This window comes from Melospiza georgiana, chromosome 2 (genome assembly GCF_028018845.1).
Source record: "Melospiza georgiana isolate bMelGeo1 chromosome 2, bMelGeo1.pri, whole genome shotgun sequence".
Classification (NCBI taxonomy): domain Eukaryota; kingdom Metazoa; phylum Chordata; class Aves; order Passeriformes; family Passerellidae; genus Melospiza; species Melospiza georgiana.
In genome coordinates, this window is record NC_080431.1 from 37,121,605 (window position 1) to 37,193,693 (window position 72,089).

Below are 72,089 nucleotides of genomic sequence, written 5' to 3' on the forward strand. Positions count from 1 at the left end.
ATGGCAACTGGACAGAAAGACAAGAGAAACTTCACCAGCAAGCTGATGAAGGTGATTTTCTTCCTCTACTCTGCTCTTCTGAGACACCACTGTACAGCATACGGCTCTGGGTTCTTCAGCTCAGGAAAGAGGTAGACCTGTTGAAGTGGGTCCAGAGGAGAGTAACAGAAATTATCATAGGCCTGAAGCATCACTCCTATGAGAAAAGTCTTAGATGGTTTGGGTTGATCAGCCTGGAGAAGACTTCAGGAAGAACTCATTGTGGTCTTGCAGTACATGGGAGTACAAAGGGAGATTGTAAGAAACACGGGGACAAACCTCTTGCATGGACCTGTTGAGATAGGACAAGGCGTAATGAGTTTTAATTAAAAGAGGGTAGATTTAGACTAGCTATAAAGAAGAGTTTCTTACAATGAGAATGGTGAAACACCGAAAGAGCGTCCCATCCCAGGAAAGATTCCAAGCCAGGTTGGATGGGGCTATGAGCAACCTAATCTAGTTGAAGATGTCCCTCCCTGCTTATTACAGGAGGGTTGGACTAGATGTTCTTTGAGGTCCCTTCTACCCTAAACTATTCAATGAGTCTGTGATCTTGAGAATTTCACTTAATCTTGTATATTTACTTTAAATTTATTTGTAAAAGAACAAGAACAGATCCAACCTCAGGACACATTTATTTTTGGGACTGAGTTTCAGGTTCCTTTTATTTATAGTCCTGTAAATATGACATTTTTCTCTGTCCTTTAAGCTATATTAATCTTTCTGTCATGGCTCAATCATTAGTGGATTGATATATCAGAATTATTTGTTGATAATTAGATCTATCAATTCTATTTCTACATCCAGATATTCATATTTATCATATTTAAACCCAGTGGAATTCACAATGCTTCCAATTTAAAATTCATTATTCTTCCAAGGAGAAAGGCAGGACCGCACTCTTCATTTTACAATTCTCAAAAGAGGGACATGTAAAATGGGATTCATTCCAGGGTCTTTTTTTTGTGGCTGAGAGAAAGAGACATTGTCTCTTCACAATGTAGATATTTAAAGTAAATCAGATGAATCTACTCTAAAAAAATTTTTTTCTCTTGTGAGTATAATGGGAGATCAGGTGATGTAGACACCTTTATCACAGCTCCCCAAAGCTGTATGAGGCAGAATCCTCACAGAGAGCTGTCAGGACTTTTCCAAGTTCACAGGAAATATCTTGCAAAGGCAATTCAGTGCAGGTCCCTTGGGTCTCATTTGTAGAAATTCTTTCCTGCCTAAAAGAATTGTACTGACAGTCTATAAATATAACATTTGCGGGGTTTGGAGGGGAATTACTGAAGGTGTATTGCTGGGAGGTAAAAATACTTTCCATGATTTTATGGTCACTTCAATTTAATTCTTTCCCTCCTGTAATTATTTTCGTACTTCTGATTAGTCATTAAGTCATTGGTTTCCTGATTATTTGATCAAATTAATTTCCATACTGATTATCTATAATTTTACCATTTGCTCAAACAATTTCCATTTACTATGTTTCTAAACTATACTCATAAAACACTGAATGTGAATATCTACATTAAGTCTGCATTTGCCTCTCATCCTTTCAGTAGAAATAGAGGAAAATAAGGTATTTATTAAATACAAGTGTTACTTTGGCTTCATTCTGTAGAGATTTTTCATCAAGAGTAACTATTTTAAAGTATGTACACAGAGTAGAAATAATTCTAAACAAATATTTAACATGTAATTTGCATGACTGTCCAATGGCCTGGCAAACAAAAGTTAGGATTATGATTTTATGAGAGGCCTCTTCAAATACAAGGTGGTTTGGAAGACTGACTTCTCATATTACTGGGTGGGTTTTTTTTTTCTTTGTAGTACTTCATGTGCTGAACCAAAACTTTAAGAATTGAGCATAATATATTACAACTTTTGAAAACTAAATTTGGGCAAAATACAACAGAAGCATATATAACATATGTTGAAGCACTATAGCATATATTGCTTCAGCATTTTAATCTGACTTGAACAGTTAAAGCTGGCTTGATATATAAAGCTCAATTATATTTCTGAGCTTAAGTCATGGGACTTTTAAAAGTAATGACACCTAATACTTTATATTAAAATTTTAAGTGTCCTAATGTATTCACCCAAAGCTGACTACACCTTTGAAGAGAAGGTGTATACATATATTTCTATACACACAGACACACACACACATATACGTATATAAAAATATACATATCTCCAAGCTTTTATAGATATAAATTATAGCTATCTCCAAATTTATCTTCTGTCTCTTCACATGCTATAGCACTGCATTTCATGTAGCTGTAAAATTTGGTTTGGTAACTGGTAACATTTGATTTAAGTTTAAACTTTAGGAAAAATGGAAAATAGAAAACAGATATTTCTATTGTGAAAAAAAAATCAATGACAAGGAAAAAAACCTGTGGCTCAGGAACCGGCTAAATAATAGCAATGCTATTAAAAAGCTGTGGAGTCTAGGACTGTATATTAAGTGGATTTGCCATACCAGGAGAGCATAAATAGCAAATTATTAAAGCATACATATTTATTAGAAGTGGTTCTTTCTCCTTTTTTCTATTTCTCTTTTTCACATATTATTATCCAAACTGCAGTGAATATGTTATCTATCACATTTGCCTAACAGGTAAATCATGCATTTATACTTACAATTTTGTCATTGTTTTTACTAATTCAGGCAAGATTAAGAAACAAAACCACACCAAAAAATAAGGTGAGGACACACAGAGAAAAAAAGTGTGTAATGGATCTGTTTTCCTTTCCTTGTGAAGGAGTACATTTCTCACTCTTAGGAACAAGGCAAAGGACAGGTGAGGGAAAGTGAGTCAGCCCAAGCTGGAAGGAGCAAACTACACCAAATGAATTTGCATTCTCCCAAAGCTGTGACTGATCCATGGGCAAATCGTCACATAGTATTTGATACATGAAACTTTAAAAACTTTCCATTAAATTATCTGAAATTCTCCTCTGAGTGAAAACACAGGTCAAAAACTAGGGTTTGTGAGTCAATAACTGCAAAGTTACTAATGCTTTGGGTTCTGAAGGTGAAAGGCAGTGCACAACACAGGGACGTTCACAAGGCACGTCAGAGCATTTTCTGTGCTTCAGTAGGGAGGGCATGCTTAACTTTGAAAAGAAGTTTGAGATATTTTACAATATTATACAATACTATTTAATCTATATGCATTTAGCCTTAAAGTCTTTCATTGTTTTTGCTTTTCTCATACCTATCAAAATTCCCAGCTCTTTTCTATAGACTTCACGAGATGTAAGACTTACAAAATCAAAACCATTTTTTTAATACAAAAGAAAAGGTTGCAATAAGGTGGGGGGTTTTTTTGTGTTTTTATTCAGATCAGATGGCTTGAAAGTCATAATAAGGGACAATAGACATCAACAATAATAGGCGTATAAAATATTTGTAAAAAAACTCTTTACACAAGCACTAGATATATTTATTACTGACAATATAATCTTTGACTAAAATAACTCCAGTCTTTAAAATTTTTGGATCTTGTAAAAATTTGTCAGTTGACAAGGATTTTTATTTTTTTTTTAATCTGGAGGAATTTCCAAAAACATTCAATTCTGGATATGCTGCAACACAGTGACAGTGGAGATGACTTTAGACTGAAAGAAAACATGTATCATACTCCATTCAATGGACTCATACTCCCACTATATACACAAAAAGGTTCACACAAGCACAGTGACCCTAGTCTGGTAAATTCCCTCGGGGCTGATGCTACTAACAAGGGGAAATATTGCAGGTATTCTCCGCAATAGTATGTATGTTGAATATTCAGAAATAACACGTATGTTTTCTTCTTCAATTTTCTGTAATTTCAAGATTGTAAAAATACGGAAAACTCTTAATGGTTTTATGGTCACAGAGTATTCTAAAAAAATAATTTTAGGAGGGTGTTTCTCCTTCATCTGCCTATCTTCTATTAGTTCACCACGGCTTAAATTTTTAAATTTTTTTTAGATTTTTTTTTTTATAATCAATGAAAATTGCTGCAGCATTAGACTAGAGACACTGATTTAAGTGTCCAAATGTAGTTGTCTAGCCATCTGTCAAGGTTAGTGGAGAGCTAGGTAAGAAAGCCCTTGGAGCCAAGAGACTAGTCTGCTGATCAAATGTAGGTGCTTCTCTTAACGTGCTACGTCCCTCTAGCCTCCCTTGCCTGAATTGTCTGATTATCCCCTGACCGTAAAGGAGCCTTTGACAGCTCTCAAGGCTGCACTTCTTCACTGCTACAGGCTTCCTCTTTCCCTGGTTCAAAGAATTTCAACTTCTCTTCTGCCCATAGAACAAGCTCAACAGCAGGTGTGGAGATGCTCACTATGTTATGAATTTTTCGCAATAAAGCTCACAAAATTTACACCATTCTTTAGGAAAGATGAGGAATAATTGCAGAAAACCTAAAGAACTGGTCCACAAAAAGAGATGTCGTGGCTTGGCCTTGTTTACATTGAAGATCACTATGTTCTCCAGGCAGATGTGGAGAAAGCAGGAAAGAATTGAGTTGAAGCGAGAATGACCAGTTCAGCTTTAAATTATTACTCTGGCCAGTGGCTTGAATATCTTGAATTTAAGCTTAGTATTGCATGTCTTGTGAATCATCTGAATTTTTTTGGATGGGTTGAGTTTTAGTGTCTTCACTGATTATTATCTTGACCTGTATTAATGACAATATGCTGTACAAACAACATTTTTTTTCTAACCTTTAGCAAGAGACTAAAATGAGTATAAATGACAAACTATATCTGCTGCTTTCTCTCTGTCTGTATTTTTCATCCTTCCTATATTCATAACCTCTGTTACAGGATATTCCAGTCAATATTGTTCCCAATGCAGCCAGAACAAATAGCTTTCCACAGAATATGGGAATAAATGCAGAATCTCACCTGCTTGTATTGATGTATTCTGTTTCATCACGTGCTTTACGTGTTGCCATTGTTTTGCCTGTACAGACACAATCTGTCTCTTAAATTATATAATTTAGAAACAGTTCCATTATTTCAGAGACATTAGTACTGCTAAATAGGTTTTGTCATCTTGTTTAAATCGTTTTATATAAGCATTTGCTGTCAAATGTATGCTTTAGACTTTGTGAATGATTCTAGCCTACAGAACAACTGTCAGCATCAACAAAGTTATCTGGTCTAAAGCACAGATGCCCATATTAAAAGTAAATGCCTTTTTTATTCTGTGGAATATGCAAAAAAAAAAAAAATTAACCACATCCCTTCTTATTAACTGATGCAAAGTGATGCATTTTTCTCCCCAGGATTCATTGGAATACTGGTTCTGGTTTAGAAATAAAAACTGTATTTTACTTATGGAAAGAATCTATTCATTACAGTTTTACATATGCAGGCACAATAAAGACATTTGCAATAGATTTGCTATAGACATTAAGAATTACTACGAACATTACACCACAATACAGTTAACTTACCAGTCTGAGTTTTACATACATATGTTTACTATAACATTGAATTAGCATGTATTCCATGACGTATATAAATTCATATTTTAAATGCCATGAGTTTTGTAAGCAACTGTATTTAACATTCTGGAATCTTCAGCAAAGTTATTAGCAAAAGCTTCCTTTTTTGATAAGTATTAATGTTAAAATTTAAAACAAAATAGAGCAAAAGGTGGCTAAATGAGAAAGTTTTCTGATTTTCCTCATATTGGCTAAAATTACATAGCACGTATTTCAGAAAAAGCCGTCTACGTTTAAACTAAATTTCTGAATCTGTACAATAACCTGAATTTATATTCAAATGACCAAAAATGGGTAAAATATATTTGGATTGTGATAGTTAATGATAGTCATTTTGAGCATTTAATATTCACTTCAATATTGTATCTCTTTGGTGCATGCAACATGTAACAAAATTCCCTCACAGGAATCTCATTTTAATAATTTCCAGGCTTTCATGTTGTATCTTTCACTGGTGAGCTTGAAGAAAATGCATAACACATTATATCAAATATCTCTTTAGCAGTAGGCATGACTACACTATTTTTATTTTATAGCTACATTATGATTTGCCTAAGGGGCCTCAAAAAGCCAGAGGCCATTATGCTTTACCAATCCCTGGATGATTGAATAAAATAGAAAAAAAGACTAATTATGGATTGAAGTTGTGTATTTGAAATTGAATAATGTATTCAGAAAATTTCTGCTCTGGACTCAGTTTTAAAGGATTAAAAGGCCAAATCATGACAAGGTTGAGTACTTTGAAGGCTGATTTAAATGGTAAGGCTTAATCATCTCGTGGGTATGGAGGCATAAATCAAAATGGATTAACAGTTTACAACTTAGCGTTTTAGTCTACATAAACTTTGCTGGATATTTTTCAAAGTCAATAAAGAGTGATAAGCCCCCTAGCACATTCTCTAACAGTGAAATGAGTTGTGCCTAAATATTATGCCTGTTTTTGAAGGCTTGTATCTGGTGAAATTAAATTTACATTTTTGACCCACCACTTAGCTGTATCCAACTCCTGAGCATACACTGTGGCAACAATGTGTGTTTGTACAGCACATGTAAACTATCAGATGTGAAAAGGAGCATGGGTGCCTCTGTGCTCAGAGTTATCCCTGCAAGGAAATTGAGGACCCTGTGTTAGAAACTAAGGGATCCTACACAGTGCACAAGAAGAGGTACTTCTTTCAAGGTCTTGTAGTGATTGGACAAGGGCGAATGAATTTCAATTATATGAAAATATATTTAGTTTAGGTATTAGGAAAGAATTTTTACTATGAGGGTGGTGAGACCCTGGAACAGGTTGTCCAGAGAAGTGATGTCCCATCCCTGGAGGTGTTCAAGGCCACATTGGGTGGAGCTCTGAACAGCCTGGTCTTATGAAAGGTGTCCCTGCCCACAACAAGGGGTTGGAACTGAATGATCTCTAAGGCCCTTTCACTACAAACCATCCCATATTTTTATTAAAGTATTACTGCTGTTTCTTTTACCTAACTGACAGCCTCCTGTTTAGTGCTTAAGTGACTGTCATGAGCATGAGAAATGTACATTTGCAATCCTTCATGCATGTAGGGGAAACTGAAGCACAGATTTTCGTTGCACTAAAAGATACTTCAGCCTGTCAGGTTTGTTTAAAGGCATTTCACAACCTTTCATCAAAAGCATTATAGAAGTATACAGGAGGCTCAACTATACTTTCTGTGTCATATTATTTCTTAAACTAGGATTTTCAGGAATAATTGGGCAGATGCTATGATGTTCAGGATTTCTAACTTGGAAATGTTTAGTAATACTATCTGTAAAGTCTGCATTAGTATAAACTCCTTTCACTTCAGTGACAGATGAACAGGCATTAAAATTTTAGATTTAGGTACCTACTTCCTGTTTAATTTAAGTGTTTTGGTATTTTCTCTTCTTTCTGTTATTTCAAAATACATGTATAAAACACAGAAATTGCCCAAAAACAGTAGCAAAGGTCTGTTCAAAGCTTTACTGACCTTTGGTTGAACCTGATCTGAGCTGTTAAAAAGACTCTTGAACACCAAGTCCTTCATGATTTTTTTGGCATTTTAGTAGTGCATTTAGTGACTATTCCACAATAAAAATATTTGCTGTCAGATTGCTGTTATATTCATACCTTTGCTACTGATAAACTCCTTAATAATGGTACAAATTGCTAATGTTTGCAATGTTAGAGAAATTGGCATTAAGAAAAAAAAGAAAAACAAAACTAAAAAACTACATTTCGGATAGAACCGCAAAATGCACAAATACAATTTTGACAGAAGTACATTAAAATACCATTCAGCAGAGCCTTTCTCCTGCGCGTACTGTGAATGAACATCTCTTTTTCTGATCCATGGGGAATAAGGAAGATTCAGTTGCACTTCTTTCCAACCACTGCTCAGCTGCTGCCCAAAGCTGCTTCGACTTCTTCGCATGAGAGGCTGGGAGAGCTCTGCTGAGCGGGGCTGTGCTGCCCTGGGGCTTCCTGGGCATCAGAAGGCATTTCTGCACCAGCCTGGGCTCCTCACATTCTGACCTCCTGCAGCCGCCTCCTACACAACAGAACCAGATGGGTTTCCTGCAAGCAAGGACGTGCTGGCCTGAGGAAAATGAAGATGGAAAAACGCGGGCATTTGAGCCTGCTGAACTCTGCGTTTTTGACGTTGGCTGGGCTGATAAGATTCAGTCTTGATCTGTCTGGTGTCAGGGAAAGCTGTGTCTGGTTAGAAGGACAGGTATTGCTTTGTACTGCCAACACTGCATATCCACCAACTTACTTCTGATAGTCACAACAGAGATAAAAAATCAAGAAAAAAATTAAATGATGTAAAATATAAATGATGATTGCCAATTTGGACATAAAAAAATCCTGTTCTGTTTAATAATAGATGTTTTCAGTAGCAATAATTAAAATATCGACTACAAGAGGTGAAAATAAGCAATACTTTCATATGTAAATGCAAAAGAAAATCTGAAGCATTTAGCAAAAATAGTATTTAATATACAACTATGAAAATTGTTCCTGCTTAAAGTTAGGTGTAAATCCTTCTTGGTTTCTTCTACACTAACAGCTTCTTGAATAGTCTGTGATACAGTCAACAAAATAAATCAGATTGTGAACACATTAAAGTTAACCAGATCTATTCCTTACCCCAGAAATGTTTAATTTGTGTTGACAGTCTTGCCCTGAGTGGTTATATCTGGAAAAGTAAGGCAAATTACAGTCCTATCTTGGAGAATATCTGCTTCCAGTTTTCAAAATGAATGCATTTAGCTCAAAAATCTCTTATTTGTTACACTGAATTTAAAAGTTGAAATTTGTTGTTAAAGAAGATTTGATAAGAAGTCATTAATGGATGGGATTAAATTAAACTCCTATAAACATGTCCAAACCTTACGGAGACTTTACCTAGCTTTTTTTTACTACAGAAAATTTCATTTTATTTTTTTAATGAAAAATACTAAGACATGATGGAAAAGCAAAAATTGTTGTGTAACCACAAATACCCAGAAAATTAATATAAAATTATGTACATTTAATATAAATAATAACTATAACTATATAACTAATAACTATAGTTTAATAACTATCTGGAGGCAGGAAAAATAAAAGCATTTTGGGCCAAGGCCATTATAATGTAATTGTTTAATGAAAAATAATTAATTATACCTTTGTTGCAGTTACTTCACTTCCCAATTTCAGGATGAGCAGAGAGCATCAAAGAGGAATTGTTATGGACTGACTGCAACCTCCATTCCCATCCCCCTGCAACACACAAGATGTGTCTTTATCTTGACCCATGAGCTTTTTCATCTGATTTTCTCTGCCTGCCCTGTTGAGGAGGGGGAGTAAGAGAACAGCCGAGTGGGAGTGAGGGGCTGGGTGAAGGTCTGGCATCCCTCCAAGGTCAGCCCACCACACAGACCACAGCTTAAAACCAAGAAACCCCAAGACACAACTACCAGTTATGCAAGTGCTAGATTCAAGCTTGTACTTCAATGTATCTGCATAAATATCTTCATGAGTGAAGAATCTTCTTTTCCATGGGTATCTGTACAGCACTTTCAGTCTCAAAACAGGCAAAAAAAAATCACCCTGTGGTGTTATAGGGATATGTATCAGATTAAAATCTGCCCTTCTGAAGTGTCTGCTTTGAATAAGGATGTTTAAAACACAGGAACTACTGGCTTTAGCAGATTCAGAAGCTGAATTCAATTTCATTCCATTCCATGATGATTCGCCGCTCCAGATTATACTACTACAGGGGGAAAAAAACCCAAAACACAACAAAAGACCACCCACCAACCAACAAATGAACAACTATACCAGTACCAAAAAATCCCTCATTAGATCACTAGCGTTTTTTAACTGTTACAACTTTGAAACAATATTATATTTATGAGTTCCTATTTCTCATAAAGAAGGAAAAAAAGCAACTTTCATTAATTATCTATATATACGTTTAAAATACCAGAAAGCAGAACATCCAGGCAGAGTGGTATTTTCTTTAATTTGATAACAAGTAGTTACACAGTACTGATAAGAAACTCTTAGCCATTAGACAACAAAGCGTTTGGGTTTGGAGGTAGGTCTAAAAATGCCTGTTGTGGAAATTTGTTGTTCTTCCATATATTTTGCCATGGAGTAAAATACATAGTCTGTTTTTAGTGCCCAAACCCCTTTGAAGTGCTTGAGGACTGTTACAGACCTAAAGCAATCCATGAAGCCAGGCTGCTGAACCAAGCAGAAATGATTTGCTAGAAGAGAATGCTGAGCAGAGCTGCCGGCCTTATGCTTCATTTCTTAAAGAGAGGTACTTTATTCTGGTTTAGAAAAAAGCTTCTCTCTCCATTTGGGATTCATGATCTGTCTCCTAACATTAAGGGCCTTTATCACATACAGAGTAATTTCTCAGAAGTTGTGATAGATGTGGTCTTCTCATCCTTTCTAGTTTAATGGTTGAAGCGCATATTTTTATGCATATTTTGCTGAAATCTATCTTTTGCCTGAGGGTATTTAACTTGCATAATCTATGAAGTTGTAGATATTTTCTGTCTTTGTTGTTACTACAGTATAACTTGGATAACATTCTCATTATTACTGACAATAGTTTGAATGCAAAGTATTGGGATGAGTGTCTCTCATCTCAGAAAGAGTCTCCTGTTTCTCTTTGTAGTCTGGTATGCTCACCCTAAATTATTATCCAGTTTATTTCCTCCAGGAATGCATAGAAAGAGGAGTGGCTTGTTAATGGGATTGAGTTAAACAGTAAATAATTGCAACTGGCAATGGCACATATTCTTGAGCATTATATTTTGAAATGTTAAATATTTTTAAGTTTGACATGTGTCAAGTCGAATGGATCTGGCAATGACTAACTGAGGATAGTGAGATTAGGAAATAAATGCATAAATGTTTTATAGAATGCTTTTCAATTTGCAGAATGAGGGCCCTGCAGTACATAAAGGCAACTGGCACGACACCCATGCACTGGAGTGATAAGGGTAAAAGTGCTAATAATGACCACAGTTAGATGCCAGTTCACCAAGATACCTCGTAATGCATACAACTTGCTTACACTCTGCTTGTACACCATGCTGATTTGATGTTGCTACCAAAGCTAAAAAATTTCTTATTTAAAAAACATCTGTTTTATGAGATGCTTGACTAGAAATATTGTTAAAAGAAACGTCTCGTACACCAAAAGATTCTTAATTAAAGAAGACTTGTATTTAAACAAAATACCTTTCTAATTCAACATAGTCTAGAAAAATATCATATTATCAAAACAGTTCCTTTTGATTTAGTGATTTTTGTTTGTTTGTTTTCTTTGGTTGTTATTTACTTGTTGATTGTTTTGTAAGTTTTTTTTTTTAACAGAAAATATAATTACTTACTGGCTAAACAATTTTTTCTAGTTAAGCACACAAAGTAAAAACTTGAATAAAAAATAAGAGTGCATCTGCAACAAATACAGGCATTTAATGAGATTATGATATAACATTTGATGTACTGTGTAAGAATATAAACCAAAGGTTTGATGTCATTTGACTTCTCAGCCAGGCAGGACTAAGTCTATTCAACATCAGGTAGGGTGACCTCATAATGGAGCTTAGGGAAGGTTTCACCTACCTGAAGTGTAGAACACCAAAAGCTGAATGTCTCTTCCAAGATGATTTCCAAAGGTTTCTTCACTGTCAATGAAAAGAGAAAGACATATTTGGATGATGAATTTTCTAATAATGAAAAAAAAGATGTCTAATATTAGGAGAATGATTGAACTCTGTCTTCTGACGTTAATGTAATGAAAGCCAGAGATGACTTGACTAAATTTAGTACCAGATCTTGAGTGTCAAACATGGCCAAAGAAATTCAATAATGTAATTACTTGGAGGGTGGGAGAGAGGATGGTTCCTATTAAAATAAATGTTAATAAATGCGTACAAAGTCAAGATTTTATTTGCATGGCAAAATCAGTGTGTAAATGCTCCGAGATTTAATATTTCTTCAAATGCTACTTTTCTTGTAAAAATAATGAAAATTAATTATAAATATATTTAAATGCCAGAAAAAAAAATATTTTAACTAAGACAAAGGTTTCTTACTTTAATTTTCAAATTTAACTATGAAACAGCAATGAATTTGTCATCTCAACTCTCTTCTCCTCTCATATATAGTTATGGCCTAGGTCTATGAAATATTTTAGTGATTCTTTAGGAGATTCATGCTTGTCACATCAAAATCCTACACCTATAGAGAGAGGTACCTGTCTAGAGAATCTATCCTAAGTAAACTTAAGAAACACAAGTTGATATGGCCTAATGAGAGAAGCTGATAACTAATTTTCATATTTTAATATTGTAATTAAAAAGATAAGCATTCCTATATAAAGTTTTTTTTTTCTCAAGAGTATTTTTCATTTAAAGAAAAAAACAATTATTTCCACAATTTTGTTTGGCTAATAATTTTTTAAAGGTTTCTCTATCATATCTGCTAGAAATTTGGATGTGTTGGATATGTTATAACATCCTGTCAAGAGAGTTGTCTTTTATCTTTAATATGTTTGGAGTGATCATACAATCAGAGAGCATGCTGAGTTGGAAAAGACCCATCAGGACCATTGAATCCAGTTCATGGCCCTGCACAGGACACCCCAAAAATGACACCTTGTGCCTGACAGTATTGTCCCAATGCTTCTTGAACTCTGTCGGGCTTTCTGCTACGACATCTTCCCTTGGGAGCCTGTCCCACTGCTCAATCACACTGTGGGTGAAAAACTTTCTCAGGATTCATTCTCATACTCTTAAAAGTTACCTTCTGGATAAAAGACAGTATAGGAAAAATCATTGCAGAAATGTACTTTTCACTAAAGAAAATACCAATACAATTATGATTAGCACAAATTTGAAACTTGATATATTCTATATTCTCTTATATTAGATGTGAATTTTTGTATTTAGTGGACATTTGATTAAATAATCCTTATTGCAAACTTACGGTTCAAACCAGCAAAATAGGGCTCATCTAAAATGCTATTTTCTAATTTCTCACAGTCAAAAAAGCCTTTGTCTTTTAAATGTCTGTAATGTGTTGCTACTGAAAAATAGCTTTTTTTAAAAAAATTGCAACTTCACCTGCTGCAGTTCACACAGTGCCTCACATAGCTCCATTCTGAAAAATAAGATATGATCCAATCAGGGTTACTCCTATGGAGTACTGCGCTTGTCAGCATGTCTTTAAAGTCCAAGTATAAAGTTTTCTATTCAGATGGCAAAGTTAAGAACAGCTTCTATTTATAGGCAGCATTTATGCTTGCAGCACTTAGATAAAAGACCTTAGCACAAAGGTATTTAATCTCTGACAAAAATGTCTACTTAAAGGTAAGCAATATATGTATAAAAACACCAGTATGATATGGAGTTTACTATCAAACATTGAACCTTAGAGGGTGTGTATAGACTTCTAGCTTTTGTCTTCAATATTTTCCCAAATAAGAACTTATTTATTAATTTACAGGACATTGATTCTTTTTTTTCTGCAGTCCTTTCATCTTTCATTTAGAAAGGAAAGCTAGATGTGTAAGCCTTTAAACTACTTTCAGAATTCCAGGAAAAGCCTGTCCTTCTGTTCTTTAAAGACAGCCATAGAAACTTTGCCCTTGTTCTTCACATTGACACAGATGTCAGCTTGTAGCCACCTCTATTCAATTATAACAAGTTGTGTTTCTTATTTGGGGGAGGGGAGTATTGGAAGAAACCAGAAAGCTGAATCACATCCATTAAAAAAATATCTAGCACACAATGGAAATCAGTTATAAAAGATCTTACTAAGTGAAAAAAGAGGTTTTTTTTCATGGAGGAAACATAGTGCAAAGCTTTAATCTTTGTAAAGGCTTTCTATGGATATGAAAGTGTATTACATTTTTGTGATAGTTTTTGTACTGATACTGGCAGGTGGCTGGAAAAAGACTCAGGAGAGGTTAACACCTGTCTTTTCATAGCTTGAAAAATTCAGGTTTTATCTTAAATTCATTTGAAATCTCAGAATGCTGAAAGCATTAGAATTTTACCAGTCATTTTCCTCATGACAACACTATGATGGATTTATATGAACTGTGATCCTTATCTGAGATTAATTTCTAATGAGAATTACATATACACATATGCATGGTTTCTTCTATTGGATGTTCTCAATTCAAGTTAACTATTGATGTAAATTATATAAAGGTAGAACATAATTATCAATTCATTCCCTCATATTTGTCATGGCTTCTAAATAGATATGTTTTGATTTTTATGTTTGTTTCTTTTTTTTTTTTTTTTCTGTGAATTATAAATGAAGGTGAAAGCTCCAGACAAGTGTCAAGCTACTTTTTCACATCACTGTTAAAGATATCCCAGAGCCTTAAATGGTTTGGGTAGGAAGGGACAATTAAAGATTATCTAGTTCAACTGCATTGCCCTGGTGGCTTTCACTGGGTCAGGTTGCTCAATCCAATATACTGTGAACACTTCCAGTGATGGAAGGATCCACAACTTCTTTGGACACCTTGACACCTTCTTTGGACACCTTGACACCTTGTGACATCTCACCATCTTCCTTGCAAAGAATTTTTTCCTTACATGCAATCAAAATCTACCTTCCTAAAGTTTAAAAGCATTGGAAGTATTGGCCCTTCCACTGACACGACAGGCCTTTCTAGAAAGTCTCTATCTGTCTTTTTTTTTTTTTTTGTAAACTCCCTTTGACTATTGAAAGGCAGCAATCAGATATTTCAATCACTTTCTCTATGCTAAACAGCCTCAAGCCTCTCAGCTTTTCTTCTTAAGAGAGGTGTTCAAGACCTTTGTGGTGGCCTTTCCCTGTGCCCACTGAAGTATGCTGGCTGGTTACACTTGTGTTTCATGCATCTCAGGATGGCTGCCAGGGCACACACCTGTCCCACACTCAACCTTCCCCATTCCTTTCTGCAGTGCTGCTCTCCACATATTCCTCTCCCTATTTGTACTTATGCCTGGCATGAGTTCACCCCTGGTGAAGTTAGATGCCATTCCAATTTTTTAAATTAATGTTAATAGTCCAATGCTCCAATACACCCAAACCCCTCTGCAAGGCTCTTTGTCCCACCTCTTGTAGGACCATAGAAAGGTTTGGGTTGGAAGGGACCTCAAAGACCATCCCATCCTATGCTCCCCACCATGTGCAGGGACAATACTCAATAACAGCAGCAAACTTTTTAATGGTGCATCCAACTTCTGCACCCAGATCATTGATAAAAATCCTCAAGAGAACTAGCCCTAGAATGAACCCTGAGGAATGCTGCAGCTGGCAATTTGGCAGTCAGATGTAGTCCCACTCCCTACATTTTGAGCCCTGACCACAAACCAGATCTTCATCCAGTGAGGCTTGCAGAAATCCCACTAGTTACAAATTCTCACATAATTTAGATACAGAGGATGTTCTCTTCACCAGCACAGAAAGGAAAGAAATATTCAATGTGAGTGTTTCCCTTCCAGAAGCTACAGTTTACACACAAAGACAGCATTGGGCTTTCACAGCTGTCCAGTAAATCCAACATGGCATCTCTTAGCACTTCTTCACATTTCACTTCAACTAGATGACAAGTATGAAAAGTCTTAGTCTAAATTTGTAAAACATAAAGCAGTTCTCTTGCCACCAGTGGAAGTGCTAAGGAAAACATATAAACTGGGGAAGTGGGATTGCCTGGAACTGTTTACACAGAAAAAGAGACATGGCTATTATGGCTATTGTATCTGTTTTATATCTCCTTTCACTACATAAACACTCACAATCTGCGTATACACAGACATAAATAAAGGGAAAAAAAAAAAAAAAAGGTTGACCTGCATTTTCAAGTGCTACCAATAAGTGAATTTAATTTGAGCATGCTGAACAAAGCTTTTAGCAGCTGCTGGCAACATTATTAGACTACAACTAGATTTATGACTAGGTATGTGGAAAAATCCCAGTTGAGTTACAAGGGCAGAGAAAAATAAGATGATTTAAGGCTGAATTAGTTCAGAAGAAGAAATTAGAATGGACCCATCCAAAGCAAATAGGAATTCAGTGGAAAATCACCACAAAGATATACCATTCCTTTTTTATTTTACAGTTATTAGCAACTAGCCAACATAAGAAATCTTATGTATCAAAAAATGTACTCATCATCATCTATTTTATTTTCCTGAACTGCCATGTCCAATTTATTTTTGTTTTCACTTTTCTTCCACTATTTTTTTCTTCTAATAGCAATAACTGAATTCTTTATGTGCGCAATGCCATGTTTAAAGGACTTGCAGAACATAGCACATATTCATTTCAGGCCAGCCCTTTGTAGTTAATATACAGATTGCAGAAGCATACTGCCTGTGTTACCTATGAAAACCACAATAAAGAAAATACTTCAGCTAGCAAAGCTATATAAAAAAGTATAAGATTTATCAGTACAATGTGGGGCAAATGTGTGAAAACTCATGGGCTGACATAAAGACGATTTATCAGGTACAGCAACTACTGGCACATGCTAGAGAAACAAAGCATAGGATTAACCCACTGCTCTGTGGGCAGGAAGGTGTTCAGCCACCTGCAGGAAGGCAGGACTGCATCAGGCATAACAGTGATTTGGAGAAACAAATACCACGACTGAATAATCTCCCTTTCTCCTTATTTCCCCCAGCTTTTATTGCTGGGTATTTTGAGGTCAGCTGTCCCAGCTGTGTCCCCTCCCAAATTCTGCACCCTCAGTCTACTCACTGGCAGGATGGGAAGCAGAAAATGTCCACTAAGAAGAAAATTAAATCTATTCCAGCCCAAACCAATATAAATTGTTTTTAAGTTGAACTTAGTGCCACCTTGAAACAGAGACTTTTATTGTTGTCTTAGAAACAAAAGAGGTATCTTAAATGTTTCCAAGCAGGTTGCACCCTGCTGTACCTCATAATATTGGTTTAAAGAGTATCAGACAGATTTCAGTCCAAACATTAGTCCTAAGGAGGAAGAGAAGGAAATAAGAAATTTTGGAAATCCATGTATTGCTGCCATTTATGTCAATAACAAATTAACTGTGAGCTATGAAATCATGTCTCTGAGTTATGATAACAACTTAATTTTACAATTCTATTCATTAGCCTTTTAACAGTAATGATTCCCAAACGATTGTCCATTCTGTTAAATATCTTTAGGTCTGCAAAAACATTTTGTTAGGTCTAAACCTGTCAAAAGAAGAAAAGCATGGACATGTGACTGCTGGTTTTTCTCTCTACCTAGCCTCAGTGTTTCCATACAAACTTCAGTGGAATATAAAACATTGATCATTACTGCCATACAGTGGAAATATAATTAGTGCATTTTTGGTTTCTTCCAGATGGGATGCTTGTTAGAAAATTAAAAAAAAAAAAAAAAGTGAGTTACAAAGAAAGATAAAAGTTTATTCTCTTAACTTAAAAGGAATCTTGTTCCTGTTTCAAATAACTAAATCTGTTGAAGTTTTTAATTTTATATCCAGTGGTTTTGAGAAATCCAAATTACACGCTACCATGTAACATTGCATTCTTAGATAATATATTCAACAATGTAATATTGTAATAATAACAAATCTTCACAGATATATATCTCTGTAAACAGTTTCCTAAAAAGACAACTATGACATAATTGATTTTTCTCCACTGGTTTGTACAAAAAATTCACATGGTCAAGATTTTAGAGTGCAAATGCAGCACTATAGAGGTGACAGCAAGAAATAAAACCAAGGCTTTATATATATTTTTTTCCATTAGTTTATTGAAATAAAGGTCAATGATGCAGATCATGATGAAAAGAAAACTTTTGAATCCAGCCCTGTTCTATACCATCATAATCATCATAAAAACAAAAAAATCCAAACAAACAAATAATCAGAGTGCTTTTATTTCCCTTGACCTTTCTCTTGCTGAATTAGTTTTTCTACATTCCTCTTGAAACTTTAGTATTATAGTTTCTGACAATTATTATCAAAATTATTTGTTGAATACAAAATGTTTCCTGTATACTTTCGCATTTTTGAACTCTTTATGATTGTTCTACCCATGATATGTCCTTTCACTTCTATTTTAGACAAAGAATTGAATATTTATTTCTAGAAGTCCTCATATCATAAAGTCTTCTATCAAAATTTAAATATATTCTAATGATTTGTCTAGTTATTTAAAGATTTCCTCTGGACAGACAATCTGATATTGCATTAATTTCTCTTCACCTTATAAGAAAATATGGGGGATTTTTTTCCCTTAAAAAACTGATTATGTCTCTTCTTACTCTGGAAATATTTGCTGCATTATTTTACTGCATGACTAGGCATGATTTAGAAGTTATAACTGACAATGGAGAAGAAAATTTTATTGTCTGATTAGATGAAATCAATAAACTATAAGGCTAAAACTTTCTCTTAACTGTTCTACAAAAGATTATGATCCTGTTTTAGTCTTTGCTCATCCATGTATGTGGGAGGCATGATCACGGAGAGGAATTTTTTAAAACTAAAATGATTTATGTCTTTGTCAACAGAAAGTAAAGTGACATTTTTCTTTGTATGTTAAACCTGTAAAGTTCTAAATAATTAATTCTGAACTACACCATATATGTTTTTTTCATCGTACGCATTACCTCTGAATTTTACTTCAAGATGACAGACTGCATATTTGAGTAGCAACTTGTAGAGTATCTTTTATGTTGAATTTTATATAACATGATGATAATGTCTATTTGCATTTTTTTTACCATGAAATTAAAATCATGTTCAGAAGTAATATCCTTCTAATAACCAGCAGAATAGGAATAATGGCAGGGGAAGAAATACATAAAACAGATGCCACTTCTGACATATCTCATTCTATCTTCTAAAACATGAAATAAAATTGAAGTGCCAAATGCCTACAAATGCTGTAGCTTCTTTATATCCTATTATCTAAATTATAGTGGACTCTGTGTCCCCTGAGATTGGAAGAAGCAGTTGTGCAACTTTTAATGGGTAATTGGAAACAAATGAAAAGATATTAGACTCTAGTAATGAGTAGAAAGATACAAACAAACCCAAAGACAATAAAAAAGGAACCACCATTAAAAATACTGCAAGTTCTGCAGGGAAGTACTTCAAACATTATCAATATTTTGCATGACAGAACACCTTTCTACTGAGGAAAATGGCTGTAATCATGTTAGGACCCCTGGAAAGATTATACGAACAAGTGCAGCACCAAAGAGAAGGGTAAGTATTAGTTTTACCTATTCCAGAGTGACACTTTGTTTTAGAATATTAATTTTCTGTATGAAGTTACATTATTCGATTATATTTTTGTAACTGGACTCAAGATAACTGTTTTAGTTATATTTGGTATTTAAAATTTTGGCTGAGCTAACAATAAATTGCATATCCATCTACAAATTGTGTTAAATTTTTGCCTATATAAAATTAGAAGTATACAAGGGAGAGTTAGTTTCACTGTGAGAAGGCATTATAAGTAAACAGTTTCATGAACAACATCTCTTCCACAGAGGTTTAAAACATCTTAATTAAAAAACGTCAACTTTCTGGAACCAAGATTAGTCACTCTTTCTGTAAAGAGACTTCAAGAGTCTCTTCCTCTGAGTTGTTCCTGATCCTTTCATTTACTGTTTACTTCCTAGCAGATGTTGCAAATTCATTCTTTGGAAATGATAGGTTACTGCAATTACAGTTAAATCAGAAGCTTGGAGTCTTTCTTTATTTGTATGATTTCCTACAGAAACAAAATTTATGACATACTCCTGTCTGTATGTCTTTGTGATCATTCCCCTCACCAGCAAATGAAGTGTTGATCACCTTTGTGAAATCAGTAAAGATCTCAAAGACACTAAATATAGTGCAAGTCTCCCAAAACTTGATGAAGTTTTGCAAAATTTTGCTGCCTGCCCCATCAACATTTTATAATGTGTAATATTAACCTGCATTATTTTTTCCCAATTTACATATTTAAGCAGAGATACCAAGTTTACATCCTACTGTGCTGGTATAACCACAGCAGACAAGAGGAATGGATTCAAACTGAAAGAGAGGAGGTTCAGAATATATGTTATGATGAAGGTCTTTGCTGTCAGAGAGGTGAGGCAAAGGAAGGGGTTGCCCAAAGATGTGGATGTCCCACCCCTGGGAGTGCTCAAGATGATTTTTAAGGTCTCTTCTGACTGTGGACAGTCTATGATTCTAGAATCTGCCTCTAAGTGAGCTGCTTCTCAAGAGAGCAAATTCTCAAGTTTGCTATACTCAGAGGAAAACCGACAGCAGAGCCCAGGCTGATATCCCCAGTCCTTCAACCATTAAGCAGGTGCAAAGACATTTGATGTAAGTACTTCAGTGAACTCAAGGGGAATTTTTCCCAAGTATCTACCTTGCACATGCTCCTTCGGGTCTGTGTGAGTCCAAATATGAATATATTATGAAAGTTGCTTTCTTAGACTCTGAAATACATTAGCTCTGTAAGTATGTTAGGATTGGAAGTGAGTTACTGCTGTGCTACAGTAAATTCTATAGAACCTTTTATTAATTGTTTAACTTAAGCTGTGGATTAAGTGCTTAAATTTAAGTACTATTAAAACCTTTAGGCCTAAACTATTGATCAAGTCTGAGGCTAGATTTGTCAAGGGGGTCCGCTCTGAAACTGGTGACTCAATAGGGGTCCTCCCTCCTTCCTTCTATATTCCCATCTGTGCCCTTCTTCTATCTCCAGCATCCACAGAGATAATTTGACATGGATTTTAATGATTGATTTGAGATTTTAAACTGATTTGTTTTTCTCTTTGCTTTTACCATCTAGTACGTAGTAGAGTGGATCTTGCCAATGAACTTTTTCACACTCTCACTTTTATATTAAACCTGCTTCTGATCTTGCCAATGAGCTTTGTCAAACTCTCACTTTTATATTAAACCTGCTTCTGCCAATACCTTTGCTGGACATTCTTTGAATGGCCTGAACCATTCATTCATGACAACTGCTGAAGGTGTATCAAGGCTTCTCCAGACTCTGTATCTAATCTTTGGTATCGCTCCAGTTTAGAGTACTTTACCTTTTTCCTGTTTGTTTTTAACTTGATATTTTGGTGAAAATCTAGGATTTCTTGCAGGATTTAGTCTTATTATTACAAGGATATTCTGTGCCAGCTGACAGCCAGTGAATTTCATATTTTTTTTTAGTTTTCCTCTTAAGATGGGTCTGAACAATAAAGCATTGTATGTTTAATATGTGTATTACAGCAGTAACCAAAGGAATTGACTGTGCTGCAAGAACGTATGTTAAGAAAATGCTAAATGCATACTTAACTCTAAAAAATCCATATGGACATGTTATGATTAGTTCTGACAAAAGTTAACTTTGCAGATAAATGACAGAAAACAGACATTCAGCTTGGATTCTTTCTCTCTCCATAACACCCAGCAATCACAGAGATAATTAATTCTGAGGATGGGAATAGCTCGGTCTTTAAATTTAAAATGAGCTTTTATTTCATCTTACATCACTGAAGAAAATGCAAGTCTGGAATTTGATTTTAATGAGCACAGATGTGCACCAACTGCAGAGAAATAAATTAATTGTTTTCCATCTAATGCAGATGTGTCACCTTCCTAATTCTGCCACCTAAAAAGGTTTCCACTTTGTATGTATCAGAAGGAGCTGGAATAAGACTATAGAAGCTGATTGTTTTTGAAGTGTTGAGATGTAAGAAACCTCACATACAGCTTATTCACAGCCTGTGATGGTTAAATTATTTTAATATGCAACAAGATTTTTTTTTTTGGCATAAGCTCCAAATAAGCAAAAGTATTAATAAAACTGAAATAAAATCAGTAAGATTTTTTAAACTGGATATATATAGGCACTATGCAATTGAGAACTTATTATATACCTCTGGTCATAAAACCATCAAAGAATTGGTCTCTAAAGCATGGGTCAATAAAATTATATTTTCATTACAGGATCCATTCTGACCTCATAGTATATTGCTTTCCACCACCTTATTCAGGCAATCATCTGAAGATTTTCAACACAAATGTTTCTGTTTCTAAAGGGTTGATGAATTTAGAATTAATTCTGATCTTCTTGTTTCATATCAGAGAAGAAAAAACCCAAACCTTTGAAACAAATCCATAAAAAAAATTACTGAGTTTATTTAGAAGCATTTTTGATCAGCTTTTCTTTGTCTCATCTGCCAGTTTTGTCTCAGTTCGCTTTGTGTATTTTATGCAAAGTATGTTTCCATTATGTCCATTGCAAAAATTTTAAAATGATTGACTGAGTTATGGTGAATTACTATAAAAAAAAAAAAAAAGAAGCCAGTTTTAGTACTGGTAGACTAGTGAATAGTGTGTGCAATTTGGTTTTCATTTTTGTGTTGAGTGTTTGTTTACAGCCATTTTCCTAATCAGTATTCCTTCTTATTTCACTGCTTACAGCCAGACACAGAATTTGTCCTCTCACTTCTCTCTTCTAATTAGATTAGCTAAATCTCTCAGAAAAACTGGCAGTGTGCCACACTCTGAGATTTAATATTAATTCACTATAGGGTGTCCTGCTTTATCTTCAGCCCCACTGCTCTGTGCATCTCATCTCACCTTGGACCATCACCGTAGGTAGCTAATGAAATTTCTTTAAGACTTTCCATCATACCAATGTCATTTTTACTTGTCATTTATTTGAAAACCATTCAACAATTTGATGCCTGATTGCTTCTCTGAATGTGAAGTCCTAGACTGCTGATGTAATTAACTTTCTATAAGCCTCTTCAAAGAGATCTATTTTTCTGGAAGTGCCTGTGTTTTATAAAACAGCCAAAAACCTTAAGAGGTGACCCTTTCTTGAGAAACAAAAGTAGCTAGTTATCACTCTACAGCCCTAGATTTTTATTGCCTTTTGTAAAATTTGGGTCACAGTTTGATAGAAATTTAGTATTACTCAAATACTGCTATGCTACCTACAGATTTGAAATTCCGTAAGATACCAGAGCTGTTGTTCCATACTCATTTGATGTGATGGTTATTATGAGCTGAATTAGAAACACTGCTGTGTTGGGTTTGCATGTATGTCAAGGCTGTCAGGGGTAGGAGGATGGGCTCTGGTCTGTGACAGAGAGAGCCAGCTTCAGCTGGCCCCAGCTGAGCCACCCCAGGGCACGGCCGAGCCCCTCAACCAAGATCGTGCCATCTCAGGGAAAGCGTTTTTAAGAAAGATCAGAAAATGCCACACAGACAGAAGAGGAGGGAACACAAAAGCAAGAAACTGTTCTGTGAATATCAGTCTCAGAAAATAAAGACTGGGAGCTACAGTTTGTGGCAAAATCTCTGATGGAGGGCATCCTCCCCTTTACCCTGTGAAGGAGACTGCTAGAGCTGATATTCCCTTGGAAGGGCACACAGAGGAGACAATCACTGCAGCCTGTGGGGGACTGCACACAGGAGCAGTTGGATATTTTCCTAAGGAGATTACACCCATGGAGACCTGGCATAGGAGCAGATTTTTCTCCTGAAGAAGTTCACCCAATGGGCAGAGCCTGCACCGAGCAGGATAGCAGAAGGGTGAGACTGCTGTGTTCCCACCATATTGCTCCCTGTCCATTCCTGTGTCGCTCGAGGTGGGGAGAGGATTTGGCAATAGCAGAGTGAAGTGCCTGGGAAAGGGTGGGGGCTTGATGTTTGTCTTTCTTTCACATCACCCAAACCTGAATTAACTGGCAATAAATTGAACTAAGTCTGTCAAGCTGAGACTACTAAGATATCTCATTACCTTTGTCTCAATCTATTAGATTTTTCATCCTATTCTCTCCTCCTGTCCCACTAAAGAGAGTGAGTGAGCAAGTAGCTAGGTGGGATTTTGGCCCTTATCTCTCCACAACTGTTTTTTGTTAACTGTCCAGTTACTTGTGTCAAATAGTAATGGCATTAAAATATAGAGCCTTGATATGTGATCTATCTTCAGTGGCTAGTTCCAGATATCTACAATTTAGAAATCTATGTCTGAGCAGGCAATATTAGGTCTCCTTCAAAATCCATAAAGAAAAATGACCATGTTATGATGTACTTGCTCTGATTTATTATAGTAATCCTATTTATAGTATGATAAATCACACTATCTTTCTATTGATTTGAAGAAATGTTTGCAAATTCTAAGTCAAATTATAGAGATACTACTAGACCTTACCTCTCTCAAAATCAGTTTCTTTTTTTCATGTGCTTTCTATTAAATATTGTCTGATTTGCAGCAAAATATTCTTAAGAAGCATAAAATAATCCTGAATTTCACAAAGCTCTCCAGATATGAATTTCAGCAAAGACTGGAACTTCTGATTTACTAATGTCTGGATTTTCTCTACTGAAAGGCTGCTAGATGAAACATGCCTGAAATATGTATGAAACTCAAAATGCTAATGCTCTCCATTTGTGGAGATAAAATCATCTAATCATGTGCCTTGTGTTTGCTATGCATCAAAGTAGGTCTAGAGTAAAGGAGGCCAGTGATTAAATACATTAGGTAACATATAATGTGAAACCATTCTGACAACAATGTTGATCTATGCAGACTTGGTTCATTGCATTATCCCATTAGTTGCATTAATAATTATAGGAACATTATAGCTGAAAAATGCTATGAAAAACTCAAACAGCTATTTTTAATTTTGAGGAACTTTAAGATACAGATCCGCAGTCAACTAAATCCTTATGACAGAGGAGTTCATGCTAGGGTAGAGCTACTGAGAACGAGGTGATGCATATCCCTAGAGAAACACGAGAGAAACAGAAACATCAGGCACATCTGTCCAGCCAGAAGTGCACATCTGCAGACCTATAAAGACTGTGAGAGAGCATTCTGCAGTTGAAGACAAACCTGGCACCAAATTCCTGTACGTCTGTCATCCTGTGTTTTCTGGAAAGGGCTCTTTCATGCTTTTCAAGGCAAAGGTGTAATCAGACATACTGTCATACAGGACACAAGTCTACCCCTCACAGATGTTCCCCTGAACTGCCTTCCCTCATATCTTTTTTGACAATACAATAAATCTGTCCTTCCTCCTTTAGCTGACAACATTTACTACTATAGGGGAAGTTTCTTTAAGGTGATGCAATCTATAAAACGTAAATGATAAAGATATTATGGCTGCCTCTTACCTATGACAGCTGGCACTTCACCATCTAAAATGCTGGACCTCAGAAAATTCTTTTGCAACCACTGTTTTCCAGAATTGAAACAATGTCTAGGATCTCATGTCTCAGGCACCTCTTTCTTTTTTTCAGGAGCATAAGGTAATGCCAGCATTTGCAACCAATCTTTTGACAATTTACTAAATACAGTGTTCTTAAATGACCAAAGAAATTACACTCAGCCAAACAAAATCATAAAATATGTTGATCTCACTCAATATCTGCTGTTGTCTGCAAAAAATTCAGGATTATATTGTCAAAGAATGTTCTCCTATAACACGTGGAGCTACTTTTTTTTTTAAGATTTGATGTATCAGCTTTACTTCCTCATAAGGGCCTTGAAAATATCTTCTTCATTCATCCCAATGTCTTAAGATTGGAGTCAACACTTCAGTTATGTCATTCCCTGTCTGGGAAGTTTTCCAACACTTACAACTCTGCAGAAAAGTTGAACCAATATTTTTCCCCGGTTTCATTTCACTCAGTATCCCAAAGCATTACAGATGACGCTGTCACTCTTCTTGAGGGCCTGTACTACGTTACGTGAACAAACAGGGACAAGCTGACTATTCAGCAGTCAGTCTGTGCCTCAGCTTCCTAATGTAGGTTGTGTATCTTGAACTGTGATTCTGAGATTCCCACATGAGGAAGAGACTCCCATCATGTCTCCATGACTATTCTATTTTCTGGAAAAAATGGTGGAGACAAAGAATTACTTCTTTTACTTGAATTACTCAGGGAAATTAGTCCTTTTTTTATATTTCACTTTAGACATAATCCAGACTGAGAAGACAATGTTTAATATTAGGTTCTTGTCTGATCATGAGAATCATGGTGGTTTGCCAAGAAACAAACATATCAAATTTGGCCTTTCCTTACTATAAGGAAAATTTCGTATCAGTTTAAAATGTTGGAGAAGGCAAAAAAAAACAATCAATCAATCAATCAATCAAACAAACAAACAAAAAACAAACAAAAAACCAAACTCACAATACCCCAAAGAAAAAAGAAAGAAAAAAAAAAATGAACCAAAAAACCCAAAAATATATCAGGGGAGGGGGAAACCAAACCCCTCAAAAATTTTGCAAAAGAAAGATTTATTTGAGAAAAAGTTCAATTTCTGAAATAAGAAGTAGGTTGAGACTGAGGCTCTAAAATTGAACATCTGGTTCAGCATGTTATAACAATAAATTCTAGAAGGATGTAAATGTCTGAACTTACTTTCAAAATTCCAGAAATTTATCCTACCTTGTAAATGAAAGCTTAATCTGTACAAGAGCTACAACAACATATACACATATTCTTTGCAGCATAACAACCTCAAATTATATGAAATTCAAATCAAAAGATAACCTGAATGAAATATAACTCTGTACCCAAAATTTTTAGAAGCAAATTATTTCTATTTCTCTATAGATAATGGCAGAAATAAGCAGAAATATAAAAAGAGTACCAGAGAGACGTATCCAAGAGCTACCACTGAGATTAAATAACTGCTGACAATTAAATAAAAAAAACCCAAAAATATAAAATCTGATTGAATTCAAATAACTGAAAAATGACTTAAAAATTCAACAGGTCACATGACAGATTTCTTGAGCTGTATTCTTTGCATTACAATTCAAATTACTTCATTTAGTAATATAATTTACTGGTGATTAAACATCTTTGCTCTAGAAAATTGTTTGAGTTGGCGACTGAAGGACACATTTTCACAGTTTCGTGTTAGCTGAATATAATAAAGATGACAGAAACTGCAATCATGAAGGAAGGAAAAAAAAAAGAAAGTAGAGTTTATGGTTGGCATCAGTAGTATTTGGAGCTACAATGGAAATATTTATATCTGATATACCCTTGTTACAATTGCTGGCTAGATTTTTTTGTCAGAAGTAAATAAGAGAGTGCAAAATTTTTAATCAATATGAAAATGGTGCCAGAAATTGTAAAAATCAGGAACAAGAGTAAATAATGCATACTCCAAACTCTGTCTGCTCTGTTTTGCCACAGTAAATTTTAGGACTTGCCTACGCCTGTTGTCTTGCATTTCAGAACTCCTTATTTCCTGCTCAGGACATGAGAACTATGTATGCCTACAGAATTAATTCCTGTTTTCATAAATCTCTCTGCCCCTGTGATGTATGATTGAGTTGTGATGCTCCTCCTTACTGCTATAGCCAATACAGCTAATACATAGCTAGGCAAACTTGTTTTTCTATGTACTGAAAGTCTCAAAGGTAAAGTAAGTACTTTCATTACCTCACCCACATTGTGCAATCCACTTTGTAGAGTTCCAGGGAACTACTGAAGCAACAAAAAGGACTTGTATAGAACCTGGTTAGGATTGCAGCTAAGTGAATTCCATTAGAAACTCTTTGTCTGACTCACATCCTTAATGTACAATTCCTCTGCTGTACTGTATTTTCAAAATTTATCTCTTATGATGGCTACAGGTGCTACCTAACTTTTGCTTGTAATTAAATATTTAGTCATTCAAAAAGCAGAAGAAATTAAGCAAATAATTTTAATAGCAAGTTGCTATTTTTTTTTTATAGTGAAGGCTAATATATATATACCTATAAAGTTTCTATCTGTTTATGTTTCAGCTGTGGATAAGGCTTGCATGTGTATGTAGCAATCAGCAGTAAGTGAGCTGTGCTTTTTGTTCTACAGACAGAAGACAGAAAACAGATGAGAAAATAAATACTACATAAATACAAATAAATGGAAAACACAGAAGTGGTGTGTTTCTTACCAAAACACACTTCTTGCCTCTTGGTTCTTTCTTTTGTGGAAAGTACAGTCACTTGAATGAGCAAGATCAAAGCTTGTAGTAGGGCTTTGCTACAATGTTTAAATGCAGTCTAATGATTTAAGACTGAGCAATTATGATGAAAGGGGGCCTCCAAGGACTTTCCTTTTAAGGAATTAAACTGCTAAAACTTTCAGATGAGAAATCTAACGCACGCGAAAATACAAGATCAGAATGACACATCTGCTGATCATAACCTTATTTCTCAAAAAGACAATTTAGACCAACAGCCGTGGTTACCGTGCTAATTTGTGCCTTTTAGACTGCAATGCAGGTATCTTAAAATTATTTTCTAAATGTAAAGATTATTTTTTTTACTTGCATAAGAAAAAGGCAGAAATTCTAATAGAACTACTCCTCAGAACTGTTCCTGACCACATGAAAAATTTGTTGTTCTGTAAGACAGACATGGATTTCTGGTCTCAATTTTTTCAAGCTGTATATCCCTTAGCAAGATACCATTACAGCAGAAAATATCATTTTAACCGGGGGAAATGAATGGCCTGTCTTTTGGCCAATACTAAAATGATAAGGAAATATAAAATTTCTTTGTCATCTTGTTTGTTCAGTAACAGAGATTTTGTATCGTGTTGCTATGCTTCCAGGTTTACACCAGACTTTCACAATTGCATTGTGTCAAGGCCTCTATGGAACCGTTCTCTGGACTTGAGTGGTCTGGTCTCAGCTAGAATGGATGATTTTGCAGCCAGTGTTAAAAAAACCCCAAAACTTAGACACCTGGGTGCATCACAGCAGTGCCTGCATGTTAGCCAGACATCAAAAGAGGATTTATGCATAAGCAAGGTTGACATTCAGGCATTTAAATCAGATGACTCCTCGATAAATGCATTGTATGAATCTAATTTTTTTGTTTGATTTTTTATTTATTTAGTTTTTTTCTGAGAATGAATGAGAAGGTGCTGAGCAGGACAGGTAGCATTCCTGTTTTCAGTTCTGAATGTCTCACTTAGAGAATGCACATTTTGTAGAAAATTCATCATCTATTCACTGTTTTCTCTTTGCTGAAAACACGAGCATTAAAGCAACAAAAGTATTGTTAGGAGAACAAAAGCCTCAAGGATGTTAATGAACTGCCAACTTAGATATCCTTTATTTTCACCAGAACTGAACTACTTAAGAGTTCTTTTTAAAGCTTCACAATCAAGTGACTCTTTAAACTTAGAAGATCCAATTCATTAACTAGTAAATATTAAGAGGATTTTTGTTCTCTAAGTGGATAACCTCTAATAAAGGCTATAAATACTATAATGAAAGAAAGAACAGAGGTTGAACTACAACCTGAATATTAAATTGCATGTCTTCCTGAAACTGTCTTTTTTGAAGAGTTTTAACTGGAGGAGCTTGTAGAGATATATAGAGCTGAGAGTTGTGCATTTCACCGTCACAGACTAGTCTGACTTGGAAGGAACCCACAAGGATCATGAAGTCCTGCTCTAAAGTAAATGGTCCATAGAGGGATCAAACTCACAGCCATGGCATTATGAGCACCATGCCCTGGTCAACTGACCAAATCTCAGCATTTCTTCATGTCCTTGTGGCAGTGCTAAATCAGAGTGAATAACAGAGTGAATTTTTTTCATTCATCAATCCTCAAAAAAAACAGCTCAAATGAAAAATTAGACTAAATTAGCCTAACATTAAATGAGTAACCTGTGCAAAGGAAATAAGCAGCCCACACCCACCAAATCCTCTTTACTGTTTTGAGACTTTTCCAGGATAATATTTTAGATATCTCTCTCAATTCAGGAGTATTTCACAATATTTGCAAGTACACTTTTTTTGAAAATAGATATTTTTTTTTAATAAATGAGGCAGGAAACTTTCCTTTTATCTGAATGCAACAGTGACTGCCTTCAAGTCTGAAATCAGGATGAGTTGTAGTACTCCTATAATTCCAACCTAGCTATTTTCCATAGAAGTAACTGACATCCCTTCAAGTCATTCAAGATAAAAAATAGTAGATTGTGACAGCTCATGCTGAGATCCATAGATTAATATATTTGGACACAGTTAGACCTTTGTGACTTTGTTTTCTATCCATTTGAGATGGAATAAAACAACTAGCACTTATATTGCTCAGTACTTTTCAATGGCAAAAAACCCTAGACTTATCCTAAAGAGAGGCAATTTCCCAAAGATTTTAGATTCCTAAAAAACATTTTCAAATTATAGCCTCTGTGGCAGCAGCTCTCTAGCCACAGAGATCAACACATAACTTTGCCAGGCCTTTCTGGGGAAAGTCTGTGAGAATATCAGAGGAAAGAATGAGAAACAATTTTTATCTTCACTTGCTGCTCCTGGTATTGTGAACATGTGAAATGTGTTTTGGAGCTTGTTTACCAAAGGGTGGTTTCTTAATTAGCCAGTGGTGATGGTGCTTGGATTGGAGGACCAATCAGGTCCAGGTGTATTGTCTATAAAATTTTATTATCCAGGTGTAACTCTCTATAGAAGCAATGGGTTTCTTAACAATGATATAATATAATAAAGAGATTTATCAACCTTCTGTGAATCATAGAGTCAATGCTAATTATTACCTGGCTGGGGGCCTGCTGCAATGACAAGATCCTACAAAGACTACTGACAAATTTTGCTCAGATATGGTCAGATATTATTCCAAGTACCGAAAAGATGGTATGAAGTCATTTTTCCCTAAAAAAGGTACAAAGGAATATAATAGAATTTTCTCTAAAATAGAATTTTTTCCATCAAATTAATAAACTCAACTCTATTGCTGCTTCTGTTAATTCAAGAGTACTTTATCTTTGCAGGAAAAATGAATGGCAATTATTTCAAAGATTATGTGTTAAGGAAGATATAGTGATGAATAGGATGCTGATTATATGGAATCAGCTTTAGAAAGGACTCCTGTGAGCTATGGCCATAGAAAATGACAATTATATCATCTTTCCAGATAGAGATGATCAGTTATGAAGAATAACAGATTAATGTTTTCATGCTCCAACTCCACTATTTGTCCATTCCTTCAAGATCACATGGCTAAACTTGGAAATGGGGACTAAAAATGTAGATGTATTCAGTAAATTGATGGATTGTTAAAGCTTCCTGGAAGCTTCCCTCAGGATCTAGTCATTAATGCAAAGTAAGGTTTATAAATGTCTAGATTCTAATATGGCAAAGTGCAGGGATTTAAATTTGGGCCACATACTTTTGAATCAAAATTTTTAGAAATCAGTCTGGAAAGAAGAAAAGATTTATTAAATAAAGTCCTTAAAATCTGTGACATGATTTTCAGTCGTTCTACTAATTTCCATTTTTAAATAATAACTGTGTTCCAGTGATGAGGCAAGTTTAATCCAGAAAAAGAAAAGGGAAGTAAGGAAGAAGACAGGCAAGGTGATTCTGATACATCTGAACTAATATTATAGAAGATTTAACAAGAGCAGTGATTTAAATGATAAGGAATAGATGGATGCTATCTCACTTGAATATTCTGAAATGCTGAAATACATTAAACAGCAGAAAGCTGCATTGCTGTTGATTTTCCTTTTTTTTTTTTTTTTTTTTTTTTAATGACCAGAGTTTAGGTGACAGATTGCAAGCTTGAAGATATTGTAAATGTTCTCTGATGTGGGTGTCACAAAATGTATAATAAATGCTGCTGTTAACTGCAGGGAATGGCCACTGCTGGAGAAGATGCAACCACACAAATGAATAGTGTCCCGACATGAGACAATTTCCAGGGTAGTTTTCATACAATATGAAATTGTTCCCCAAATAGATGAAGGTAAAAGTAGCTTAAAGATACTAAGGGATGGAATGCAGCCCTTTTTTGTGTCTGGAGAACAATGTTTTATCCTTTCCCTTTACTCCCATAGTGTGTCTATGGGGTCCTACATTTATTTGTGAGTTTAGCTAGGTTGTTGTGGAGATGTAATGGTAGATGTGATGTCGGCAAAAAAGGAACTATTTTTTCTGTCTATGTAATTTTGGGTACAGAATTTGATTATCCAGTAAATATTATCAATTACCATAGGTACCAAATAAATCATTCACTATAAATCATCTTTTATATCTCATTTAATATGATACAACTGGGATGCAAGCATAAGTTGCATTATTTTATTTTTAAGTAGCTTTGTTTTGTACATTTGGGAATAAAGTTATTTGGTAAGACTATCTTACTGATGGGTTTTAAACTGAGGCAAGAGAAAATAATTTTATTAATGAAGAGAGAATGGCAACTTGAGAGGAGGAAAACTAAAACTCTACAAGTCATTCTTATGCCATAAGATCTATCAATGGTCACTAACTCCTCAAATACAATATCTTCCTTAAGACTTTTAATACAGTCTCATTGCTTGCATTGGTGGTTTTATGAAGATCAGGACATGTAGGTTTATATTCAAAGTGTTAATTCCACTGTTTAACTCTACTGTTTTTGAAGATTTGTAGCTCTTAATGCTTGATTTGGGGATGAGTGGTTGTCCTAATATAAATTTTTTGTTAGCAAAGTCAGTGAGCCTGATCAGTCAGAAATGTAGAACTGTCCTTCATTTATAAGTCCCATGAAATGCCTGGGTGTCTGAAAGTGGAAAAAGTTTTACTAAAAAAGTGAAATGGTACTGATGCGCAGTTCTGCTCATTTCTCTCTGCTTGATGATTCAATTGCTATTCTTGTTCTTCTATGAACAATGAAATAATAAATCTGTCCACATAATGAAATCCAGACTAACCAATTCTGTTCTAAGAAATGTTAAGACTTTGTTAGCTTCAGACCATTTCCAGGCATCTGCTTAGTATTGGTGATTCTGTCAATGAAAACAAAGGAAACTGGTAGACGTCTGAGTCTCTTTGTTGTTGCTGTTGTTGCTGTGGTTGGTTGGTTGGTTGGTTGGTTGGTTGGTTTGGGGTTTTAAGGGTGGGGTTTGTTTGGGTTTTTAGAGTGGATTGGTTTTGATTTTTTGTTTGCTTTGCTTTGTTCATAAAGAATCACAGAAATAAAGGCAATGTAGAACAACTTCCCACTCAGACAGGAGCTACTGTACTGCCGGTACAGGACCAGTTCGGCTTTAGCTTTGTCTAGTTGACTCCTGAAAAGTTTCAAGGATCAATGTTCTGCAACTTCTTTGGGCAACATACTCAGATTTAATCCAAACTCCTAGTGCAAAAGTCTTTTTCTACTGTCCAAACATCCAAACTGGAATCTGTAGATGTTATCCATCATTATATCATACGCTACAACCAAGAGGAGTTTGCTTGGCACTATCTTAGCAGCTCTTTCAAACTGTGGTAGGAAACTATTAGACTATTTTGAGCCTCCAGTGCCTGCAAAATATGTCAGGTATTCAAGGCTCCTGACAGGGTGCATGATCTGCTGACGATAACCATTGAAGTGTGGCCCAATCTGTGGTTTGCCATCTTCCCAATTAGAATGTTTGACTGTTTTATAGTTAGGGCAGTATGCATAGGGACAGGACTGAGGACAATGGTTTGAAACTGAAAGACAGCAGGTTTAGATTAGATATTAAGAAGAAATTCTTTACTCAGAGGGGGGTAAAGCACTGGAACGAATTGCCCACAGAAGCTGCAGATGCCCCATCCTTGAAAGTTCAAAGTCAGGCTGGACAGGGCCCTGAGGAAACTATTCTAGTGGCTGGCATCCCTGTCCATGGCAGGAGGATTTTAAATAGATTATCTTTAAGGTCTCTTTCAAACCGTGTTTTGATTCTGTAATATTCTCATAGAAATAAATACTAGTGGTAAATAATTTGCTTGAAACAAATTTATACACACAGAATATAGAAATTAGCATTTCAGTAGTACCAATGTCTACAACCAAAATTAAACTTTATCTAGCAGTGAATGATAGCTTGGCAGTGTTCTGTGGCTATTTATGTAAACACAAGAACAAGTCTGTAAGATTTCTTTGGTATGTTTATAAAGGTTTTAATGTATTTCTTCATACAATAGTGCCAAGTTTAGTAACACAAGGGCATACAAAACAAGGTAAAGTCAAACAATTTAGTAGAATTGAATAATATTATTTATAAGTTTAATTTAAATCACAAATGTACAGTACATCTCTGGGTCAGACGTCTTTTTCTATTGGACTCTTTCCATGTCTAGAGGATCTACAACTGAAAAAAAAAAAATCAAAAAGCCCAAAAGATCTTTGTTTGAAAGAAACATCATTTTTTTAACCTCTCAAAATATTTTAGAAGACTGATCTTGTTCTGTGACCTTTCAGCACCATGCACAAAATTCAAGTTTCTGGCATTTAATTTCTGATAAATTTCTTCCTACTATCCTAACAGCCAAATACTAAAGTGTGTATTCTGGCAAGGTTTTTGTTTCAATGATGTTTGCTCTCATTTAAAGTGAAATACACACACTCAAGGAAGCTCCCTGAATGCAAGGGATCTGGAAAACATTAAAATTAAAACAAATATTTATGAACAGGTTTTAATAAAATATTCAATTGAATAAATATTAACGAGTGATAGCAATAAGATGTAGTTTAAACAAGTATGTATTTTTGATTTCTGCATATATGTTTGATGACCATTTAAAAGCCAATGGAATGCAGTCTTGATAAGAAGTTCATCTCATTTCACACACTTGACCCTGTCAGCCCACTCTACTGTATCTGCACATTAATTACCCTTCTGTAAAAGAGAAATAATAAAGTATCTTTAGCTTCTAGGTCATCAAGTACATGAATATTAAAATAATTGATAATATGTTTTTCTTATACAGATGCAGCAATATTAGGAATTTAGATGGACTACATAACATATTTGAAATATAAGAAGCTGTCATGATTTATGATTTTTGAAGGGCTGGTGGCATTTATAATTTCTTTTTTTTTTTTTTTTTTAAGAAAGGGTGCAGTAAAACTTCTGGCACTGATGAATGATACTGAATGAGATATAATCCTCATCCCAAGCACCATATCATGGCTGAACCTAAGTGCTCTTTGAATGTCCACTTCAATTAAAGTCCACTAAAATAAATAATTTTTCAAAAGAGTCTATTAATACTTGTTGCAGTAACCTCAAAATCTATTTGTGGAGAAAAAGAACACATAAATTTATGGACCTAAGAATTTATTGACAGCCCAATAAATATTTTAACAGAATGATAAAAATGCTGTAATTATAATAAATCCTGTTACAATAACACTATCCTTCACAGTCCTAATTCATATAGAAAAGGCCGAAAAATAATACTCTCATGTTATTATAAACACTAATATCAATTGCCAGATTAGGCCAAGGCAAGTTCAGGAAAGCCCTGAGTGCCTGCACTGTCAGGTCAATACAAAACTCATGACTTTTTGGCTGCTAATGGTGGACTTATTTACTTGTCTATAACAAGAACTATGTGGACCTATTTTTATACCAGTTCTTGCAAGCTTGTTTACTTCCTCATGTGTCTGGGCAATGACCTATCCAATTTTAATGTGCAGATGCCCATTTTTGCTGATATATTCAGCTTTCTTTCAGCAGAATTTGCATCTCATGTCTTTATTTATTAATAGTAAAGTCAAGTTTAGATGAAAAAAAATGGAGAGAAATCTAATTATTTTGAAAGAAAAGGAACTCTAGGGGAAGTTGAAAGACAGTAACATTTCAGCAATGCACAGAATTATAAATAATTTTGGTTTTTAGACAATTAATTTTGACAGAGCACGTAGACTGTTTTCCCTTGTGCAAGTCAATAATATCATACTCCTTTACAAGAATCTCTCTGCTAGGTTTTTTAGCACAGACCATAATGAAGAAAACAGCCTGGTATTATTTTTGAAAGACATAATCTCTACACAAATTTGCCCAAGTTGTCCTCTCCAAGAAGACACCAAACAATTGACCCTGGAAAAGACATGTTTTTACGTGTTTTTTCACAGTTAAATCTTTATTTTTGCTAATGAGAATCTCATCTATTTTCAACAACTGTAGTTCTAAGGTAGTTTTTAATGGAAAAAAAAAAAAAAAACAAAACAAAACAAAAAACCAACAAAACCAAAACATTTAAGAAACCTGTTTGGTTTTTTTATAAGTGAGTGGCAAGCTGCTGCACTGTCAGGTTAATTCATGTATTAGCCCTATATCTGTCTCAGTTTAGAGAATGAAACTGGATGCTTGAACAACATTTGTACGTGCTGTTCAAGCATATAGTCTAAGAACATGTTCATCTGTTTTTTAGGCAGGTTTCTCTCTCTCTATGTTTTCTTGTTGAAATTGTTCTACAGTTTATGACCAGGCGAGCACCAGCTGGATGAAGACATGAACCTGTTTCCCAGCACATGACTGAGAGCTTTAACAAAAAGCTACAGAATTGGTGCTTTTCCTAGACTCTTTCTAGTGATATGAAAATTTATTTAAATAACTGGAGCAGAGCCAAGGTCACAGTACAGTACTTCTTTACACTGTAAGCTTAAAAGGACATTTTACTGGTATATAGGAAACCTTAATTCATTACAAATTGAAAATCAAATAAAAAGGGTTCTTCTTTGGCCAATAGTCAAAGTAGACAAACTTAATATATACAAGAGATTGGTTGAGTGAGAATATACATTGCCTGACACTTTTCAACATTTAGGATCTATTTATTGAAAGGTTTAGTGTGTAACTAATGCAACAAACATACACTTATGGCAAAGAACTCAAATCCAAAGATTTATTTGTTCTGCCAGAGACCTTAGCTCTCTCTCCCCAGATCAGCTTATTTTAATACTCTGTGAGTTTTATTTTAATCCCAGACTACCTATTTAAGATAAAGAAAAAGTTTCTAGTTGAAAAGACCCACAAAACCAAAAACAAACAAACAAAAAATCCAAAACAAACAAGCGAAACCGAAACAAACCCAAAACAATTCTGTATTATTCTTATAACTGGAACTCTACATATTCTTTAAATCTACACAATCCTCCAGTGCCCTTCTACTCATCCTGGCACCCATAAACAATCACTTTGTTGTGTGAGATATGTGCTCAATTTTCTGCTATGAAAACAAGGCTTGTGTTTGCTCAGTACTATTATTTCAGACATTCTTCAGTGAAAGAAACCCATAAGATATTATATTTACAACTTAGAGCTGTGGCCCAGCACCCTAACATAGATGTGGCCTGTTTCCTCCAGAAGATACTGGCCCTTGGCTTGCAGGTGTGAAGAAATAGCCAGTGGAGTTCACGTACCTGAAAGTGTAATTTAACTTTTTAATTTCATTTAAGAAAGAAGTGTGAACAATTAGCAGATATTTAAATGAGGAAAGAAGCAAAGGCATCCTTAAATGCAAAAGTATGTTACTGACACTAATTTCAGTATCATAAATGGTCAAATCTTTGCAGAAATATTTACAGAACAATCCAGCAAATGATCAAACCAATTTTGGGGATAATGCTGCAGATTCTTTGATGGATGTTTGTGTTTATGGAGTGATTCCCAGGTGACTTGACTGCCACTTAGTAAATCAGATAATTTTTTTCAGAAATGACAGCAAAGACTTTCAGGTCCTCTTAAGCTCTTATTTATTAATTTATTCTTTGATTTTTTTTTCTTTATTTTTAAAGGTCTCGGTGATTCGAATTAATGTTAAATGTTAAAATGTTAAAAATTAACTTGAAATGTAAGCCTTTCTTTTCTATCCCTAGGATGAAAAACTTAATTTTTATACTCAGTTTCACTTAATTCAAGACACATGTCCATCCTGTCTCTGTACCCTAGCTACTACATTGCCTAAGTCATATTTCACTGGTACTTCAAAAGCACTTTCATTGTCTTCTTTTTCCTAGTCTGATTTTTGAAGAATTTTACAAGTATAACAACCACACTTCATCAGCAATTCAACAGGAAAAGGGCTGAGGTTTTCAAGGTTTTTCTATTTTTTTTAACTTTTAAATCTTCCAGATCCTGTCACATTAGAAATACTTAGATGCTGAGAATTTTAGACTCTAGCCCTACTTGTGAATATATTATGGATTGAATTTTTCCGTAAAACCCATCCACAGTAATATTCTAAAAATCTGACTCCAAGCATTGACAATTCTTCCCTTATTAAAAAAAGAGGCAGTAACAAAATTGATATTTTGTTTTCGATTATTCATACTGCAGAAACAATTAATCAAAACACACAGCAGTGTAAGAGATTAATTTCCTTCTGAGTAAACAGAAAGCTACAAAAAAAAAAAAAAAAAAGAAAGATATTGTGACTTTACACTGTAATGGGTTTTACTAACCCAACCATTTGTTCTCTACTATAGCAAAAGAATTTTTTTCCTACCAGCCATAAAACCCATTTTGTTTTCAATGTTTCAAAGTGACAAACCAGTTTGTCAGTAGCTATAATATCTTTTCCCCATTATATTATTTTCCCATTGCTAGCATTAGTTAATAGTTTTCAAATATTATATCATGTTTTATATTATAAAATATGTAAATTCATCGGGTATATCCACTTTCTATAGTATTCCCAGACTTGTATAACCTCTACTAATCTACCTCATTTATTAATAATAATAGGAAACAGATCAGTTCTCCCTCAGGTCTCAGCTGGGAGAAATGAGAACATTAGGAACATTCACAACAGGCATGTGCTGTAATCCATCTGCCACAAGCTCATGCTGTCAGTGCTAGATGAGAGGGATGTGACACATTATATTAGCTTCCAACAATTTCTCAGTCACTGTGATAATAGCAAAAAAAAAAAAAAAAAAATTGGAGTGCATTACCTCTTCCAGATACATTCACCACCTTAAAAATGCAGCATCATCTGTTTTATATGATTTCACTTTCAGAGTTAAAATTAACTTGGAAAAAAATTGCGTAAAAGTTTAATTGCTCTTCTGATTTTTCATTATTTCTAATTGCTTTGTGCATTCCCATATTTGACATAACAAAGTTGAAAATTCACACTTCTCTGAATTACCTAAACTAATATCCATCATTTGCACAATAGGATGTGTGGATGTACTTTTATGCTTAAATTTAGGCACTATGGAAAAGGTCTTCTAAATTATGTGTCCTGGGAAAAGTTTCATGCCAGTGAGGTTTTATAAAACTTGTCAATGTATCTTTTAGGATAAGAGTTTGCAAACAAACAAACAAACAAAAAATATGTATTAAACCTCCTTATATTATATTTAGGTGCAAATATCCCAGATATCTATGTGTGAATTTTTGTGTGTTTGTGTGCACATGAACACATGTCAATAGCAATAGCAGCTGAAAAGTGTTTTTTCTCAGGTGGTAATTACCTAGTAGACAGCATGGGACTTATTTTTATAATTTGAACTTGACATTATGGTTATATTAGAGTAAAAAATATTAAGTGCTAAATCATGATTAATTTAATTTATAGATGCAAAAATTGACTGTATCTAATTCTAATTAAATGGAAACTCATAAAAAATACTTTAGCAAACACTACACAGCATACAAGCACACTGAGCAGTTGATACACATCTTTTTGTGTGCTTAACTTTCACCTTCTAGTGCAAAGGTCATACGTACTCTTATCATATAATAAGAGTACGATTTTGATGTAAGAGTAAATAGTCAATTCACTCATTGAAGTTTTTTTTTAAATATAAATAGCAGATAGGCAGTAACTTGGATTAACTTTCATTCCCTTCCTTTGAATTTTCTTTTCATAATATGGACTCCACCTCCTTTCATTATTTTTATTTCTTTCAAACATGTAAAAAATCTTTTTTTTTTTTGTCATTTAAAATTCATCTATATGAATTTTTAATGTAGCTTCACAACCTTTTGCAGTTTATTCGTAGAAATATAAAGCCTTACCAGCTTCACAAGTAAAAAGATGTAATTTCAAGTGACATTGGACTTTTTAACTGATCTTTTACTAAGTCATACTGTGTGAAAAATATTAATATAAGGTTCAAATCCACAGATAAGACTGAAGCTCAAATTTGTTGCCTCTTACTTTTTGTCCCTTCACAACACATTTAGAGAGTGTGATGATGATGCTTTTGATGTGACATGTCCTGGTAGAAGTGTTAGATAATAAAGGTCCTCTTTAATTTATAAACCTGACTTTTTGTTTTTTCCATTGTGAAATTGTCTGGCAATTGTGAAGAGTATGACAGTCGTACTTAATTCATAACATATTCCATATTTCCCAGTTTAGATATATCATTTGCATTTGCCTTTTGACATTTGCAATTGGAGATTTCCTCATGTTAGCTCATAAGCATGCAAAAAGAAAAATATTTCTATCCAAAAAGCAGACATTTTTAAAGCCCGTATATATAAAAGAATAGATCTATCATGGAATTAAAGGAAGAATTAAACAAACTGTATTCTTCTTATGTGTCGCACATGCACACAACTGAGATCATATTGTTTGTACGGTACCTGACCTCCCTGATGTTTTTAGGCATACTTTAATATGTTTAATGTTTTATATAAGTAATTTAGCCATTTTTTGAGATAGAAAATTAATCAAATTTCTTTTGAACTTCAGTATTCCAACAGGAATTTTAAAATTCTTGATGGGGGTGGGGCACAGGCAGTGTGTGTACATTGGCCTCTCCGTATGAGTCCCTCTCTATAAAATGACTACTTGCTTCAAAAAGGTCCAAATGAGTGAGCCAGTCATTGATTCAAATTTTCTGCACTTATAAATAAGTATGCTACAATAGGGCCCTTATGACTCATACTAGATGACTGAATCTCTGTAACCTCTTTTATCCTTCTTGTTCCTCCCATTTCCACACTATCATGATCTTGTGGATGTGTTCTTAACATTTATACTGTTAAGTGTTAGAAACTGACCTTACTCACCAAAGCAAATACCTAACATCATGACTAATTCCTTCTCACTTCTTTGTATTCTGAATGAGACTTCTTATCTCAGGCTGCAGTAACTTCTTTTATATTTACTTTGTGAAATGTCTGTGGGATAAGTTCACTTTTCTGTTCAGTGTTTGTACTGCTCAAGGGAGACTTAGACTGTGACAAGGGCCCCTAGGCAACACAGTTGTATAAAATGCAATGCAGGAAAGGGAGCATATTTCAATATGACACATCTAAGAAAATGGAAATTCTACAAAACAATAGAGGAGACTTCACTACCGATAAAACTGTGAACTCTTCAGAGAATAGAGCAAATCAGCTCAGGTCAAATATGAGTACGGCACACCATGGATGTAGACAGAACCGTGTGTCAGCATAAATGAGTCTCACACCTCTTTATTAAAGGTATGTATATATGAGTATTGTTGAAATTTTTATTTTGCCTAAATCGTGATTGTGATGGCTGACTGGAGCTGACAGGTAAGCCCCCCACAGTTGCCTGGTTACTCCCCCCAGTTCATTGCTGGCCATGATGTGATGTGCTGTGAGATATCTTTTTGGTCAGCTGGGGTCAGCTGGCCCAGCTCTGTTCCTGCCCATCTTCTTGCAAACCCCCAGCCCATTTTTTGGGGGCAGAGTGAGAACTTAACCCTGTGCAGGCACTGTTCAACAGTAGCTAAAACTTTGGTAAGCTATCAACATTGATTTTGTCATAAATCTAAAACAGCCAGATTGTCTGCCGTGAAGAAAAATCCTTTGAGCCAAATCCAGAGCCAAATACTGGGCAATAGTGGACTTGATATTTTTTTCCATTTTTAAAAGATGTGATCATTAAAAAACTATATTTAATCACTATCCTAAATATTCTGTCTCTTTTCTAATTGCACCAAAGAGTCTACAAATTAGGTATATGTTTTATGGTCACCTTTCTTATAACCTTTTTGTAAAAGCACATTTTAAAAATTATTTTATCTAACAGTCCCTTGCTGTTCATTCAAGCTGTCCTTTTCTGAAGTGAAATTAATAGGGGGAAATTATCTTCAAATCAGACTATTGAGAAACTGATCAATAATTATATTGAGATTGTTTCATGCATGTGAAAATATGATGCTTCCTCAAAGATATTTAGTTAATGGACCTGCTCTTCTGGGAATCCTTTTATTTATTCTGAGTGTGCAATATGTTTCAAAGAGTAATTATTTTGTCCGCAAACATTCTCAGATAAATGGCAAACTCCAGTATCACTCTGCTGTGTTTTGCTAGACAGATAAGGCAATAAAACTAATTCATACAAATCAAACTACATTCAGTTACATATTTCCTATTCTCACTACTTAAAAAATAGGGTTTCTTTGAAAATACAGATACATTTTTTATATTTTATTTTGAAGATTTCCATATATTTTGTTTGAAAAAATGCCACTTTTATGTTGTCACTCACATATAGGAAATCTCACCTGTCTGAGAAAATCCAAGATATTATGGCAGATATTTACAAATATCAGCCTGAAGTATATGTATGCCAAAACATCCAGCAAAAAGAAAACTATTTAATACACCTTAGAAGTGAAAGCCCAAGTTTAGTCTCTTACAAAGGTACTTAATGCCAGCATAAGAAACCATCTGGATGTAAGAAATGCCTAAGTTAAAGCTACAAAATAGTAAATAATACAGAGAATGATACATAGAGAACATGTGGTGAGAGATCATTGAGGAGAAGCTTTAGTTACACTTCAGTTGAGTCTAACAATTGCACAGCAAATGATTCCTGGCCTTTGTTAAAGCAAATAGACTGGACTCTTTTATTTTTCCAAGAATGTAAATAGAGAAGTCCATTGGACAGATGGAAATCCTGCAGCATTTGAAAGACTGGAAAATTCTATAGGGCTTCTAGTGATATACCTGATAATATTAATGGGGCTGCCACTGAGATACAAAATAGCTTCAGTGAAAGAAATACTAACTGTTCTTAGTGCCTTAGACAACAATAAGGTTTAAAGTGTTTGCAGATACGTCCGGCACTAGGAGCACAATAATTTAGACAGAAATCCATAGAGCAGTTTTGTGTCTGTATGACACAGCCAATGCAGTAGATATGGAAGAGCAGCATGGGTCAGCTTACTCACTGTTTGCAAGGGACCACTTTTAGCATGTCACAGTTATAAGGTGTCAGGGAATATCACAGCAGTATCACTTAATATGTTACTGGAGCTGCTTCCCTCTTTTTATCTTTTCACTTCATGAATTTTCAAAAGTATGCTTTTTACTATTCAGATTATCACAGTTTTAAACCTCAGCAGTTGAAACAAACTAAAAAGATGTATACTGCTTTGAGGGGTACCACAACCTCTCCTCTTGGAGATTAATCTTTGATGCAAGCTCACCCAAATTTCTGAGCAGGTTCATTTAGAATTTTTCAGCTCTGGAAAACCTTCTTTTTGAACCCAAATTTTACACATGTCTACCCTTTAAAACACAAAAATCCTATAAGTTTCATGCTTAAATTTTCATTTACTTCTAAAAGTAAAATAGCCAGTCATTTTTAATTAAGTAGAAGTAATACACTAATTACAGCAGAAATTACACTTTCTTCTTGCAATTTTTCTTCACTGTATCCATTTATTTTCCCCTGTCTTTATCAATATTCCCTGCTTTCAGTTTTGTGGTACATTAGATTCTTGCATCTCAAGTTCTGTCACTTATCTTCCTGTTTCACACACTGCCAAACTCCTGAGGCTTGCAAAACAAATGGAAAATGCATGAAGAATTCCTTATTTTCTAAAAAAGAAGTAAACAGAAACAAAAATAACATATCAAATTACATTTGAACAATGGTTCAAAAGGAAACTTTGAAATGAGATTCAATTCTAACATAAAAAATAGAAAATATTTTGCTTTTTCAAAGTATTATTTGGAAACATATTTTTTAATATTTACCTTTACAGTAAGATTCTCTTGTGACTTAAAGTCTTTATGTTAGCTGCCTATACTTTGTCTAGTATTAATAGAGAAAATCACTTCCAGAATTTCATTATTCTTACTTGAAGAGAGGTATTTAACATATCTATTTTAGTGTATGGGTCCTTTAGCAATATCAGAAACATGATATAAATATAATAATACTATAACCCATACTTTATTAAAAGTCATAGCCTGAAGAACTAGATTCCCTTTCATTGCAATGAACCTGAGATGTTTCAGTTATGCTAAGGTTCTCATGGATCTTTATTTTTGTTCTTAGAAAAAATTTTGTTATAATTAACTTGTACTTTCATTTTTTTCCTTGCAAAATAATTCCAAAGTCATAATCACATTTGTCATAAACTTTTTCAAAAGCTGTAAATTTAGTTCCTTTTCTGGAGAGATGCATGCTTTTTATGGCCAAAAACTGTTTCATATTCTACAGTTCACAAAATGACTGTGTGCTTGTTAAAAAGCCTTATACTGAGTTGTCTACAAGATAAAATCGTGTCTTTTTAACTTTAAAGACCTTTAAAAATAGTTGTCTGTAGAATTTAGATATTAATCCCATTCTTATAGCAATTTTGTCTAACTGTTCAGCAGGAGGCAGTAAATATCAGTAACTAACAACATCTACATCTGAATTTAGGATGGATACTTTGAGTTATATTTTATTGACAATTGTAAATAAAGATACTATCCATAATCTCTACCACCAAAAAATCCAGTTAATGTGATATATACTACTTTTAGAAATACCTCAACCAGATGCAGAATTTTAAAAACTGTTAACAAATTCTTACTATTTCTAAGGAATCTGCAGACAGAGATACAATTTACTACAATGAATGGATGAGATGGTAGGAGAGCAATCATAAGATCCAGAAGTAGAAAAATTAGGAATATAGGCCTTGAAGCAAATAGTAAGAGATACTTCAAAGACCAAACCACTAGTTTTCATCCTTTTTCTCCTTTCTTCTTTGACTAAGTCCTTCTTCTACTCATGGATATGGAATCAGATTAATTTCTGTCTTTGACAAAAATCATTTGTAATCTACAGATTACATGATCCAGTTAAAGAACCACGGTAGTCTGCATTCTGTTTCTTTTCAAATCCTAATTTGCACCTATGTTTTCAATATCTAGGAAGCAGTATGAAAAAAATTAATGAGCTAAACACTTTTTCTGTCTGGTGGCAGAGAACAAACCCGTGTTTCTAGAGCTCCTAAATCAATAGACTCCCAGCAAATGCAGAGATAAGCTTCAGTTGCTCAATCAGTTTCTAGAATAATTTCAGACTTGGTGAAATAGCCTTCTTGGTCTCCAGCTTCTCCACTCCAGATGAATGTATGTCCATCAAAAATCTTCGGTCCAGTCTGCAGTTCTATGCAGATGATTTGGTGTTTTAGAACATCTAATGGCTCATCCTCCTTCTGCAGCTTGGAACTTGGGTTCATGACTGTTCAGGCTCTCTGTAAGGACTCCGTCAACCTCATTGTCCTTTCTCCTGGTGCTGCATTCTGTCCATCTCCTCCAGAACATGGGGGTTTTTGGGGTTTTTTTTGAGGTTTTTGTTTTGGTTTTTTGTTGTTGTTGTTGTTGTTTTGTTTTTTGTTTGGTTGGTTTGGTTTTTTTTTGGTTTTTTTTTGTGGTTGTTTTCATTGTTGTTTTTGTTGTTGTCAATTTGTTTGTTTGTTTGTTTTTGCTATGCAGCCCAGCTTTTCAGCCAGAGCACAGACGCAGGCATGTGCACTATTTTGCTTCTGTGGGAGACCATCTTGCTTCAGTGCACCATCTTGTTTCAGTGGGAGACCTCTGGGTGCCCTGGAGGTCAGGCTTTGAGTGGAAGTCTCCAGTGTGCTGGGATGCTGCCTGTTGAGGCCTGTGTTTCGTGCCCTGTGGCACAGCACAACATTTTGAGCAGTCCTGTGCTGTCCTAATTTGCTGCTGGATCCCTTCCATATGCCCCTCTGCACAAACTGCTGTACAAACTACTGCATTTGTGCATTTGTATTTCCTATACTCCTATTTGTTGCTCACTCTCACTTTAGCCTGCAGGGGTATTGGCCAAGTGTGCTGGGGATGCAGATTTTGCTTTGGCTAGGCTTATCAGTTTATCAATAGCAAAACAACAGGGAGAGAAAAAAGCACTCAGAAATTACTGAAGAGAAAGAGATTATTTTTTTTTTTAAGTACAAATGACATGTTAGGGTTCATTTTTAACATGCTGGCACAGATCAGCACATTTGCTTTTATGTTTAGCTCTGCTATCTAACCCCTCATTGCTTAACATCTGCATTTGGAGATTACTGATTTCTCCTTTGGAACCACCTCAGACTTGCCAGCCCCCAGAAAAATCTTTTTGAATATCTGGCTGCAGAGGGAGACACCATGGAGTGCTTGAAACGGTAGGATCCGAGAATGTGCTGTGTGAGACAGAGAGGGAGGGGTGCATTGCACAACACGCTGCCGAGTCATACCGGCGCATGAGTAAAATGAGTAGGGGCCCTACCGTGCTGGGGCATGTGGCATGCAGAGAGATTGCAAGTGGGGCAGAGAAAATTGCCAGCCTGGCCAGAAACTGCACCGTGCTAGCTGGTTTCAGTGCACTCATGTAGATGTGGCTGTAGAAACAAAATTCAGGTGAGCACTCAAAACATTTTACCATTACCGTCTTCAATTTAGTTGTATCTTTCTTCAAAGAGTGAACAGGTCCTAACACAACTTCGAAGTTTAGTCAACAGAAACAGTTTTTTTCTAAAAATATGAACGCAATTTATTTTAGATGCCAACACAAGTTTCCGATTGGAAAGACAGAAATATTTATTTCAGATAAGGTTAATATTATATTGAATTAGGTGATCTGTTGCATCCTATGGTACTGAATAAAAGAAATTGCTTTAAGGTAAAGCACATTTATTCAAATGGAAAAAAAACCCAACAAAACCACAGTGGATTTTAAGAAATATTCCTCTATGGAGGGTGGTCAGTAGGGAGAATATCTAAGAGGCAAACATAATAAACATTTTCAGATAATCAATTAATACATTGAATTTGGCTGAAGGGTACTGGTAAGCTGGAAAAGCTTGAGTTTGTTTATAGTCGGCCAGGCTAGCTAAATGCCAGAAGGGAATTCCTAACTGAGCATACTAATTTCTTCCTATATTTGCTATCATTTGTATCTTATAGAATTGTGGGGGTTTTGTTTGTTTGTTTCCACATAAACAAGCAGTGAATAATTGTTCTTTTTTATTTTTAACTTTCAATCCCTCTGGATTGGTGTGGCTAATTACTTGGCAAGTATCCCATTGCCAATTCAACATGGCTGTGTATTGTACTATTGTTTCTGCTTTTGAAAACAGAAAACAAATCTCATGTCAAAACCATGCAATATTGGGACTAGACGTAAACAACCTACTGTGATTTATTGGAAATGCCTTTCACAAGAATAATCTCAGGCATCCCATATGAAGGTGTTTAGAGAGAACATGCATCTAGCTGTATCAATCTTAAGTTTATGTATTTAATGTGTATTTTTCCATAAGAATTTTCTCACAGCCAGTTCCTATGTGTGCATTCAGTCTAAGAAAAAGGGCTGGGCATTTTATATAACGATTACAGTGTATGAAAATTCATCTTAGTAAGTATTAATAAAATGTAGTCTCCGTTTGAAGTCTGTAGGAAGAGATCTGCAGGACTACATTTATTTTTTGACTAATCTGAATCTATTATAACTTGGCAAAATACACATTAATGTCAGCTTCTGACCTTGTGCATGCTGATGGCTGTTCTTATTGTGCATCAGTCCTGCCTGCTATATGAGAACACTGAAGATGGATCACCTTTTTATTTTTTTTAAGTGACTAAAGCACCTTTGGTGGGGTGCCTCTTTCATATTGGCTTGTCCACTTAGTGATGTGTCTTCAAAGTGCTTTTTAGCACAGCTGGAGATGTAGTCCATGGTAACACGATTTCTCTGTTTTTTTGAAATGTGGGACAACTTATCTGAGAAAATAGATCAGAACACTTCAACATTTTTTAAAAGCATGTTTCAGGAGCTGGTAAGGAGACTGTGGAGGTGGAAAAACACTTTGATTAAGCTGGTTACCTAATTTTTTATATTTCTTATAAAGAAGCGATTATGTATTGACAATAGCATTTTTAGTTCTAAAAATCAAAATTATTTAATAGCTTTATAAACCAGACAATTGTTTGTGAGGATGTAAAAATCCTGTCACCTTTGATGAAATATTAACTGTTTGTTGAACTAAATATTACATGTTAATGGACTAGAGGGGAAAAAAAGTACAATCCTTCCCAAAGAAAGCAAATATCTTTGTTACATTTTTTTTAAATTGGAGTTATAAAGAAACTGGCATATATAGATGCTGGCATTTGAGCATCTACATGTTCACATTAGTATACTATATCGCAATCTTTTGCAGTATTTTTTTTTCATAATTAAGAATACCTGAGTGTAACAAAACCAAATATTCCATAACTGGAGATACTTGAATCAAGGCTTATGAAGAATAATTAATTCTTTACTTGGTGCATTTCTAACTTTTTTTTTAACAGCTAATAGGATTATATGGACTGGAAATTATTCTTAAAAATTAATCCATATAATGCTTTCTGGTCTAAGCTAGATGTGTAGGTTGTCTGTATGGTTATTTCAATAAGAGAAACATTTGCTATTATGAGACATACATCTTTAGACAGACTGAAGTAGATGTTCAATTTTCACATGAATAAATCTAAGATAAAATTTTACTTTTATTTTTTAAATTATTATTAACAACCCCTGCTTCCTGCTCCCCAGAAGTTCATTTCTTCAGAGAGAAAAGTAGTGTTCTAAAAAGAAATTAGTGTCATAGGGAAGGAATTATTTCTAAGTATGATTTCTGTCTTGCTTACTGAAGAAGTTGTATTTTCAGTAGCAAATACTACAAGGGGACTACAAGGAGAAAATAAAAAGTGCTTACAATTTCAGGTTTGACAAGTGAATTAGCAGTTTGCTTGGAAATAAGAAAATTTCAAAACCCAAAATGTGAACAACACAGAAAATCTGCTCCTACCACCTCAATATGAACGCTGCTGTTTGATCATCTCTAGATTTCACTGCTTGTCTTACTGGAGGGCTCCTTGCTGCTGCCCGTACAGGCAGTGCATGCTATGTGAAACATAATTAGGCTTGGCAGATATTTGGTGCTATTGAACAACATGTTGTATTCTTTGTTTGGTTCAGGAGTATTACTCCACACTTGGTGGGATCTTATCCCAGGAAAGGGAAACTTCTGCAGCTGAAGTATATTTTATGGCATATCTTCTGAGTCAGGGCTGTCAAGAGAGATTCATTTGATGATTCCAGAGACTGGTGCAAAATGGCCAAATGAACAGAAAGAATAGCAAAGGGGAAGATTTGCTTTGGTGGCTTAAGAGAATTCAAATTCTCAGATGGATTTCAGGCCCTTTTCATGTCCTACATGGTCAATTTGGAGGCTGGGACTGAAAAATAGTGGAAAACTGAAATGTTTGGAAATAACTATATACAGTTCTATCAGCACATCAAAATAGTTTCAAGTTGACCGCCCACAATTTTTTGATGATTTTAACTTTGTTTTCTCTGTTATTTGGAACTAAAGAAAGAAATTAGGTATAGTAATCCCTCTTGGGCTGACAAGGGAGTATTGAATTATACATTATTAATTTCTAAAGGAATTTTAATGTTTAATTATAATATTAAAAAATTAACACTTTAATATCTTATAACTTTTTCATGGGACCAAATGCAGGACAAATTTTCCTTATCACATTTGAAATTAAATTTAAAAAAAAAATTTAAAATCCTGTTTAAGGATTTCTGATTCTGCTGAAGCAAAGATTTGCTTTTGTTGGATTGAGTACGTACAGAGAATAATTTCACTAAAGGGTATATAATCATCTACCAGATATGGAAAGAGGAGCACAGTGATCTGAATTTCCTTTTTGTTTAAAACTTTTGGTCTCCTAACAGGGTTATTACATAAGCAGCTGACAGAGTTTCAATTCATGTTTTATGGTTTTTCCACACTGTTCATTTATTTATTAGCAAACATATATATATTTATATAGATATGCTGCATTACCTGATTACAAATATAGAAACAGATGTTCAGACACAACATTTTAAAATGTCTGTTGTTATTTTGCTTGATTAGGCTCTATGCAGGCATTTTGTAATATGATTACAAAGATAATTACAGAATAATTTTCTTTTTAACTATAATTAGCCTATATTTCAAGTTAATCATGATACATCTTGCAGAATGTTTACATTGTCAGAAACACACACTGATAAGCTTCAGATCTAGGAACACAGCTAATTACCCTATGCAAAAAATATGAAATGTTTCTGTGTTCTTGTTCTTTAATTATAGTGTCTCTTTTTTCCCCTGTGAATTGGTGTAGATACTTTCCCCTGGGGGCAAGTGAACAGTGAAAAAGCTTTGAACTCAGTGTTTTTAAGGCTTTTAATAGGATTTCCCAAATATCCAAAATTAATATGTGCAAAGCAGGCTTACCAGGCAAATTCTCTGCAACCCCTGGCAAAAACTCTCAGGGGTTTTGTGTATATTTTGTAAACTGGTGTAGACTCAAAAAAGGTCAACCACTTGACATTCTTTGGCTGTACAGCAAATTCAGCAAATTATTCTGCAAGGATTCTCTTGTCACTCAATATAAAAAGCTACCAACTCAATAAAATTTCTTCAGTTTCTCTAGATTCATGTGAAACCTCAAAAAAAAATTCTTTGCACATTGAGGAAAGGTTTTCTGGTGAAAGCTTATGTTTCCAAAGAACACAGCCCATTTCCTCAGTAAAACAAACAAACAACAACAAAAAAAGTAATCCTGAAGCTTATCTCAAGTGATTATTTTGTCTGGTTTTCTTTCACGAGCATAAGGAAAAGGAAATAGTCAGGTTTACATATTTCCCATAAACATATGGAATGCCAAAAAACCTGAAAATTAGTGGTTTTGATTCTGTGATACCAAACCATGGGTGTTACCATGATTTTGAAGTCAAACAGAACTGAGTGTAGATTATCCATGCTAGTCTGCAGCAATGTTCAGAAGGAACAGAGCAGCAGGCATCACATATGAATACACAGGCACGGCTCCAAAAAAGGCAAAAACTGTCGCAGAATCAGAGCTGATGTCTTTTCTAAACAGGAGGCTGCTGTGGTTAACTTGGCTATTACCTAATTTAAACTGTGAGTCATAGAAGGTACATGGCCTTTACATGCTTCTTGCTGTTGCAATGGATCACTCATGCCTGGCTGTGTGCCACAAAAAAGTGGTATCAGCAGGAAGAGTTACTCACTGGCATTGAGCTCTTCCTTGTTCCCTCTGTCACGATGCCTGAGCTCTATGGCAGCACTGTATAGGAGCCAACACATTTTAGCAAAAAAAAGACTGATTTTACAAAACCTATGAATCTATAACCCTTATTACCAGGGAGCAGAGCCATGAGTTTTCCCACTATTTTGAATAAGGTTGTAATAGGGAATAAGATCTTTCTTTCCCAAGTAGAGGACAGATGATTCAATTGCCTGTTTGAGAGATCTAAGCAGAATTCTCCTCTGATAAAATCTGTATGCCTTCATCTCTCAATTTATTTAATTTCTGTCTTAAATTTTTATTAATGAAAATCTTTGGCTTATTCTCATCAGGATGAATAAGGACAGAGGCAATCATTAAGACACTCTTCTCACACATGGAACACTTTTCCACAACTGCTAGACTTGCCAGATTTATCACTAATATACTTCCACCTCTATGACCACAGAAACAGTAAAGTGGAGATGAGGAAAAACCTGTTGCTAGCTGGCTTTTTTTCTCCTACACATGAACTTTACTACCATTCCATTCTAAATTCTACTCTATCAGAGATCTTGTAATGCTGATAATACTCTACCTACTTGTGCTCTTAACTCTCTTTTAGAGAGAAAAAAGGAAGTATCAGGTTATAAAACAATTCAGATAAGGTCACCCAGGAGGTCCGTAGCAGACATGAGACTGATTTGGTGTCCACTGCAAGTGTCTGATTAGAGTTTTAGTTCAGATTAAATATGGTCCAGTCCATGAGATCAGATTAGAATTCATCATAAGGGAACCCTCTGAAGCTAAGTTGACCATAGGGAACAACCATTTCTCTCTACAGATTCACTTCTATTGCAAATCAGGACATGTCAACATATTTTTGGTTCCATGCACTCAGACACACCAAATAAAATCACAAACTTCCCTGTGTAAATGATGATGATAACAGCAACAATAACAACACCACCAACAACAATAAATATATGTATATATATATGTATATACATATATGTATATTATGTACCCTCCTCTTTGAGACATACAGGGCATCCTATATACCAGGTTTGGGCTTTTTATTTGCTGCTAGTCAATTAGAATACACAATCTAGTGTAATCTTACCTTTTCCTCCAGGCTAGGAAACGTTGTTCTTTGGTCTTCCTTTGTTAGTAGAGAAACAGAAACTTTCACAGAATGATTTCTAAAATTTTAAGAGCTATCTTATGAATTGTGTTCCATCTTCTTATTTCCAAAGCACAGAGATCTTTCCAGTGATTAAAATATATCTGAGGGAATAAAGAAAAATGTTAAAATTAGCAGGGTACTTTATCGTCTTCTAATCTTAACATTTTGTCTGTGACTTGCAAAGCTTTGAGATATTTGCATGATGATATTTCAGGCTATGCATTTTTGCACCCTAAGCAAGTGTTACTCAACCTACACAAATTTGAAATTTTAAAATCAGATACGCTATCAATATACAAGCTATACTGACATATGAGGTTTGTGTGGTTTTGGTAGGGCTGGGCTACATGGTGGCTTCTGTGGGAGCTGCTAGAATCTTGTTCCCCTGTGTCTGGCAGAGCCAATGCCAGTCAGGTCCAGGACAGACCTGCTGCTGGCCAAGGCTGAGCCAATCAGGAACGATAGTAACACCTCGGTATAATTTATTTAAGAAGGAATAAAAATGCTATTTGACATACATAATTGTGGCCAGAGAAGAGTAGAGTGAGAATATATGAGAGGAACTGCACTACAGACACCAAGGTCAGCGGAGAAGGAGGGGCAGGAGGTGATCTAGGTACCAGAGCTGAGATACCCCTGTAGCCCATGGTTAAGATAATGGTAAAGCGATTGTGCCCCTGCAGCCCATGAAGTTCCATGAGGATGCAGAGATCCTCCTTCAGCCTGAAGAGGATGCTCATGGAGCAGGCAGATGCCTGAGGGGAGGCTGTGAACCTAGGGAACCTGTGCTGGAGCAGGTTCCTGGCAAGGACCTGCAATCCTGTGGAGCAGGGAGCCCTGCCACAGGTTTGCTGGTAGGACTTGTGACCCTGCGGGGAACTCACACTGGAGAAGGCTTGTGCTTGAAGGACTATAGCCCAGAGAAGAATGACCCAACTTGGAGCAGCTCATGGAGAACAGTTGCCAATGGGATAGATTCACATTGGAGAAATTCATGGAGATCTGTCTCTCATGGGAGGGACCCCAAAGAGGAGCAGGAACTCCTCTCCCTGAGTAGAGGCAGAAATGTGTGATGAACAGACCATAAAACCCAATCCCTGTCTCTGCATCACTCCAAGAGAGGAGGTAGAGCTGCTTGGGAAGGAGGGAGGGCTGGGAAGAAGGTGTTTTCTAAGACTTATTTTACTTCTCCTGCTTTGATTTTGTTAGTAATAAATTAGATTAATATCCCAAAGTTGAGTCTTTTTTGACCATGATGGTAATCAGTGAGAGATCTCTCCTTATCCTTATCTCAACCCGTGAATCCTTCATTATATTTTCTCTCTCCTATTCACTTACAGAGGGGAGTGACAGAGCAGTTTTGGTGAGTGCCTGACATCCAGCCAGGGTCAACCCACCACAACTGAATATTAACTGATGTCTAAATTAGATACTGACTTTACGAAGAGATAGAATATACATTCATTATTAGTTTGTCTAAGTTCTGCTAATTAAAAAGGAGAAAAGGATATAATATTTAAAAACGTTTAAGTGTAGTGGGATAGAATATAAGAAAATAAAGATAGTGCAGAAAGTAATCTTACCCCTAAGGATTTTCAGCTGGGCCAATTATCAAAGATTAGGAGCAGGCCTGATTTTAACAGGCCACAGCTGTAACCAGTGAGAAGCAGAGTGCTATAAAAGAGTGGGGTGGGTGGGTGAGAAGGCAACTGGGGTCAGTTGGCTGCTTTGTGAGGAAGAAAGAGGCAGTGCTCTGAGGAGATGGCCGTGAGAAAACACCAAGATAGTGTGAAACTCTTGCGCTAGGAGACAACAGTATGGAACCCTGCAATAAGATGACAACTTTGAAGTATCTAAAGTAAATTTCCAAGTTCCTTTTAGTGGGGAAAAAGGTCCTTTTAAGATAAGTTTAACTTCATAAAACACTTAAGGTCCTAAATTAAATTTTTTAAAACCAAAAGTTCATAAATTTGAAGTGTTTTGTTCTGTATCTTATACAATATTTTCCTTGCGTAAATGACTTTTTTAATTTTAAAATTTTAATTATTTATGCATGTGCAACTGTGATGGGCTAATGCTGGCCAAACGCCAGGGCACCTCTAAAATATTTTTTTTCATTCTTTTTGGCTATAGTTAAGCAGAGGAGGGGAAAAGAAGACTCATGGCATGAGATAAGGATTAGGAGAAAATATTTGAATGCCAAAATAGGCCCAAAACTTTAAAAGAGATATAAAAAAAATATGAACAGAATTAAAAGATGCTAATGAGAACTAAAATAAGCCTTTAGAACATCTTTCCCCCACCACTGCCTTTCTCTCCTTCTCACAAACAGCCCAGGGAGACAAAGTGGGATTTTTAGTCAGTTTGCCACTTTTTAAGATCTTTGTTCACTTTGCTTAGGGAGAAGAGTCTCTTTTGCTGTGTTGTGGGGTCTTCCCTTCAGGAAACACTGTAAAAATATGTCAGACAAATGTCAAATAAATGCAAATTATGAAACTTATCAGATCACTGAAAAAATGCATTATAAAGCTAAGGTTTCATGAAAACAATAGTCACTGAAATCCGCACAGAGTGAAAAAGATGTCACTGCCAAAAGTGAGTAACACATTCAGTGCAAAGGGAAGACACTGGTAACAATTCAGGAAAAAATGTGCTAGTGGCTTTACTATTATTTATAGACTGACATAAATACTGCTTTTGCAATTCCATCTAAACACAAAAATATTTGTCAAAAGACAAATTCACTAAAAGATACTAATAACTGCAAAGAGAAGAGAGCTATGTCGTTTCCTCTTCATTTGCCATTTCATCCTTCTGAGAAGGTTATCCTCATCAAGAGACTGTAACAAGATTAAATGCCATCCCTCTTAGTGTTTGAGACAGATGTGACACATTTTCAGCTAAGAAAGAAAATAGGCTGACCGTTTCAGCGGGATAGAGATTCCCTGAGGGATAGGATCTATTAAAACAGTTGACAAAATAAAAGCTTTGATGGCCAGAAGCGGAGGCACACACAGAACTGCAATAAGCACCATTTTTCCTATGTGCAGAATCATGTTGGCAGGAGGCAGTGTCAGCCCAGCCTCACCAGTACTGGTATGTTATAGACAAAAATAAGATTATGAGTCTGGGCAAAGTCTGTGCAGCTGAATTTCACACAGCTGTGGGTTACTCTTGGCTCTTCTTTCTAGTGAGGCTGAATCAGGCATTCCAGAATGAAATTTCTTGTCTGGCAAGGTGAATGTTGTACACAGTGAGGAAAAATGTATTTTTATCAAGGATAACTAATACTTTCTTTCTAAATAATTTATTTAAATAATATGTGAAATACTGTAAGAGGTGCAGTTCTTAAACTAGATGGCTGATGCACTTGTGTTTGCCTGCCTTTTGTGCTCACTAGAGTATGTACACATTTCTCCAAAGGAGCTATATCTAGGATAAGATTTGGAAGAATCAGTTTTGCTAAACATAAATTTAGCCATATATAAAGCAAGAATTTACCCTGGAGATCTTAATTTTTCTTCCTCATGTAAATGAAGAAAATTAATAAAGAAAATTGTATTTATAATTATTATAATAATATATAATATATGAATAATTATGGTATAAAAATATAATTATGGAATTTAACTAAAATGAATCACATCATCACATCTGTTATGTAAATTATAAAAAGAAATGTAGCTCCATGCTAAAATAAAGCCTGAGCTGCTTACACTTTTAAAGATTTATGCGTTTTTATGAGCATAGTCCTGCTCTAGGATGCTTTAACTATTACCCTATTTCAGCCTTGCATCTTCAGCTATGGAGTTTATGCCCCTAAAATTTTTTGATCAAAATCTTATACTGTCATCCAAAATAATACCTCTAACCCCTTAACTGAGGCTTTTAATTGTGTGTCAGAAGAGGTAATATGAGGCAGGGCATAGAAGGTTGAAGAATAGTCAGAGAGCAGGTGTCTATGTTTTTATATAGCTGACAAGATGTTCTAGCCATCAGCCAGGACAAAAATCCTGCCTGTTTAAATTTCCCCTCTGACTGATGGGCCATAATTAAAAGATTCAGTCCCGCACCTATTGAGATCAGTGAAATGACTACCAGTAATTTCAGAGGCCGGTGAATTAGGACCCAAATTCTCTCCTGCTCTCCTGGGACAAAGGGCCATATGGCAAGCTGACTGCTCTTGCTCACAGTCCTACCTCGGCGAGAGGAAAAAAAGCGATGTGATCAGACATGGGCACTCTGCACCTGCTCCTTTCTTTTTCAGCCTCACTTCAGAGTGGAAGCTGCTTTCACGGTTGCTGAGTATAGGAAGTGAGAGAAAGAAAGAGAAATAATGGCTAGCTGTATCCTTTCAGTGTCATCACAGTAATTTGCATTTTATTGAGATACAGAATACACAGCTCGGATTTCCTGAAAAAAAAAATTCTTTTAGTTTTGCCTTGTTGCTGTTTCTGAAATGTTTTGGTTTTGATTTGTTTCTATTGACTTCAAAGATTTTAGATTTTTTCCTAATTCTAATAATGAATTATTTGGTATTTTCTAATTCTTCAGCTGCATATTTTAAATTTTGAATTTGCTAGTGTTTTCTTGCTTTGAAAAATGGCATAATATATCATGATTATGATAGTAGAGTTTTTAATGGCTAAGATTCTAGGAAAAAAAATCACTCTATTATACCTGATGACTAAATTTCTTCTTTATATGCAAGATGTAAACAGTAATTAATCATAATTTAGGAAAAATACTAGAGTTTTAATATTTAAATAAAATCTAGTGCTATGAGACTTACTGTATGCAGACCAAGGCAAATTAGTCATACAGTATTTTTTCTGATATATGCATCCTAAATGCTACAAATTAAATATTGTAGGTCACGATACTCTTAGGATTTTATTATTTATTTATTATACCTGTTGAATCAATGGTGTATTTGATTGATATAATACAGATTTGAATTAGCATAATAGAAGTAGCAACAAATAAATCTAAGCCAGCTTATATTTTAGATTCATTTTGTAGTTGATAGAATACTTTGCCAATTCTTACAGGGACTCAGATGATTTTAATAGAAAGTTGCTAGTAAAAACACAAATTTAGTGAGCCAACTATAAAGGTAAGTGGCACAGAAAGTTTAGATACCTGTACTTCCTTCACAAAGCTATTACTTTTCCTAAGCTTGCACATTTCTGAAAAAAAAAAAAAAAACAAAAAAACAATCCCCCCAGAAAAAAAAAAAAAAACAAATCAAACCCAGAACTAAGTCATAGAATTATGCCTTAACAGTAGGCATAATCTTGAAGATATGCAACAACATGAATTTAAGAAAATGACAGAAAACCCAAAGGACAAGAAAATTCTGGTAAAGTACTGTAGGGTAAATAGTTCTATTTAAGTATCTTCTTAGGTATGGAAGATGCAGGACCTGCCTGTAGCACCTTTCAGAAGGAATTTTATTTCAGGCAAAATAAATCCTCTTCTAAGTTTTGAGCTACAACTTATCTACCAACTTCCTGCCTTCCTTCATTCATCTCATTTTTTCTTCAGAGAACCTCATACCAAAAGCAATGAGAAGACACTCCTAGCTGTCCATCTGCAATGTCAAATGCCTTGAAATTTGTCAAAGACAAATTCAAACACATGAAAAGTCACCAAAATCTCTGGGGAAAAAATAAAAGGAAAGAAAAAAAAAAGGTCAGTGGTACGACACCAAAACATTTGCTGGTTATTCTGTATCTTTGAACAAAAATTATAGGCCCTTTTTTTTTATTTGGATCACTCTTCAGAAGTAGAAGTATCTATTTCATCACAATCTCAGTTGAAGTTAACAGAAATCAAAATAAATTAATTAAATTATGTGCATTACCATGCCAGTCTTCAGTTTTATTTTTGAAACACTACTCCCAGCTATTATTTAAAAATATTAGAAATGACACAATTACAAGACAAATAAACTTGCAATATAATGGGATTCCTGAAACAATAGATATATCTAAATGTCAAACCCACAAATTCTTTTTTTGCTATGAATCTGCTTATCCTTTTTTTTCTGTTGAAAAGTTGAGAAAATTAATAACTTATGAAAGTTTCATTATTAGGTTTTTCAAAATTTAACTTAGCACTTGAAGCACCTTATGTGTCTTTTGTCCAATTGACATATCAATGTGACTCTAACATATCCTTTCTCTCTCCATCAGAGTATCTGTAGTGAAATTTAGGTCAGCTGTAACAAAAAGTTTCTGCTTTCCTGAGCCATAGGATCTGTTCATTCTATTGCAAATAATGTCATGTTCACATGAGTTGCAGAAAGAAAAACCTGTCCTGTCATTTTTTTTTCTTTTCATTGTGTTTTTGTTCTTTGTTTTGCTCTATATACCTGAGTTTCATTTTATATTTCATTTTATACTTGAACTACACAAAGATAGGCAAACTCTCAGTGCAACTCAATGGAACAATTTTCAAACATTTGAAATAAACTATCAGTAATCTTTGATAAAAATACATTTCTTCCTAAGTGTATATGGCATTCACCTTGCCATACAAAAATTTTCATGCTGAAACTCCTTTCTTCTCTGCTTTCTCTGAATGGCAAACTCTTCAAATAGTACATCTGAAATAAGAGTCTAAATCAAGTCCATTACATGTTTTACTAATCTCTCTTATATCACACATTTGAAGAAAAAAATATTTATACTCATTTAGAAAATCTGTCAAAGATATCAAATTTTGGCCTGCATGTGTGCAGTTATATAACAGACTTATGCAGTGAAAATATTTGAATTCTAATACATTCAGTACACCAAGAAATTTCTTATATACAACACAGAGTTGTATATAAGAAATTCTTTGTTGTTGCAAAGAAATTCTGAAAGTAAATATCTATGTGTGCTCTAAACAAATTTAAAGAAATAATAATTACCAGAATGATGTCACTATTCTTTTAATTTTAATCAAATATATTTTTATTTAAAATTTCACTATTTTAATAAAAGGACGTTGGTTATTAGACTATTCAACTTGTATTCATTTGCTCTATACTGTCCTTAAATTGATAGAATTTGTTAATGCTAGCACCCAATTTTAGAGACCAGAGTTTAGAAGCCATAAGAAAAGCCTCAGTTAGGACCTGAGGAAAGAAGAGTTTTAAAAAATGTATATGCATGCAGGTACAGCTTACAGCTGGCAATATGATTAATTTATTTGGTTTTTCATCCGCAGATGAGATATAAACATTAAGAAATTATTTTCTGAATGCAGTCATGTGATGAGTAAGAAAACATTACCTTTATTTAGAGAGATATTAAAATAATTTCTGAAGGCCTCTAAATTCTGATTAACTATGCTGGCAAAGAATTACACAAATTATGCTGCTAAGGCATAATACAAAGTCTTCCTTTGCTTAAAGTAATGTTTTTTCAATGCTTACTTTCTCATTACAAATAAATTTGATTTTCTGTTAAAAAATTCATAGATGTGTAATATACAGACAAATCTCACTGGCTACCTGAAGTACAAGTGATAATACTGTCTTTTAAGGCCTTAGGAATATAAATAAACTAATCAAACTTTTTGTTAATATTTTATGTTCTATTCTCCATAAGTTGTCATAGTACTCCATTGTATAAAAATTACTGATGACTGCAAAAGCCCTAATTAACTGATGGGCATTGTTTATTTTAGTGTCAAACCTATATGTATTTATGTTACCTGTAGGTTAAATAGCTCCTTCTTGTCACTATTTAAAATAAATTATAAGAGATATAAACCATAGAGAACAATAACAAAATTAATTTTAAAGCCCTTCCATGTTATCTGCATGAATAAATACTTTTTTGGTTACCGCCTTGTTACAAAGGAGCTCATATTAATTCCACAAGGAAGTGAATCAGTCCACAGCATCTTGAAAATCAGCTCTGGTGTCACCCCTTATTATGCTTTATCAATCAAGTGAAAGAAAGACAAATTTATTTCTCAAAGTTAAAAATTAGTGTCTTATTAATGGCAAAGGTATGTGTCACTTTTGGAACTAAATCCCAGTGTTTAACAAGGTGATTCAGTAACCTCTATTGAATTAGTAAGTCTGTCAGATATATCTATCAGGGGCAGAAATGGAGGCTTATTGTATAGCAGCCTTGGTGAAATTCTGTAGAAAGAAATATCTGATTTCTAATCAATTAATTTATTTGTATTTTTGTTTCAAAAATCTTATTCTTTATTCATTTCCTGCTACGATAATTAATATTTATGTATTTAGGGAATCCCTCATATTGCAGCCTATAAAAACAACAAATAAATTATTCCTATTCTTGATTTGCTGATTCTTCAGGAACTATATGAAATAATGGGCCTTGCCTTCCTCTTTCACAGTTCACTTTATATTGCATATGGGTGAAATATCTGTTTTATGAGTGCACATATAAATAAATCCTTAAAATACTTAAATTATGACACTGGCACTTTTATTTCTATATAACCATTGCATTTATGCTCTTTTTTTTTTACTGACATCTGATGTGTCCTAATATATTAATTATTTAAATTTATATTCCACTTCTCTTTACATGCATGCACCATAGAAAGAGTGGCGCCTGAGATACAAAATAGGGGATTTTTAATATGAAGGTAGAGTTGTGAAATCTGCATGAGGTGATGTGCAAGTAAAATGTCAATGGAGATAAACTCATGTACTCCCAGAAAATCCTTGTGGTGGGGGAAGTGTCTCCACTTCTGTATTTCAGGAGGTACCTCCAAATTTTCTTCAAAATCATAGACTAGATGAATAGGGCATTGTTCAAAAAAAAAAAACCAAAAAAACAACAACTGTGGACCCAGAAAAAAGATTTAGATTCAAGGTTTACACACCTCAGAAAATTCTTTAATGTATTTTGAAAAGCAAAATGAAAAAAAAAAAAAAACCCAAAACTAATTAGGCAAGACACTACAATTAACTTTTCCATGAGTCAACAAAATGTTTACCCTTAGGAAATTCTGAGGCAATTAGGCTCTCCTTTGAGTTCCCTTTTATTAATAAATTCTTAGAAAATTGCAAAACTTTGTACACTGGGTGGCCTGAGATGTTATGAAAATTTTAGTAGCTAAATTCCACCTCTCAGGCCAAGTTCTTCATGCTAGAGCTTTTCATACTGTGTGATATATACTAATTTGTTCAAAAGTGATTTGAGGACTTGTTAATCATGGTCCTCATTTTCTTTATCCATGAGTTCCCTCATTGTCATAAGCTATATAATCACTGAATACTTCTAGATGTAACTGAAAAATCAATGGAATTTCAGATTTGAAGGAATTATTTGAATGGAATTTAAAATCTGAAGGTACACAGAGTTAATACATTTTGCTGTGTGCTCCATACACCACCAGAGCATGTAATTTTATTTGGCTATTCAAAACTGGTAGACAACTTGACCTTAAATATTGGTGCTTCTGTTTGTCCTTTGTAGAAATGGGATGGCATTAGTTTTCTTTTAACACTATTGTGAATATAAAGTAGTTGATGCCTGCAAAAACTGTTTTTGTGGTGCATTAGTCCATAATTCTTTGTTCACAGCAGTGTTCACACAATGTGAGCTGAATAAAGGTGAGATTTCAAATTGAGCAATGAGTAGAATAACAATCTTCAGTTATAGCTGATCACTAAACTACAGTATAAACTCCATCTAGATAGCAAATGAAATGTATAAACAGATCACTAAAGTCTATATCAAAATGCACATAAACAAGCAATTCTGTCAATACTGTACATTCTAAATGACTGACAGACCACAGAAATATTAAGCTTAGTCTATGATAGGAGAAGTTTCATAAGAGATATGCATTTTAAAGATTTTTTCTGAAAAGAAATCAAAACTACAGTTATAGTGGAGTTTGTGTTTAGACTGTGCATAAATATCTATATGCTGCAGTCTGCACATAAGTTAGATATTTAAATTTCCACCACAGTCAGCAGAGATCAGAATCTTGACTCATGTACCTGAGCATAGAGTTAGTTGAGACATCTAACAGATATGATTGTTGGAGATCTGGCATGGAGCCTATTGGAGACTCTCAGTGTGGCACTGGGATGACAGCCACTGTATCCTTAGGCATCTCAAATGCTATGAGACAGCTGTGACTGGAATGCAGTTAAATAAAAGCAAAAGTAGTTGATTCAATTTCTGGAATTGGTTCCAGCCTCCCAACCTGTTTAAGTCAAAAAGCAAGACCTGGTCAACTAGGCTTGAGCATCAGCATAAAATAAATCTTCCATTCTCCCTAAATTTAACAAACTCATTTGTATTTAACATACTCTTGCCCTGTGTATGCTTTCTCTGACAACTCTGTGGTGTCAGGAATAAAACATGGGTCAAGGATTCTTCTCAGCAAATTATTTCGATAATGCCATCCTGTGTTAGGAAATTAGGAGAAGGAATTGGACGGACCTGAGCTATTGCATATCAGTCCTAGTTTGTATTTCCTGATTTAAATATAAAGCCGTGGGTTCTATTCACAATCTCAGTGGTTCTTCAGTGAGCATACTTTGCAAAACACCTGCTGTTTCCATGACCAATAGAAGAATCTGGAGATGGACTTTAGATTCCATTCTTTGCTTTCAACACTTAAACAAAAATGTTCCTCCTAAGCCTTAGTCATAACTGAGAAAGGGTAAGTTAGCAAATACAACCTCAGTAAGCACAATGTGCTGTTTTTGTGAGGTCAGTTGAGGCTACTGCTATTCATATTCACTCTGTAAATATTTGCGTAACAAAAATTGTTTGGATTCCTCAGTGGCAAATACTTCACAAGACCAGGTGCACTGTACAAAAGATGTTTGTATTTATCAAGAGAGGAGGAGTCTATTGACTCTACTTAAATAACATTTACATTTCTTTCAAACTTCCTTCTGAACATGATACTACAATGCCTTTCAACTCTTAGAGAAAATGTGCTCTAAGAGTAGAGGAAGTAGATAAAAGAGCTTAGCTCTCATGAAGGATTTGTATCCTTCTGATGCATGAATTTTCTTGAAGCTTGACACAATTCTAGTTTTTCTCACAGTGCACTTGAGAAAGGATAACAAAAGAACAGCCCTAAGGAAAATAGGTGTAATTAACATTTACATAACAAAGAAACAAACAAACCTTTTTTTTTATTTGGTTTGTATTGGGGGTCTTTAAGGTGAACTGTTCATGTCTAATGTGTGTTAATGATATTCTTAGAAGTTGAATCTTGTCTCATGATCCATGTGGATTTCACAGCAGCTTAATATTTATTTTCATCCCTGACGAATGGGATGAATCCTTCACTGAAAAATTCATGCATCCAAAGTTTAATAAGTAAAGCAAAAGATACCTGTACAAACAAAGTAAAATAAGGAATTAATTCTCGACTTCCCAGGCAAGTGTTCAACCATCTCTAGAAAAGCAGGGCTCCATCACATGTAATGGGTACTTGTGAAGGCAAACTCCATTACTCCAAACATTCTCCCCTTTTCTTTTAGATATTTGCTCACTATCTTCAGTCATTAATAATTATGAAACTGACCTCTTCCAATTCTTTCTTTTATTAGAGGTGTTCTAGATTGCTTTTTTCCTCACTAAAGCCTTTCCACATTGTGTAAGTGCTTTAATGTGTTTATCAGAATTACTGTCATCAGTCTCCACTACTGAAGGAACATTTTCAAAAGTTTAGGTTTATAGTATAATATAATCAAGAAAGCCTAGGTAATTTTGAGATTTCCCACCTGATCCTATTGTGGTTTTGGCTTATTGCATCTGAATTACATCTTTGCCTGCATGCATTCTTCACCAATATATTGCACTGAGAGTTCTGCAATTTTTGAGGACAAAAGAAATACACCTTATACTTAAAGCCACAACTTAATGGTCAATCTAATTTTAATCTCAACTGTTTAATTATCTTTAATCCAGATCTAGTTATTAATGAAAATTAAAATTGAACAAATAAACTGCAAACCCAAAACAGCCAAAGCCAGACAACCAATCTCTCTCAAACTATTTTATTAGAATTACTGTGCTTACATTTCATGATCTACTCCTTCCTCCTGCGGTTGTTATGCTCATCCAATGCCTGTGTGATTCCCAAGCCTGATGCCCTCAGGGGGTGTGAGGATATGTTACACCAACTTGTCAGCTTTATGAGCCCTTTCTCATGAGAATATGGTAATATCTGGAAGTGCTTCTTGTCCACAGGTTCTCTTGGGGTTATTTCCATGCCTTTTGTAACACTGCCTGTACGTTTTCTTTCTCTTTTGTGCCATAATTCCTTATTGTAGCTTTATTACTATATATGTTGGGGTTTATTTATTTTGGATACTTGTTCTCTGTAACTGCTGAAAAAAAAGGGCTTAGCCCAGCTTCCAAGGTTACACTTCTTTTCTAACTAATCAATGAGTATTAGTGGTTTGCTTATAGTTCTCAAGGCATTTGCTGTCATCAAAATTTGCATTTATGTAAATTGCTTTTTTAAATTTTAGGGCTGCAGAGCATTTATTTTACACATGATAAGTGTTTTTTACATGTTAGCTATATTAATATTTAACTATATTAAGAATATTGCTGCCATGGGACTTCACAAAACAAAGTTTTATTAAAACTCAGGAAGAGTCACAGGGTTTAGGCAATTGGTGCTGCACCCAAATGAGCTGAAACAAAGTTCCAACCAAGACCAAAGTAGGACCAGACATGGAACACATACCCAGGCTTAGTCCTGAGGTCTCACAGAGTTATCATTTATTGTGGCCTGTAGCATGGAGAGTATCATATTTGCTGAGTCAGAGGGTCACAGCTCCCCGTGTCCAGTCTTGTTATTCTACCCATTTTTCTTGTGTCAGCTGTTAGTGTCAAGGAGCAGAAGATGCTTTCAGGATGTTCACTATGATTTGACTGCTTCCAATCATCTTGATGTTTTTAAACATCTTGATGAAAAATTGGCTTTTAAATACCTTTAAGGCTTTCTTGTTAATGTGAGATTTTTCTAGTTCACATTTTCCATCCAGAGGGACCTTGACAGGTGTGAGAGGTGTGTCTGTGCAAGCCTCACGAAGTTCAATAGGACAAGTGTACAAGGTGCTGCACACGAGTCAGGACAATCCCAAGCACAAACACAGGATGATCAGAGTGAGAAAGAGGTGATATTTGACAAGAAGCTCAATATGATCTGGCAATGTGCATTTTCAGCCCAGAAAGTCAACTGCACCCTGGAATATGTCAAAAGAAGGGAATGGCCATGAGGACAAAGGACATGTTTCTGCTCCTCTGCTTCCCTTATGTGAGCACCCCCCTGCCAGAGTGCTGCATGCAGCTCCGGGGTTCCCCGTAGAAGAAGAACATGTACCTGTCGGAGCAAATCCACAGGAGGGACACAAGGATGTTCAGAGGGCCAGAACTTCTCTCCTATGAAGACAGGCCAGAGAGTTGGGCTTATTCAGCCTGGAGAAGACTCTGAGGAGACATTATTGCAGCCTTCCAAGTCCTATAAGGAAGATGGGTGGGGACTTTTTCAAGTGCATGTAGTTAGGACAAGAGGTAATGGTTTAAAGTGAGAAAGGGTAGGTTTAGACTAGATGTTAAGAGAAAATTAAATGTTGTAAGAGTGGTGAGATGATGCAACCAGTTGCCCTGAGAAGCCATGGATTTTCCATCTCCGGAAGGCCAGGTTAGAAGGAGCTCTGAGCAAGCTAGACTAATGGGAGGTGTCCTTGTCTATGGCAGGATCATCAGAATTACATAATCTTTAAAATACCATTTAACACAATCTGAGTTTTTATGATTCTGTGTTAGTATCTAACTGTGAAAGATGCAGATTATATTACACTACAAGTTAGCAATCCCCCTCTGCCACAACCCAGAAACAAGTGTGATGTTCATTATAAATAATTGACAGGCTGAACAAAAACATCAATCCATGTGACAGGGAACTCCTATTCTTTACTGTAAAATTATCTTAGCTCCAGCAACTAACCTTCTATTTAGTGTCAAAACTGCTGGCTAACAAGCTCTAAGCTTTATTATAAAACTTTACCAAGTTCCCAACTCTCAGAGCAAAGTTCAGATATGAGTTAAGGAGTAGAATATGATCTCTGCACTTGCTGGGATAAAACAAGAGAGAACAGAATAAGAAAAAGAATAGGAGAGAAAGGAGGAAAAAGACTAGTCCTTAGATCCCATGTCCTTCTTGCTGCCGTGGATGGTCTGGATCTGGAGGCAATGGAAGAAAGAGAGAGAGAGAGAAGAGAGTTTACAATCAGTTTACAGCTTACATTATTTATGTACGTGTCCTATGTTAAATAAGACTTTTTGCACCATTTGCGCCACATTGTTCACACATGCACAGTTTGCCCTTTAGACCCCTCCAGGAAATGATTTGGGGAAAACTGGAAGTCTGTGGTGTCCTGAAGCCCCTTTTATTGAGGCACCTGGGACTCAATCCTTCCCTTCATGAAGCAGCACTGAACATGAGTCTCAAGGCAAACTTGAGATCCTAGCAACTAAAATGGAATTTAGCTCAGAACAGCACTGCCCTACCTCCATGGGACCCTCTCTTCCAATCAGTACTCTCCTGTTGCATCAGTGAGAATGCGTCGGACAAATGATGCTGACTTGCTTATGCCTAGTCTTTCACTTGAAGTCCACACTGTCTCACCTCTTTTCACATCCAGTAGGGACTGAAATCTGCCCTCAGTTTTAACTGTAGTTTCTCACCATACTCTTGTTTTCATTAACTTTTTTGTTGTTTTCTTTGCTGCTTTCTGAGTTCAGTTTTATCAGTTTTAGTTTCCGTGTAGCAGTGCCAAGAATTTGCAAATGCTGATACAAGTTGCTGAGCATGCCTTTGCAATTTTGGTAGATGACCTGATTTTGAAACTGATGCAAAAATATAATTAGTTTGTTCTGTATTTATTGTTGTCAGTGTTTTTATTTTATTTTGCCATCTGGCAGGCTGTGTGTTCCTTTTAAAGAGAACAGGATACTCAAAAACTAGGTCAAAAAATAGAGAACTCTTCTGTGAATGATTGTTCATTGTTTTAGATATTGATTCCTCTCCGAATCTATTGTTGATCAAAATGTGGGGGATGAAAAGGTGATGGAACTGGTGCTTGCCCCAGTTTTTATGCCCTGATGGAACATATGGAACATTCTTCTGTAGAACTGACACTTAAGGAATCTGATCCACAAATAAAAATAGATCAAATTCCAGCAAGGTTTGCCTCTAGCAGTGACTGGCAGAAAATGCTTAGGGGAAGAGTAGAATAACAGTGAACTCCGAGTAACACCATCAAAATATTTTTCACATAAAAGCGCTTTTGTTTGTATTTACAAGGGACTGTAGAAGCAAAGGATACATAGGGACACTCTAATCAGTAATCATACTCCAGGAAATGGACTAAGTAAGCTTCTGGTGATATAAAACCCAGCAGGTGATAGAATCAATAATCAACAAATATAAATTCCTCTCCAGAAATATAATAAATAGTAGGCATGATAAATGAAGTATTTGCAGTACTGTTACAGAAAAGAAAGAATAAATTGCTATTGCTAGACAAATAGAGCCTTCACAAATAAATTCAGGTTTTGCCATTATCTTGAATATTGATAGCTACAGTGTTTTGCCGAGTAAGATATGTCTTGATATAGCCTCTTATTTTTAAACAAATATTTTGAGTGACCTCCAAGTCAATTTGGGTATTCCACTGTCACCAGAAATCAATACGGTTGTTTGCAGAAGAAAACTTTTTTTCCACATAGGAGTTGCCATTTTCGCCATGGAAGTTCTCACATAGTCTGAAATAGCAATAACAAAAGTGTCATATTACTATGCCCAAATAAAAGAAAGAAGACACAAACTCAGCAGGTGCATGTTAGCTCATGTTTGGAGACACTGAAGAATTCCCCAAAGGCTTATTTACAGCAAGCCATAGTTACATCAATGTGTTTCTTAATCCCAGTGAGCAAATGTCAGTAAGAAAATAAAAGGTAATTTGCTGATCATAACTTGCAATGTTTTTATATGCCTCTAACCACAAAATATCTTAAGCTAAAAATGAAAATGAGAAGACAGAGCTACAGTGGAATGACCAGGGGTTGAGAGCTCTGTCTATCTTTAAGTCTTGGTAGTTCTAGGTGACAGGAGATAGCAGTTGAAGACTTCTATCTTTTCCAAAACTTAATTTATTTTCCCATAAATTGATTGCTCAAGAACTCTAAAATTCATGGCTCTGGGACCAAGAAATATTGTATCTATTTACTGCCCTGAACATATACTGCCTATTCTCATCTTTCTGAACATATACTGCCTATTCTCATCTTTCCCCTATAAGGTGGGCGATAGGTTAAAACTAATTGCTAAGGAAGTAATTTTACTAAGGAAGTAATTTTACTAGGGAAAAAAAAAAGCCCCAAGTAGCAGTCACGCTCTTGATCACAGTGGCAGCTATAAGGTTGCTTGAATTCATAGAAGAAGTTGTAGAACTTGTTTGCAGGTTAGCAAAACAATTCTAGTGTCAATAATGTACTTTAAAACAAGAAATTTAATTTATCAGAACAAGTCTCATCCTAGACATTATTTGTTTCCAACATCACCAATGCTGCCATAGACACCCATCAGATACCTATCATTTCAGTAGTGGAAAGAGTTAGACCAAATGATGCCAGGACTGATGGACATGCTTTTAAAGACCCTGTGAGGTTATTTTAAAATGATACAAAAATCTGTTTTATGTTTTAGCTTGTCTGTCTTAGGCTGCAAAGAGTTAACACCACCAAGCTTCTGGCATGCAAAAAGTAGTAAATACTTAGGAGAACATACAACATGAGCAAACAAGGGTGGCATATATGCAAGTGTACATAGCTGAGTGATTCATCTCATCTTAAAACAGATATGTAAAACAATTTGGATAAATTAAGACCAAGAAGTCTCTTATTTTTCTATTAATTATAAAAGAAGTCAGGCCAAACAGATCAGAGAAAATGCCTGTAAAATAGTTAGCGTTAGGTCACATAGATGTCTCTTCAAGTGTCTGAAATAATGAAAATGGTTCAAAACATGATTCTAAAACCACAGGGAAGCAGAAAATAACATTGCATTCTGGCAAGCATTTTACTCTTCTGTACTTCTATTTCTCACTAAAGAAACAAGGTCATAAGTATTATCAGCCATGAATTAATGTCATTCCTCACACAGATAGAAATACGGCAAAGATTTAAAACATATCCTTCCTTTAATTATAAAAATTATTGGTATGTAATGTATATTTATAGTGATAAAATTGCTATTCAATCTCACATAAACTTCCCAAAGCATCACAAAAAAACCTCAACATCAACAAACAGAGAAAAAAACAAAACAAATTGAAACTTTTTTTAGTATCAAAGTATTAACACACTCAGTAGACAGATGTCTGTCATAATTCTAAATTAAGATGTGGTTTAGACATTCTACAATCCTGATGTCAACCTTTTGTCAAGGTTTCTGGTTTCTGGGCTATTGCATAAAAGATAGGGAGTAACATCTTTCAATCAATCCTTTTGAAGAAAAAGAAAAACAACATTAAAAAATGCTCTGTGTTCTTTGTCTTAGGCGAAGATATAGCCCTGCTAATCTGATTGAGGTGCAAGAGCTGTGTGAAGAGACAGGGATTCAGGCATTTTCTGGAGTCTATGTCTTCTAGTGACTAACTTTAGACAATTTTTCGACCATTTCAGAGTGTAAAACCTCCTCCAGCACTAGAAGTGATAAAAATTATGTTTGGATTTAGCTTTGAGGGATAGGCATCAAAACGTCAGAACAATCTTTGTAGGATCCCATCTGCTGTTGGTATAACATGTAGAAACAACTCTACCTGATTTATCCACTTTAAAGGAAAAATTATTGCAGCTTGTAACATAGATAACAAGCAACACATTTGAAACATATCCAGAAGAGTTTGGGGCCCATCTTCAAAAAGCACTGCAGGAATATCTTGAGTGCTTTTAGTGTCTAACAGTAAATTGCCCTACTTAGGAGCATGTATGTGTGTCCTACACAGGCAATTTTGTGTGTGTTAAAGGAGGGAACTGTCTTCTGTGGTTGAAAATAGATACATTTGGTCTTTGAATTTGAAATAATGTGATCTTCACTTTTATTGTGGTAGGGTTTTGGTGAGGTGGTGGTTCAGAGCTTTTTGGGGGCGAGCATGGAGGTGGGTTGTTGATTCTGTTTACCTCCAAGTGGTTTTATTGTTTGCATTCAACTAGCATTTATTACACGAGTCCAGTCTATTGAGCTACAAAATCAGGTATCACCATGTCTTAGCTTTCAGGCTAAATTTACTCAGTGATAAGAACAAGCAGAAAGTGTTTATAAAGATATGGTAGGTATTACCTACAAATCACCAAGTATCTGAAGAAAAAGGGATGTCAAAAAATACTAGTTTTATTACAACTTCTCTCATACCATCTCCCAATTTTAAAAGAAGGAAAAAGAAATGTGAAGACATGTTTTAGAGTATTCAAAAGCCTCATAGTGGCTATACAAAAATTTAGGCCAGTCTCAAAGAGAAATAATCTTCACCTGGAGAACATCACATCATTTCCAAGAGTTATGGACACCATATGCCTAAGCAATTCTGATGTATAATATGAAGCTAATGAAAAAGTAAAAGTACAAAGGATAGAAATTCTAGAAATTCTCTGAACCAGAAAATATTAATCTTAACAGTGAGACAGCTTCACCATATGATTTGAATAAGTATTATGGTAAAAGTATTGAACTGAAAAGGGGTGTGTGGGGGTGTGGTCCTATGAAATCAATTATATATTAGAAAATACAGTTTCTGAGCAGTACAGAAATTCAAACTTGTTGATACAGATGCTTCTCTAGTAACAATTTGCATGATGATAATGTATATAAAGATAGTGATTAAGTTATGCCTTCTACAGGGTTAGTAGAAACAATTCTGCAAATGTTAGATGTAAGTATTTAAAACTGGCTTCACCTTAAATCAGACAGAGGATTTATTTTCAGATACATGTTGGATTTGAATTTGGAAATGGAACTTCATTGAATGGTAAGAGAATTAGAAAGTTTTTTAAGTGTCTTTGATATAGGCAACAGAGTGTGGTGCAGATGAAAAACAGATTCTCAGGTAATAAAAAAGCCTTATACATTTCACAAGATTCAACCAAATATTTCTGCCCCCTTGCACATTCAGTGTAAAAGCCCTGCATGGCATAACATCTCTTGATAAAAATGCTGTAATTAGCTCTATGCTATTATAATATTTAGATGCATTTGAAGAGTTAAAACAAAAATTACTTTAGGATTTAGACAGAACCCATAAAGAGAATGCTAGATTTTTTTTTTCATTTCCTAATATAATCCACTCTTCAATAAATATTTTCTCATGAACATCTGAATGTATCACTTGCTACTAAATAATCTCTTCTAAATTTTATCACTTCCAAAATCCATCTAATTTATTAAGTAATCACAATGCAGACAACAATAACTTGGAATCTCAGTAGCATGGTTTTATTTAAATTTTTTTGGGGGGAGTTGTTTCGTTAAGACTTTGCTTTGTGGTTTTACTTCTTGGATATCTTTAACATTGTGGTCCTACCAACAATAGTTTCAACTCAAAGACTAAACTGTAATTCTACACAAAATATTATTCATTTTATATTCTATAAGCAGTGATTTTGTCTATAA